The 58,004-nt window shown below is 39.5% G+C and overlaps 2 long non-coding RNA genes across 2 annotated transcripts; one reads left to right on the top strand and one right to left on the bottom strand.

The window, feature by feature from the left end:
* Positions 14,776-33,166, bottom strand: LOC107986921 (uncharacterized). Its single transcript, XR_001745822.1, has 3 exons — positions 33,107-33,166; positions 16,338-16,543; positions 14,776-14,815 (listed from the first exon to the last, which is right to left on the bottom strand). It is a non-coding gene; the product is annotated as an uncharacterized LOC107986921 (long non-coding RNA).
* Positions 42,995-50,791, top strand: LOC105379309 (uncharacterized). Its single transcript, XR_001745699.2, has 3 exons — positions 42,995-43,083; positions 46,613-46,688; positions 46,831-50,791. It is a non-coding gene; the product is annotated as an uncharacterized LOC105379309 (long non-coding RNA).
* Positions 50,792-58,004: the final 7,213 nt, after the last annotated feature.

Here is a 58,004-nt window from a genome sequence, read left to right as displayed (position 1 = left end):
ATAGTTTGAAGTCAGGTAGCGTGATGCCTCCAGCTTTGTTCTTTTGGCTTAGGATTGACTTGGCGATGCGGTCTCTTTTTTGGTTCCATATGAACTTTAAAGTAGTTTTTTCCAATTCTGTGAAGAAAGTCATTGGTAGCTTGATGGGGATGGCATTGAATCCATAAATTACCTTGGGCAGTATGGCCATTTTCACGATATTGAATCTTCCTAGCCATAAGCGTGGAATGTTCTTCCATTTGTTTGTATCCTCTTTTATTTCCTTGAGCAGTGGTTTGTAGTTCTCCTTGAAGAGGTCCTTCACATCCTTGTAAGTTGGATTCCTAGGTATTGTATTCTCTTTGAAGCAATTGTGAATGGGAGTTCACTCATGATTTGGCTCTCTGTTTGTCTGTTATTGGTGTATAAGAATGCTTGTGATTTTTGTACATTGATTTTGTATCCTGAGACTTTGCTGAAGTTGCTTATCAGCTTGAGAAGATTTTGGGCAGAGATGATGGGGTTTTCTAGATGTACAATCATGTCATCTGCAAACAGGGACAATTTGACTTCCTCTTTTCCTAATTGAATACCCTTTATTTCCTTCTCCTGCCTGATTGCCCTGGCCAGAACTTCCAACACTATGTTGAATAGGAGTGGTGACAGAGGGCATCCCTGTTTTGTGCCAGTTTTCAAAGGGAATGCTTCCAGTTTTTGCCCATTCAGTATGATATTGGCTGTGGGTTTGTCATAGATAGCTCTTATTATTTTGAGATACGTCTCATCAATACCTAATTTATTGAGAGTTTTTAGCATGAAGGGTTGTTGAATTTTGTCAAAGGCCTTTTCTGCATCTATTGAGATAATCATGTGGTTTTTGTCATTGGTTCTGTTTATATGCTGGATTACGTTTATTGATTTGCATATGTTGAACCAGCCTTGCATCCCAGGGATGAAGCCCACTTGATCATGGTGGATAAGCTTTTTGATGTGCTGCTGGATTCGGTTTGCCAGTATTTTATTGAGGATTTTTGCATCAATGTTCATCAAGGATATTGGTCTAAAATTCTCTTTTTTGGTTCTGTCTCTGCCAGGCTTTGGTATCAGGATGATGCTGGCCTCATAAAATGAGTTAAGGAGGATTCCCTGTTTTTCTTTTGATGGGAACAGTTTCAGAAGGAATGGTACCAGCTCCTCCTTGTACCTCTGGTAGAATTCAGCTGTGAATCCATCTGGTCCTGGACTTTTTTTGTTTGGTAAGCTATTGATTATTGCCTCAATTTCAGAGCCTGTTATTGGTCTATTCAGAGATTCAACTTCTTCCTGGTTTAGTCTTGGGAGGATGTACGTGTTGAGGAGTTTATCCATTTCTTCTAGACTTTCTAGTTTATTTGCATAGAGGTGTTTATAGTATTCTCTGAGGGTAGTTTGTATTTCTGTGGGATTGGTGGTGATATCCCCTTTATCATTTTTTATTGCATCTATTTGATTCTTCTCTCTTTTCTTCTTTATTAGTCTGGCTAGCAGTCTATCAATTTTGTTGATCTTTTCAAAAAACCAGCACCTGGATTCATTAATTTTTTGAAGGGTTTTTTGTGTCTCTATTTCCTTCAGTTCTGCTCTGATCTTAGTTATTTCTTGCCTTCTGCTAGCTTTTGAATGTGTTTGCTCTTGCTTTTCTAGTTCTTTTAATTGTGATGTTAGGGTGTCAATTTTAGATCTTTCCTGCTTTCTCTTGTGGGCAATTTAGTGCTATAAATTTCCCTCTACACAGTGCTGTGAATGTGTCCCAGAGATTCTGGTATGTTGTGTCTTTGTTCTCGTTGGTTTCAAAGAACATCTTTATTTCTGCCTTCATTTCGTTATGTACCCGGTAGTCATTCAGGAGCAGGTTGTTCAGTTTCCATGTAGTTGAGCAGTTTTGAGTGAGTTTCTTATACCTGAGTTCTAGTTTGATTGCACTGTGGTCTGAGAGACAGTTTGTTATCATTTCTGTTCTTTTACATTTGCTGAGGAGTGCTTTACTTCCAACTATGTGGTCAATTTTGGAATAGGTGTGGTGTGGTGCTGAAAAGATGTATATTTTGTTGATTTGGGGTGGAGAGTTCTGTAGATGTCTATTAGATCAGCTTGGTGCAGAGCTGAGTTCAATTCCTGGGTATCCTTGTTAACTTTCTGTCTCGTTGATCTGTCTAATGTTGACAGTGGGGTGTTAAAGTCTCCCATTATTATTGTGTGGGAGTCTAAGTCTCTTTGTAGGTCACTAAGGACTTGCTTTATGAATCTGGGTGCTCCTGTATTGGGTGCACATATATTTAGGATAGTTAGTTCTTCTTGTTGAATTGATCCCTTTACCATTATGTAATGGCCTTCTTTGTCTCTTTTGATCTTTGTTGGTTTAAAGTCTGTTTTATTAGAGACTAGGATTGCAACCCCTGCCTTTTTCTGTTTTCCATTTTCTTGGTAGATCTTCCTCCATTCCTTTATTTTGAGCCTATGTGTGTCTCTGCACATGAGATGGGTCTCCTGAATACAGCACACTGATGGGTCTTGATTCTTTATCCAATTTGCCAGTCTGTGTCTTTTAATTGGAGCATTTAGCCCATTTACATTCAAAGTTAATATCGTTATCTGTGAATTTGATCCTGTCGTTTTGATGTCAGCTGGCTATTTTGCTCGTTAGTTGATGCAGTTTCATCCTAGCCTTGATGGTCTTTACAATTTGGCATGTTTTTGCAGTGGCTCGTACTGGTTGTTCCTTTCCATGCTTAGTGCTTCCTTCAGGAGCTCTTTTAGGGCAGGCCTGGTGGTGACAAAATCTCTCAGCATTTGCTCGTCTGTAAAGTATTTTATTTCTCCTTCAGTTATGAAGCTTAGTTTGGCTGGATATGAAATTCTGGGTTGAAAATTCTTTTCTTTAAGAATGTTGAATATTGGCCCCCACTCTCTTCTGGCTTGTAGAGTTTCTGCCGAGAGATCCGCCGTTAGTCTGATGGGCTTCCCTTTGTGGGTAACCCGACCTTTCTCTCTGGCTGCCCTTAACATTTTTTCCTTCATTTCAACTTTGGTGAATCTGACAATTATGTGTCTTGGAATTGCTCTTCTCGAGGAGTATCTTTGTGGCATTCTCTGTATTTCCTGAATCTGAATGTTGGCCTGCCTCGCTAGATTGGGGAAGTTCTCCTGGATAATATCCTGCAGAGTGTTTTCCAACTTGGTTCCATTCTCCCCGTCACTTTCAGGTACACCACTCAGATGTTGATTTGGTCTTTTCCCATACTCCCATATTTCTTGGAGGCTTTGTTCATATCTTTTTATTCTTTTTTCTCTAAACTTCTCTTCTTGCTTCATTTCATTCATTTCGTCTTCCATCACTAATACCCTTTCTTCCAGTTGATCGCATTGGCTACTGAGGCTTCTGCATTCATCAGGTAGTTCTCGTGCCTTGGTTTTCAGCTCCGTCAGGTCTTTTAAGGACTTCTCTGCATTGGTTATTCTAGTTACCCATTCGTCTAATTTTTTTTCAGTTTTTAACTTCTTTGCCATTGGTTCATACTTACTCCTGTAGCTCGGAGTAGTTTGATCATCTGAGGCCTTCTTCTCTCAACTTGTCAAAGTCATTCTCCGTCCAGCTTGTTCTCTTGCTGGTGAGGAGCTGCATTCTTTTGGAGGAGAAGAGGCACTCTGATTTTCAGAGTTTGCAGTTTTTCTGCTCTGTTTTTTCCCCATCTTTGTGGTTTTATCTACATTTGGTCTTTGATGATGGTGACATACAGATGGGTTTTTGGTGTGGATGTCCTTCCTGTTTGTTAGTTTTCCTTCTAACAGACAGGACCCTCAGCTGCGAGTCTGTTGGAGTTTGCTAGAGGTCCACTCCAGACCCTGTTTGCCTGGGTATCAGCAGCGGTGGCTGCAGAACAGAGGATATTGGTGAACCGCAAATGCTGCTGCCTGGTCGTTCCTCTAGAAGTTTTGTCTCAGAGTAGTACCTGGCCGTGTGAGGTGTCAGTCCACCCCTACTGACGGGTGCCTTACAGTTAGGCTACTTGGAGGTCAGGGACCCACTTGAGGAGGCAGTCTGCCTGTTCTCAGATCTCCAGCTGCGTGCTGGGAGAACCAGTACTCTCTTCAAAGCTGTCAGACAGGGACATTTAAGTCTGCAGAGGTTACTGCTGTCTTTTTGTTTGTCTGTGCCCTGCCCCCAGAGGTGGAGCCTACAGAGGCAGGCAGGCCTCCTTGAGCTGTGGTGGGCTACACCCAGTTTGAGCTTCCGGGCTGCTTTATTTACCTAATCAAGTCTCAGCAATGGCAGGCGCCACTCCCCCAGCCTCACTGCCACTTTGCAGTTTGATCTCAGACTGCTGTGCTAGCGATGAGCGAGACTCCGTGGGTGTAGGACCCTCTGAGCCATGTGCGGGATATAATCTCCTGGTGTGCCGTTTTTTAAGCCCGTTGGGAAAGCACAATATTAGGGTGGGAGTGACCCGATTTTCCAGGTGCCGTCTGTCACACCTTGCTTTGACTAGGAAAGGAAATTCCCTGACCCCTTGCGCTTCCCAGGTGAGGCGGTGCCTCGCCCTGCTTCGGCTCGCGCATGGTGCGCTGCACCCACTGTCCTGCACCCACTGTCTGGCACACCCCAGAGAGATGAACCCAGTACCTCAGTTGGAAATGCAGAAATCACCCGTCTTCTGCATTGCTCATGCTGGGAGCTGTAGACCAGAGATGTTCCTATTTGGCCATCTTGGCTCCTCCCCTATTGACTTTTTAAATAAGAAAGAACAAAGATGTTTACTGAAAGTTGTCATATAAGGCTTTCCCACCACCACCCACTCACATCTGTCCTTTAAATTGTAGCACAAACTGGCTCTGAACAGAGATGATAATGTGTTGCTGAAGGTAAGGATGAAGTTGAGATTGGCAGCCCTTGGACCTGGAAATATGGTGGGATGTGGGGAGCACTGCTTCAAACCATAAGTGTAGAATGACCTGGACACATTTTAAAGATTTTAGTTGTCCTGAGTTGGGGATGTTCATGCCCTGCCCCTTTCCAAAAACTATGGAAAAACAAAACTACTTTAAGAGAGAGGAAGAAATAATATAATCATCATTAAAAGATTTGTCTGAATAAAATTAAGAAGGTAAATTTCAAAACAATTTTTAAAAAGAGAGAATTCTTTAAAAAGCCAGTGCATTGCAATAATGCCTCCAGGAAGAGACTTCATGTTAAGGGGAAAGGGAAAGAGCATGGCCGGGTGCGGTGGCTCATGCCTGTAATCCCGACACTTTAGGAGGCCAAATTAGGAGTTGAGACCACCTTGGCCAACATGGTGAAACCCCGTCTCTACTAAAAATAGAAAATTAGCCAGCAGTGGTGGCAGGTGCCTGTAACCCCAGCTCCTCAGGAGCCTGAGGCCCCAGAATTGCTTGAACCCAGGAGGTGGAGGTTGCAGTGAGCTGAGAGCACACCACTGGACTCCAGCCTAGATGACAGAGTGAGACACTGTTTCAAAAAAAAAAGGAAAGACAAGAAAAAGAGTAGAGCACACTATCCAGGTGATGTCCCAGAGGAACTGGGGAACCAAGGGCGAGCACCTCACACACACACACACACACACACACACACACAAAGAATATCCCACAAATAACCCACTGGATTTCTAATTCATGTTCGTTTATAAGTAGTTTCCCCCCTTTTCAAAACAAAACGAAACAAAATAAAAAATGTAAGTCCATGTAGAAGATTAAAGAAAACTTTGAGACCCAGCTAATGATTGGAATATGGAACATCATGAATGTTTTTTGCTGATGGTTTCACTTTCAGAGGTAACTTCAGACCCATGTCAAAGGCCTGCTCTGAAAACGAGCTTAGCCCCATTTAGCAGAAGATGAGTTTGAGATGCCCCCTGCTGACTTCCTGGTGATACTGTAATATCCCAGAAAAGCCCTTGTAACAGGCTTGAAACAGAACTGACTTACTTGAGCTTTCTTTTTTTCTTTTTTCTTTTTTTGAGACTGTCTCGCTCTGTTGCCCAGGCTGCAGTGCAGTAGCACAACCAGGGTTCACTGCAGCCTGAAACTACCAGGCTCAAGCAGTTCTCCCACCTCAGCCTCCTGAGTAGCTGGGACCACAGGTGTGCGCCATCATGCCCGGCTAATTTTTGTATTTTAGTAGAGGTGGGGGTCTTGCTGTGCCCAGGCTGTTCTCGAACTCCTGGGCTCGAGTGATCCACCTGCCTCAGCCTGCCAAAGTGCTGGTATTACTAGCATGAGGTACTGGGCCAGATCTGAACTTTCTTGTTTGTTTTTTTCAACCATAAATAACCTGAAGGAAAGTATTGTTCTTTCCCTGTCTGGGGTATTTCCCACAGCATCTAATGGTGCTGGGAAGTTAGGAGGTTCTTAGCCAATTGTTGTTGCATGAATTAACAACACTGAGTAAAAGATGATCCAGTGTCAAATGGGGGAGAAAGCAGGGTTCCTTTTATTTTAAACTTTTACTAGATTTATTAATTATGAAACTACAACCACAAAACCACACACACACACACACACACACACACACACACATACACAGACACATAATTAAGTTTACGTAGCTCAAATCTGGGTTGGAAAAATGGAGGACAACTTCATTTGATTGGAAATTTTGCTGGCATAGTATCTTTCTCTTTGTTTCTTTCTTTCTTTTCCTTCCTTCCTTTCTTTTTTTTTTTTTTTTTTTTTTTTGACAAAGTCTTGCTCTGTCACACATGCTGGATGGAGTGCAGTGACGCAATCATGGCTCACTGCAGCCTCTACCTCCTGAGCTCAGCTCAGGCAATCCTACCAGGCTCAGGCAATCCTCCTACCCCAGTCTCCTGAGTAGCTGGGACTACCAGCATATTCCACCACACCTGGCTCATTAAATTTTTTTTTTCTTTTTGTACAGATAGAGGTGTCCCTGTGTTGCCCTGGCAGTCTTGAACTCCTGGGTTCAAGTGATCCTGCTGCCTCATCTTCCCAAAGTGCTGGGATTACAGGTGTGAGCCACCTTGTTCAGCCTCTTCTTCTAATTAACTCTTTAGTTGAAAAAGTAATCTGTTGTTAACCAAAACAAAAACACTAAAATCGAAATTTCAAACAGTACAAAATTATGTACAAGCAAACAAAAATCTTTCTCTAACCTAAGACTTCCAATCCCCTAGTCATTCTCCACATGCTGCTAGTTTCCTTTCTTATAAAGTTTACCTTTCCAGAAAAGTCTATGAACACGCAAGCATAAATGTGTTTGTAAATGTGTGCATATGTGTGTATTTATCCACACACATACAACTTACTTTTTACAGTAATGTCAGCGTACCATGAGCAGTCTTCTGCAATTTATATTTTTCACCTAACAATATGTCTTAGAGATTAGCTCCTTGAGGAAGAGATATTTTGTTTCTTTCTTCTTTGGGCCACATAAGATTTTCTTATTTGGTTTTGTCTTCATTTATTTAATCAGACACCTGTTGATAGTTATTTAGATATTTTTGTAATATAAACCATGCTATAGTAAATACAAATTCTTTAAAATTATTGAGTCAAAAAGCATAAGTGTTTATTATTCTAATAAGTAAAGTCACCTCTCTGCCAATGAAACTGCACAAATTTACATTCTACCTACAGTGTAGAATGATTGATTGTAGACATTCTGGCCATTACTGTGTGAGGCTGAACTATTTAACAATTTTGCAGGTATAACGTGGTCTCTTCTTTAGTTTATATTTTATATCATCGTCATCATCATAATAACTAACTTTCATATAGCACTTACTATGTGCCAGGCATTGTTCTAAAAGCTTCACATATATGAACTACTTTAATATATAACAGGTCTGTTGAGATATAGTTTAAATATACAATTCATCTACTTAGTATATAATTAAATGGTTTTTAGTTTATTCGCAGGAATATGCAACCATCACCAATTTTAGGCCATTTAGTCACCTCCAAAGAAGCTCTGCACCCATTAGCACTTAATCCCCCCTCCCCTGCCTCCAACTGTAGGCTAGTTTCTGTCTCTATAGATTTACCTATTCTAGACATTTCATATACACAATCATATAATACGTGGTTCTTATAACTGGCTTTCAGTTAGCATATTATTTTTAAGGTTCATCCATGTTGAAGCATCTATCAGTACTTCATTCCTTTTTATTGCCAAATAATATTCCACCATATATCATGCATTCTATTTATCCATTTATCAGTTGACAGATATTTGGGTTGTTTCTTCTTTGGGGCTATTTGATTAATGCTGCTATGAACAGTTGTGTACAAGTTTTTATGTGGACAATATGTTTGCAGTTCTCTGGAATATACAGGAGTAGATTTGCTAAGTCACACGGTAACCGTGTGTTTAAGTCTTTGAGGAATTGCTAGACTTTTAAACACCTCTTTCTCCATGGAATTTTCCAGGTTTCCCTCTGAGAGTTAGTAACCATCTCCTTGTGTTACAAATTGGTGTTCATATCTTGATTGTTGTACTTATAATATCATATTATTCACTGTCTGTGTATTACATGAAATTGTGACTTCCCCCAAGTTGGGGATGAAATCTCATTTATAGTCCTGGTATCCTTACCAGTGAGAGTAGAGCTGGGTAGCAGAGTATGTACTCAAACATTTACATGAACAAGTGATTGAATAAAGGAAGAAGTAAAAGTGTGAAAGGTAAAAATCAGTATATACTGCCAGCTATTTAATTTATCTTAAAACTCAATCTTTAGTTTTCTTCACGAAATAATTAAAGAGCCAGAATTAAAAATGATAAATTGAAATCTTTGAGTTTTAAAGCAGTTTATATATAAATGAACATGGCAGTGTGATCCTATTTATAATTGAATACAAGAAATCAAAACCAAAAAAGAAGATTCAGATCTGAGCTTACATTGTCATAGACATTGTTAATTATATGGTACCATTTTTATTTTTATTATGTGACTTAAATGCATTGTAGCAACTGATACAATTTCATAGGTAACATTTTACTCTTACTTCAGCTGATATTTTAATGTAAGGCTAATCGCCATTTTTATGAAATGTTTATGAATTTATTTTTCATCACTGTCAGAGTACTGTTTTACCCAAAAAATTATTTTATGTTGTCCAGTACCAATATCTTTGGCTTGAGATATTTAAATATTCTAATAATAACACAATGTGTTACATACAAGCAGACTTCACGGTTGTGAAAACAAAAGCATCACACTCAGAATTGAACATTTGCCTGGGCTTGGCCTTGATTCTCAAACAACTGTCCAGGAAAATCAGCACACAGATTGATCTTGAGAATTATGTCTAAAAGCTCTACTCTCAGACGTCACACATCAATCACCTCTCAGTACGCAGGCATTTGATTGACCCATGTCCAACATTCTCCACCACCATCCCAAGCTTTCTGCACACACTCTACCCTAGACATACTCCTGGGATCATTTCATGTTTCAGAAGGTCAACCCAGTTGACTTATTACTTAATAGCAATGTAACAGTGGCAGGAATCTGCCAGGACCTAGATCCTACATTACGAAGGCCTTCTCTAGAGGCCTTGAACGTAGTTTGTCTGCTTAACTGGCCAGGAGAAATTAGGCAGTCTCATCAGCTCAGTCTTCCGTGAATGAGGGAAGTTTTTCCGTCTCAAACTTCGGCTCTAGCAGCTTCAGTGAAGAAAAGTGCCGAAGAAAACCAACCTCATTAGGACTTGATGGAGAAGACTGAGAATAGGTGGTAAGGCCTACAGTGAAAGGGCAGGAGACCACAGAAGTTGGAGCTCTGGGCTGATTCCTGGGCCAAGTTGGAGTGGGCCCCAGGGTCACTTGGATATCAGCAATCTCAGGTATTTAAGATAGAATGCCCTGTTCACTCAAGCACTGTAAATCTTCACATGTAACGTGCTGAAGCTGACTGACATCAGCTTGAGAAAATTAATGGAATACTGTATAGCCATAAAAAAGAATGATTTCATGTTCTTTGCAGGGACATGGATGAAGCTGGAAACTATCATTCTCAGCAAACTAACTAACATAGGAACAGAAAACCAAACACTGCATGTTCTCATTGATAAGTAGGAGTTGAACAATGAGCACATATGGGCACAGGGAGGGGAACATCACACACCAGGGCCTGTTGGAGGGTGGGGGGCAAGGGGAGGGATAGCATTAGGAGAAATACCTAATGTAGATGACGGCTTGATGGGTGCAGCAAACCACCATGGCACATGTATACCCATGTAACAAACCTGCACGTTCTCTACATGTATCCCAGAACTTAAAGTGTTAAAAAAAAGATTTTAATTTTGATTAAGTCATATTTATCTATTTTGTTCTTTTATTGCCTATGCTTTTGGTGTTATATCTAAGAAACCATCACCTACGCCAAGGTCACGAAGGTTTACTCATGTTTTATTCTAAGAGTTTTATAGTTTTAGCACTTACTTTTAGGTCTGTGATCCATTTTGAGTTAATTTTTTATGTATGCTGTGAGGTAGGGATCTGAGTTTATTCTTTTGTCTATGTGACTCAGCACCATATCCAGTGACTCCACACTGCTTTTGAAAAGACTCTTGTTTCCCCACCCTCCTCAAAAATCTATTGACTATAAATGTATATATACATTTGACTATAAAATTGACTATAAAAATCTATTGACTATAAATATATATTTATTTCTGGACTGTCAATGCTATTCCATTGACTATATGTCTATCCTTTTGTCTCTACCACACAGTCTTGATTGCTGTGGTGTTACAGTAAGTTTCAAATCAGGAAATTGTCCTCCAGTTTTGCTCTTTTTAAACATTCTTTTGGCTATTTTAAGTCCTTTGAATTTCTATATGCTATAAGTTTATAATCTCACTGTGGTCAGAGAACATACTTTGAATAATTTCAATCCTTTTAAATTTACTCAGGCTTGTTTTATGACCTCACATATAGTGTCTCATAGTGTCTCCTGTAGAATGTCCCATGTGCCCAAGAAAAATGAATATTTTGCTGTTGTTGGATAGAATGTTCAATAGGTATCTATTAGATCTAGGTGGTTTACAGTGTTGTCCCAGTTTTTTTTTTATTCTTCTACCTAGTTGTTTTATCTGTTATTGAAAATGGGGCATTGAAGTCTCCAACTGTTATTGGTTTTTGTTTTTGTTTTTTGAGACAGTGTCTCACTCCATCATTCAGGCTGGAATGCAATGGTGTGATTATAGCAACCTTGACCTCCTCCAGACTCAAGCAATTCTTCTACCTCAGCCTCCCAGGTTGTTGGGACTACAGGCATGCACCACCACTCTGGGCTAATTTTAAAATTTTTTGTAGAGACAGGGTCTTTACTATGTTGCCAGGTTGGTCTCAAACTCTTGGCCTTAAGCAGTGCTCCTTCCTTGGCCTCCCAAAGTGCTGGGATTACAGATGTGAGCTACCATGCTCGGCCTCCAATATTATTGCTGAATTGCCTACTTCTCCCTCCAATTCTATCAATTTTTGTTTCATGTATTTTGGGGCCTCTTTTTAGATGCATATATGTCTGTAACTGCCAAATCTTCCCAATGGATTGAACCTTCTATCAATATAAAATATCCCTCTTCATCTCTAGTAGCTTTTCTTTTTGTTTTAAAGTCTATTTTTTGAGTATTTGTATAGCCACTTCAGCTTTCTTATGGTTGCTATTTGCATGATACATCTTTTTCTATCCTTTTAGTTTCAACTTATTTGTATCTTGAAATCTAAAGTGTGTCCCATACATAGCATTAGTTGGCCTTGTTTTTAAAGTTAATTTGACAATCTCTTCGTTTTGATTGTTTAATCGGTTCACGTTTAATGCTGTAATTGGTACAGTTGGATTTACATATGTCACTTATTGTTTGCTTAGTGTCACATCTTTTGTTCCCCTCTATTCATCCTTTACTGCTTCTTTTTCATTACCTGAATATTTCTTTCTTTTTCTTTTTGAGGGCGAAGGGGCGGCACGGACAGAGTTTCATCCTTGTTGCCCCGGCTGGAGTTCAATGGTGCAATCTCAGCTCACTGCAACTCCCCTGATCTCAGGCCATCCGCCCACCTCAGCCTCCCAAAGTGCTGGGATTACAGGCATGAGCCACCACGCCCGGCCTCTGCTTTCTTTCTCTGTGATTTGACTATTCCAGATCCCTCATGTAAGTAGAATCATATATTATTTGTCTTTTGTTTTGGGTTTATTTCATTTAGCCAAAGACAAAAATTTGCTCTTCAAGGTTCATCCATGTTGTAGCGTGTATCAGATTTTCATTTCTTTTTAATACTGGATAATATCTCATTGTATATATAGGCCATATTTTGTTCATCCATATTCTCATCACTGAATATTTTGGTGGTTTTCACCTTTTGGCTACTGTGAATAATGGTCCTAGGAACATTGATATACAAATATCTGTTCTAGTTCCTACTTTCAATTCTTTTAGGTTTATATCCAAAAGTGGAATTGCTGGATCACATGTTAGCTATATGCTTAATTTTTGAGGAAACTTCTTACTGTTTTCTGTAGTAGCTGTATCACTTTACATTCCTGTTGGCAGTACACAGGGATTCCAATTTCTCTGCCTCCTTGCCAATACTAGTTATTTTCTGGGTTGGGGTTATGTATTTTTAGGGAGAGTCGTTCTGAAGAGTATGAACTGTCCCACCAGCTTCTGCTTGGGGCCTTAGGTGCCATTGTATGTCTCCACCCAGAATCTCTTGCTCCAGGTATATTAGAGAGGGTTCTCCAGAGAGCACAGGAGATATGTATGTATGCATGTATCTATCTTGCTACCTATATATGATTCATTTTACACATATATGCTTTATTATTATAAGATATTGACTCACATAATTATGAAGGCTGAGAAATTCCATAATCTGCCATCTGCAAGCTGGAGACCCAGGCAAACCAGTGATGTAGTTTCAAGGTTCGAGAGCAGAAGAGCATGGAATCTATTTATCATTTGGGGTGAGCTGACGTCTTAGTATCCACATCCTTAACAACATTTATTTATTTATTTATTTATTTATTTATTTATTTATTTATTTAGAGATGAGGTCTCACTCTGTCACCCAGGCTGGAATATGCAGTGGCGCAGTCACTGCTTACCACAGCCTCAACCTCCCCAGGCTCAGGTGATCCTCCCACCTCATTTTTTGTAGTTTTATTAGAGATGGGGTTTCACCATGTTGCCCAGGCTGGTCTCACATTCTTGGGCTCAAGTGATCTGCCCTCCTCAGCCTCCCAAAGTGCTAGAATTACAGGCGTCAGCCACCACACCCAGCCAATGCTTTTCATCTTTCATCTTTTTGTTAATCATTTTACCAGTTGTGAGGTAATATCTCATTGTGGTTTTCATTTGCATTTCTCTGATGATTTGTGATGTTGAGCACCTTTTTCATGCACCTGTTGGCCATTTGTGTATCTTATTTTGAGAAATGTCTATTCAGGTCTTTTGCCCATTTTTGGAATCATATTATTTTTAATTTATTATTATTATTATTTTATTATTTTTATTATTTATTTATTATTTATTTTGCTGTTGAGTTATATGAGTTTATTGTATTTTTTGGATATCAACCCCTTATCAGATATATAGTTTGCAAGTATTTCCTCCCATCCTATAGATTGCCTTTTAACTCTGTCAATTTCTCCTTTGTTGTGCAAAGCTTTTTAGTTTGATGCAAGCCCACTTGTCTATTTTTGCTTTTGCTACTTGTGCTTTTGGTGTCATGACCAAACAATCTGTGCCAAGACTAATTTCAAAAAGCTTTTTCTCTATGTTTTCCTATAGTAGTTTTAGAGTTGCAGATCTTACGGTTAAGTTTTTAATCCATTCTGAGTTGATTTTTGTTTATTCTGTGAGATAAGGATCTAATTTCATTCTCCTGCAAGTGGTTATCTAATTTTTTTAACACCATTTATTGAAGAGACTATCCTTTCCCTATTGTGTGATCTTTGCACTCTTGTTGAAGATCAGTTGATGGTAAATGTGTGGATTTATATGTCTCTATTCAGTTGCATTTATATATGTGTCTGTTTTTATTCCAGTGGCATACACTTATGATTACTATGGCTTTGTAATATATTATAAAATCAGAAAGTGGAAAATATTTATCTTTGTTATTTCTCAAAATTGATTTGGCTTTTTGGGGTCTTTTGTGTTCCTCTACGAGTTTTTGGTTTTTTCTACTTCTGTAAAGAATGCCACTGAGATTTTAATAGGGATTGCATTGACTACATAGATCACTTTTGGTAGCATGAGTATTTTAGCAATTTTAATTACTTCAATTCATGAACAAGGGAAGTCTTTTCATTGTGTCTTCTTTAATTTCTTACATCAATGTTTTATACTTTTTAGTGTGCACATCTTTCTTAGTTCATTTTCTGCTGCTATAACAAAACACCACAGAGTGGGTAATTTCCAAAGAAAAGAGATTTATTTGGCTCATGGTTCCGGAGGCTGGGAAGTCCAAGGCAATGACTCTGGCATCTAATTGGTCATCTATTAACACTATGGGTCATAACATAGTAGAAAGCATCACATGGCAAGTAAGCACTAAAGACAGAGAGAAAATGGGACTAAACTTATCCTTTTATTAGGAGCCCACTCCCACAATAACTAACCCACTCCTGCAATAATGCCATTAATCCATTCATGAAGACAGAGCCCTCCTGACCTGATTACCTCTTAAAGGTCTCACCTGTGGCTTGACCAAGTGGCTCACACCTATAAACTCAGCACCTTGGAAGGCTGAGGCAGGAGGATTGCTTCAGGCCAGGACTTCAAGACTACCTTGGCCAACATAGCAAGACCCCATCTGTATAAAAAATAGAAATTAAAAAATTAAAAAGGTCTCACCTACGGACACTATTACATTGGAGATGAAGTATCCAATGCATGGACTTTGGGGGAAACATTTAAACCATAGCAAAGTTTTTCACTTCTTTAGTTTATTCCTAAGTATTTTATTCTTTTTATTGCTATTGTAAATGAGATTGTTTTGTTAATTTCCTTTTTGGATAGCTCCTTGTTAATGTATAGAAATGCCACCATTTTGTGTATGTTTATATCATATACTGCAACTTTACTGAATTTGTTTGTTAGCTTTAACAGTTTGCAGTTGTCATTGAGTATTGAGAGTTTTCTATATATATGATCATGTTATCTGCTAACAGATAATTTTACTTCTTTCTTTCCATTATGAGTACCTTGTTTTTCGTTTTCTTGTCTAATTGCTCTGGTTAAAATTCCAGTACTATGTTCAATAGAAGTAGTGAGAATGAGCATTCTTGCCTTGTACCAGATCTTTGAGCAAAAGCTTTCAGTTTTTCCTCGTTAATTACGATGTTACCTGTGTGTTTTTCATATGTAGACTTTGTGGCATTGAGGTAAGTTTCTTCTATAACTATTTTGTTGAGAGTTTTTGTCATGGATAGATGCTGACTTTTGTCAGATGATTTTTCTGCATCACTTGAGATAATCAAGTGGTTTCTGTTGTTCATTTTATGTTAATGTGGTATATCACATGTATTGTTTTGTGTATGCTGAACCACCTTTACATCCTAAGAACAAATCCCACTCGGTGTGTAATACTTTTAATATGCCATTGAGTTTGGTTTGCTGGCATCTCACTGAAGATTTTTCTGTCTGGATTCATTAGAGTTATTGGTGTGTAGTTTTATTTTCTTGTTATGTCTTTGTCTGGCTGTAGTATCTTGGTAATGTTGGCATCATAAAATGACTTTGGAAGTGTTCCCTCTTCTATTTTTTGGAAGAGTTTAAGAGGACTGGTATTAATTCTTCCTTGAATGTTTGTTAGAATTCACCTTTGAAGGTATCTGATCCTGAATTTTTCTTTGTCGGGAGGTTCACGTTTATTGATTCAATGTCCTTACTCATTACTGCTCTGTTTCTTACTGCTTTCTATTTATTGCTTCAGTTTTGGTAGGTTGTATATTTCTAGGAATATATCCAATTTCTTTTAGGTTATCCAATTTGTTGGCATATAATTGTTCATAGTAGCCCCTATGATCCTTCTTATTACTGAGGCAATCATTGTAATGTCTCTTCTATGATTTCTGATTTTATTTACTTAAGTCTCCTCTCTTTTTTCCTGTTAGATAAAAGTTTACTGATTTCATCTTTTCAAAAAGCCAAGTATTTGTTTTACTGATTTTTTCTTTTGTTTTTCTATTCTCTGTTTAATTTCTGCTCTAATATTCATTTCTCACCTTCTAATAACTTTGAACCTAGTTTGTTCTGTTTTTAGTTCTTTAAAGTAGAAAGTTACGTTGTTTATATGGTGTCTTTTTAATGTGGGCATTTTGCTACACACTTACCTTTTAGAACTCCCTTCTTTTGCTGCATGCCATACACTTAAGTGTGTTGCACTTGCATTTTCGTTTGTCTTGAGATATTTTTAAAATTTCCTTTTGATTTCCCCTTTGATTCAATGATTGCTGAAGAGTGTGCTGTTTAGTTTTCACGTTTGTAGTTTTTTTTCTATTTCTCACTGTTATTCCTTTCTAGCTTCATTACATTGTAGCTGGAAAAGATAGTTAGTATGATATCAGCCACTTAAATTTGTTAAGACCTGTTTTTGTGACACAACATGTGATCTATTCTGGAGAATGTTCTGTGTGCTTAAGAAGAAAGTGTGTTCTTTCACTCCTGAATGGAAAGTTCTGTATATGTATATTAGGTCCATCTGACCTATAATGTTTTTCAAGTCTGCTGTTAATTTTTAAATTGATTTGCTGCCTGGATATTCTATTCAGTATTGCAAGTGAAGTATTAGAGTCTTCTACTATTATTGTATCATTGTCAATTCTCATTTCAAATTTGTACATATGTCCTTTATTCTATACTGTTTCTTAAATCTATTTATGCATCCTTATCCAAGTATTGCACTGTCTTTATTGTTACTTTTCTGTTAATCTTGAAATCATGTAATTTAAGACCTCTAATTTTCTCTTTTGTGAAATTATTTCAGCTACTTACTAGGTCCTTTGAATTTCCTTTTAAATTCTTCAATTATCTTGTTGATTTCTACAAAACTTCAACTAATATTTTTTTTTCAATGACATTGGACCTATCTATCATTTTGGGATGAACTGACATCTTAGTACTGAATTTTCCAATCTATGAACACTCTAGCCTAGGTACATCCAACAAAATTTGATATATTGTATTTTCATTATCATCTAATCCAAAATATTTTCTAATTTGTCTTGTTAATTTTCTTTACCACATGAGCTTTTAGAAGTAATTTCCAAATATTCATAAGTTTCCTAGATATTGCATTAAAATGTCTTAAATTTTGTTCTTTTGTGGTCAGAGGACATACTCTGTATGATTGCAATCCCTTGAAATGTATTAATAATTGTTTTATGGGCCACCATATGTTCTCTCAGTAAATGTTCCAAGTGAATTTGAAAAAGAAAGTATATTCCGCAGTTGTTGCGTATAGTGTTCTACAACTATTAATTAGCTAAAGTTTGCTGAAAGTGATGTTTAGATCGACATCCTTACTGATATTTTTAATCTACTCATTTTATCAATTACCAAGTGAAGGATATCAAAATCACCAAACATGATTGTAGATACCTCATTTTAGTTCTGCCAATATTCACTTTATGCATTTTGAAGCTCTGTTATTAGTTGCATATGTATGTAGGATTATTATCTCTTTTTCATAAGTTAACCATTTTTTCATCAGCAACTGATCCTCCAGTGTGGCATCCAGGAACAGGTAAAAAGAAAAAAATTACTTCATGACGCATACACAAGTATCAATAGCCGAATTGATCAAGCGGAAGAAAGGATACCAGAGATGGAAGATCAACTTAATGAAATAAAGAGAGAAGACCAGATTAGAGAAAAAAGAATGTAAAGGAACAAACAAATCCTCCAAGAAATATGTGAAAAGACCAAATCTACATTCGATTGGTGTACCTGAAAGTGACGGGGAGAATGGACCAAGTTGGAAAACACTCTTCAGGATGTTCTCCAGGAGATCTTTCCCAACCTACCAAGACAGGCCAACATTCAAATTTGGGATATACATAGAATACCACAAAGATGCTCCTCGAGAAGAGCAACCTCAAGACACATAATTGTCAGATTCACCAAGGTTGAAATGAAAGAAAAAATGGTAAGGGCAGCCAGAGAGAAAGGTCAGGTTACCCAGAAAGGGAAGCCCATCAGACTAACAGTGGATCTCTTGGCAGAAACCCTGCAAATCAAAAGAGAGTGGGGGCCAATATTCAACATTCTTAAAGAAAAGAATTTTCAACACAGAGATTCATATCCAGCCAAACTAAGTTTCATAAGTGAAGGAGAAATAAAATGCTTTACAGATAAGCAAATGCTGAGGGATTTTGTCACCACCAGGCCTGTCTTACAACGGCTCCTGAAGGAAGCACTAAACATGGAAAGGAACAACTGGTACCAGCCACTGCAAAAATATACCATATTGTAAAGACCATCGACACTATGAAGAAACTGCATGAACTAATGGGCAAAATAACCAGCTAGCATCATAATGATAGCATCAATTTCACACATGACAATATTAACTTTAAATGTAAACAGGCTAAATGCCCCAATTAAAAGACACAGATGGCAAATTGGATAAAGAGTCAAGACCTATCAGTGTGCTGTATTCGGGAGACCCATCTCACATGCAAAGACACACATAGGCTCAAAATAAAGGGATGGAGGAATATTTACCAAGCAAATGGAAAGCAAAAAAAGCAGCAGTTGGAGGGAGGTTCCAAGATGGCTGAATAGGAACAGCTCCAGTCTACAGCTCCCAGTGTATGTGACGCAGAAGATGGGTGATTTCTGCATTTCCAACTGAGGCACTGGGTTCATCTCACTGGGGCTTGTCAGGCAGTGGGTGCAGCCCACGGAGTGTGAGCCAAAGCAGGGCGGGGCATTGCCTTATCTGGGAAGTGCAAGGGGTCGGGGAATTCCCTTTCCTAGCCAAGGGAAGCTGTGACAGACAGTACCTGGAAAATCGAGACACTCCCACCCTAATACTGCACTTTTCCAATGGTCTTAGCAAACAGCACACCAGTAGATTTTATCCTGCACCTGGCTTGGAGGGTCCCACACCCATGGAGCCTCGCTCACTGCTAGCACAGCAGTCAGAAATCGAACTGCAAGGTGGCAGCAAGGCTGGGGTAGGGGCATCCGCCATTGCTGAGGCTTGAGTAGGTAAACAAAGTGGCTGGGAAACTCGAACTGGGTGGAGTCCACCACAGCTCAAGGAGGCCTGCCTGCCTCTGTAGATTCCACATCTAGGGCAGGGCATAGCTGAACAAAAGGCAGCAGAAACTTCTGCAGCCTTAAACGTCCCTGTCTGACAACTTTGAAGAGAGTAGTGGTTCTCCCAGCATGGAGTTTGAGATCTGAGAATGGACAGAATGCCTTCTCAAGTGGGTCCCTGACCCCTGAGTAGCCTACCTGGAGCCTAACCTCCGAGTAGGGGCCAACTGACACCTCATATAGCTGGATGCCCCTCTGAGAGGAAGCTTCCAGAGGATGGATGAGGCAGCAACATTTGCCGTTCTGCAATATTTGCTGTTCTGCAGCTTCTGCCAGTGATACCCAGGCAAACAGAGTCTGGAGTGGACCTCCAGCAAACTCCAACAGACCTGCAGCTGAGGGTCCTGACTATTAGAAGGAAAACTAACAAACAGAAAGGACATCTATGCCAAAACCCCATCTGTACGTCACCATCATCAAAGACCAAAGGTAGATAAAACCACAAAGATGGGGAGAAACCAGAGCAGAAAAGCTGAAAATTCTAAAAATCAGAGCACCTCTTCTCCTCCAAAGGATCGCAGCTCCTCCCCACCAACAGAACAAAGCTGGATGGAGAATGACTTAGTCAAGTTGAGAGAAGAAGGCTTCAGACAATCAGTAATAACAAACTTCTTTGAGCTAAAGGAGGATTTCGAACTCATCACAAAGAAGCTAAAAACCTTGAAAAAAGATTAGACGAATGGCTAATCAGAATAAACAGCTTAGAGAAGACATTAAGCGACCTGATGGAGCTGAAAACCATGGCATGAGAACTACGTGATGCATGCACAAGCTTCAATAGGCAATTCGATCAAGTGGAAGAAAGGGTATCAGTGATTGAAGATCAGATGAATGAAATGAAGCGAGAAGAGAAGTTTAGAGAAAAAAGAGTAAAAAGAAACAAACAAAGCCTCCAAGAAATATGGGAGTATGTGAAAAGACCACATGTACATCTGATTGGCATACCTGAAAGTGACGGGGAGAATGGAACCAAGTTGGAAAACACTCTGCAGGATATTATCCATGAGAACTTCCCCAATCTAGCGAGGCAGGCCAACATTCAAATTCAGGAAACAGAGAGAATGCCACAAAGATACTCCTCGAGAAGAGCAACCTCAAGACACATAATTATCAGACTCACCAAAGTTGAAATGAAGGAAAAAATATTAAGGTCAGCCAGAGAGAAAGGTCGGGCTACCCACAAAGGGAAGCCCATCAGACTAACAGCAGATCTCTTGGCAGAAACACTACAAGCCATAAGAGAGTGGGGGCCATATTCAACATTTTTAAAGAAAAGAATTTTCAACCCAGAATTTCGTATCCAGCCAAACTAAACTTCATAAGTGAAGGAGAAATAAAATCCTTTACAGACAAACAAATGCTGAGAGATTTTGTCATCACCAAGCCTGCCTTACAAGAGCTCCTGAAGGAAGCACTAAACATGGAAAGGAACAACCGGTACCAGCCACTGCAAAAACATGCCAAATTGTAAAGACCATCGATGCTAGGAAGAAACTGCATCAACTAATGAGAAAAATAACCAGCTAACATCATAATGACAGGATCAAATTCACACATAACAATATTAACCTTGAATGTAAATGGGCTAAATGCTCCAATTAAAAGACACAGACTGGCAAACTGGATAAAAAGTCAAGAACCATCAGTGTGCTGTATTCAGGAGACCCATCTCATGTGCAGAGACGCACATAGGCTCAAAATAAAGGGATGGAGGAAGATCTACCAAGCAAATGGAACACACAAAAAAGCAGGGCTTGCAATCCTAGTGTCTGATAAAACAGACTTTAAACCAACAAAGATCAAAAGAGACAAAGAAGGCCATTACATAATGGTAAAGGGATCAATGCAACAAGAAGAGCTAACTATCCTAAATATATATGCACCCAATACAGGAGCACCCAGATTCATAAAGCAAGTCCTTAGAGACCTACAAAGAGACTTAGACTGCCACACAATAATAATGGGAGACTTTAACACCCCACTGTCAACATTAGACAGATCAACGAGACAGAAAGTTAACAAGGATATCCAGGAACTGAACTCAGCTCTGCAGCAAGCAGACCTAATAGACATCTACAGAACTCTCCACCCCAAATCAACAGAATATACATTCTTCTCAGCACCACATCGCACTTATTCCAAGATCGACCACATAGTTGGAAGTAAAGCACTCCTCAGCAAATGTAAAAAACAGAAATGATAACAAACTGTCTCTCAGACCACAGTGCAATCAAACTAGAACTCAGGATTAAGAAACCCACTCAAAACCGCTCAACTACATGGAAACTGAACAACCTGCTCCTGAATGACTACTGGGTACGTAACTCAATCAAGGCAGAAATAAAGATGTTCTTTGAAACCAGTGAGAACAAACACAACATACCAGAATCTCTGAGACACATTTAAAGCAGTGTGTAGAGGGAAATTTATAGCACTAAATGCCCACAAAAGAAAGCAGGAAAGATCTAAAATTGACACCCTAACATCACAATTAAAACAACTAGAGAATTAAGAGCAAACACATGCAAGAGCTAGCAGAAGGCAAGAAATAACAAAGATCAGAGCAGAACTGAAGGAGATAGAGACATAAAAAACCCTTCAAAAAATCAATGAATCCAGGAGCTGGTTTTTTGAAAAGATCAACAGAATTGATATACCGCTAGCAAGACTAATACAGGAGAAAAGAGAGAAGAATCAAATAGACGCAATAAAAAATGATAAAGGGGATATCACCACTGAAATAGAAACTACCATCAGAGAATACTATAAACACCTCTACACAAATAAACTTGAAAATCTAGAAGAAATGGATAAATTCCTGGACACATACACCCTCCAAAGACTAAACCAGGAAGAAGTTGAATCCCTGAATAGACGAATAACAGGCTGTGAAATTGAGGCAATAATTAATAGCCTACCAACCAAAAAAAAATCCAGGACTAGACGGATTCACAGCCAAATTCTACCATAGGTACAAAGAGGAGCTGCTACCATTCCTTCTGAAAATATTCCAATCAATAGAAAAAGAGGGAATACTCCCTAACTCATTTTATGAGGCCAGCATCATCCTAATACCAAAGCCTGGCAGAGACACAACAAAAAAAGAGAATGTTAGACCAATATCCCTGATGAACATCGATGCAAAAATCCTCAATAAAATACTGGCAAACCGAATCCAGCAGCACATCAAAAAGCTTATCCACCATAATCAAGTTGGCTTCATCCCTGGGATGCAAGGCTGGTTCAACATATGCAAATCAATAAACATAATCCATCATATAAACAGAACCAATGACAAAAACCACATGATTGTCTCAATAGATGCAGAAAAGGACTTTGACAAAATTCAAGAGCCCTTCATGCTAAAAACTCTCAATAAACTAAGTATTGATGGGACGTATCTCAAAATAATAAGAGCTATCTATGACAAACCCACAGCCAATATCATACTGAATGGGCAAAAACTGGAAGCATTCCCTTTGAAAACTGGCACAAGACAGGGATGCCCTCTCTCACCACTCCTATTCAACATAGTGTTAGAAGTTCTGGCCAGGGCAATCAGGCAGGAGAAGGAAATAAAGGGTATTCAAATAGGAAGAGAGGAAGTCAAATTGTCCCTGTTTGCAGATGACATGATTGGATATTTAGAAAACCCCATCATCTCAGCCCCAAATATCCTTAAACTGATAAGCAACTTCAGCAAAGTCTCAGGATACAAAATCATTGTGCAAAAATCACAAGCATTCCTATATACCAATAACAGACACACAGAGAGCCAAATCATGAGTGAACTCCCATTCACAATTGCTACAAAGAGAATAAAATAACTAGGAATCCAACTTACAAGGATGTGAAGGACCTCTTCAAGGAGAACTACAAACCACTGCTCAATGAAATAAAAGAGGACACAAACAAATGGAAAAACATTCCATGCTCATGGATAGCAAGAATCAATATTGTGAAAATGGCCATACTGCCCAAGGTAATTTATACATTCAATGCCATCCCCATCAAGCTACCAATGACTTTCTTCACAGAATTGGAAACAACTACTTTAAAGTTCATATGGAATCAAAAAAGAGCCCACATTGCCAAGACAATCCTAAGCCGAAAGAACAAAGCTGGAGGCATCATGCTACCTGACTTCAAACTATACTACAAGGCTACAGTAACCAAAACAGCATGGTACTGGTACCAAAACAGACATATAGATGAATGGAACAGAACAGAGCCCTGAGAAATTATACCACACATCTACAAGCATCTGATCTTTGACAAACCTGACAAAAACAAGAAATGGGAAAAGGATTTCCTATTTAATAAATGGTGCTGGAAAAACTGCCTAGCCATATGTAAAAAGCTGAAACTGGATCCCTTCCTTACACCTTATACAGAAATTAATTCAAGATGGATTAAAGACTTAAATGTTAGACCCAAAACCTCAAAACCCTAGAAGAAAACCCAGGCAATACCGTTCAGGACATAGGCATGGGCAAGGACTTCATGACTAAAACACCAAAAGCAATGGCAACAAAAGCCAAAATTGACAAATGGGATCTAATTAAACTAAAGAGCTTCTGTATAGCAAAAGAAACTACCATCAGAGTGAACAGGCAACCTACAGAATGGGAGAAAATTTTTGCACTCTACGCATCTGACAAAGGGCTAATATCCAGAATCTACAAAGAACTTAAACAAATTTAGAAGAAAAAAATCAAACAACCCCATCAAAAAGTGGGCGAAGGATATGAACAGACACTTCTCAAAAGAAGACATTTATGCAGCCAACAGACATGAAAAAATGCTCATCATCCCTGGCCATCAGAGAAATGCAAATCAAAACCACAATGAGATACCATCTCACACCAGTTAGAATGGCGATCATTAAAAAGTCAGGAAACAGCAGGTGCTGGAGAGGATGTGGAGAAACAGAAACACTTTTACACTGTTGATGGGGCTGTAAACTAGTTCAGCTATTGTGGAAGACATTGTGGCAAATACCATTTGACCCAGCCATCCCATTACTGGGTATATACCCAAAGGATTATAAATCATGCTGCTATAAAGACACATGCACACGTATGTTTATTACGGCACTATTCACAATAGCAAAGACTTGTAACCAACCCAAATGTCCATCAATGATAGACTGGATTAAGAAAATGTGGCACATGTACGCCATGGAATAGCATGCAGCCATAAAAAAGGATGAGTTCATGTCCTTTGTAGGGACATGGATGAAGCTGGAAACCATCATTCTGAGCAAATTATCGTAAGTACAGAAAACCAAACACCTCATGTTCTCATTCATAGGTGGGAATTGAACAATGAGGACACTTGGACACAGGAAGGGGAACATCACACACTGGGGCCTGTCATGGGAGGGTGGAGGGATAACATTAGGAGATATACCTAATGTAAATGACGAGTTAATGGGTGCAGCACACAAACATGGCACATGTATATATATGTAGCAAACCTGCACGTTGTGCACATGTACCCTAGAACTTAAAGTATAATAAAAAAAAATCAGGAGTTGCAATCCTAGTCTCTGATAAAACAGACTTTAAACCAACAGAGATCAAAAGAGACAAAGAAGGGCATTATATAATGGTAAAAGGATCAATGCAACAAGAAGAGCTAACTATCCTAAATATATATGCACCCAATACAGGAGCACCCAGATTCATAAAGCAAGTCCTTAATGACCTACAAAGAGACTTCGACTCCCACACAATAATAATGGGAGACTTTAACACCCCACTGTCAATATTAGACAGATCAACGAGACAGAAAATTAGCGAGGATGTTCAAGACTTGAACTCACCTCTGGACCAAGTGGACCTAATGGACATCTTCAAAACTCTCCACCCCAAGTCGACAGAATATACATTCTTCTCAGCACTTCATCGCACTTGTTCTAAAATTGACCACATAATTGGAAGTAAAACACTCCCTAGCAATTGCAAAAGCATGGAAATCATAACAGTCTCTCAGATCAGACCACAGTCCAATCAAATTAGAACTCAGAATTAAGAAACTCACTCAAAACCGCACAACTACATGGAAACTGAACAATCTGCTCCTGAATGACTGCTGGGTAAATAACGAAATTAAGGCAGAAGTAAAGATGTTGTTTGAAATCAATGAGAACAAAGACACAATATACCAGAATATCTGGGACACGTTTAAAGCAGTGTTTAGAGGGAAATTTATAGCACTAAATGCCCACAAGAGAAAGCAAGAAAGATCTAAAATTGACACCTAACATCAAAATTAAAAGAACTAGAGAAGCAAGGGCAAACAAATTCAAAAGCTAGCAGAAGATAAGAAATAACTAATATCAGGACAGAACTGAAGGAGATAGACACACGAAAAACCCTTCAAAAAATCAATGAATCCAGGAACTGGTTTTTTGAAAAGATCAACAAAATAGATAGACCGCTAGCCCGACTTATAAAGAAAAAGAGAGAAGAATCAAATAGACATAATAAAAAATGATAAAGGAGATATCACCACTGATCCCACAGAAATACAAACAACTACCATCAGAGAATATTATAAACACTTGTATGCAAATAAACTAGGAAATCTAGAAGAAATGGATAAATTCCTGGACACATACACCCTCCAAAGACTAAACCAGGAAGAAGTTGAATCCCTGAATAGACGAATAACAGGCTGTGAAATTGAGGCAATAATTAATAGCCTACCAACCAAAAAAAAAATCCAGGACCAGATGGATTCACAGCCGAATTCTACCATAGGTACAAAGAGGAGCTGCTACCATTCCTTCTGAAAATATTCCAATCAATAGAAAAAGAGGGAATACTCCCTAACTCATTTTATGAGGCCAGCATCATCCTGATACCAAAACCTGGCAGAGACACAACAAAAAAAGAGAATGTTACACCAATATCCCTGATGAACATCGATGCAAAAATCCTCAATAAAATACTGGCAAACCGAATCCAGCAGCACATCAAAAAGCTTATCCACCAAGATCAAGTCGGCTTCATCCCTGGGATGCAAGGCTGGTTCAACATATGCAAATCAATAAACATAATCCATCACATAAACAGAACCAATGACAAAAACCACAATGATTATCTCAATAGATGCAGAAAAGGACTTTGACAAAATTCAACAGCACTTCATGCTAAAAACTCTCAATAAACTAGGTACTGATGGGACGTATCTCAAAATAATAAGAGCTATCTATGACAAACCCACAGCCAATATCATACTGAATGTACAAAACTGGAAGCATTCCCTTTGAAAACCAGCACAACACAATGATGTCCTCTCTCACCACTCCTATTCAACGTAGTGTTGTAAGTTCTGGCAAGGGCAATCAGGCAAGAGAAAGAAATAAAGGGAAGTCAAATTATCTGTTTGCAGATGACATAATTGTATATTTAGAAAACCCCATCGTCTCAGCCTGAAATCTCCTTAAGCTGATAAGCAACTTCAGCAAAGTCTCAGGATACAAAATCAATGTGCAAATATCACAAGCATTCTTATACACCAGTTACAGATGAACAGAGAGCAAAATCATGAGTGAACTCCCATTCACAATTGCTACAAATAGAATAAAATACCTAGGAATACAGCTTACAAGGGATGTGAAGGACCTCTTCAAGGAGAACTATAAACCACTGTTCAAGAGAAAAAGAGAGGACACAAATAAATGGAAAAACATTCTATGCTCATGGATAGGAAGAATCAATATCCTGAAAATGGCCATACTGCCCAAAGTAATTTATAGATTCAATGCTGTCCCCATCAAGCTACCAATGACTTTCTTCACAGAATTGGAAAAAACTACTTTAAATTTCATATGGAACCAAAAAGAGTCTACATAGCCAAGACAATCCTAAGCCAAAAGAACAAAGCTGGAGGCATTGCGCTACCTGACTTCAAGCTATACTGCAAGGCTACGGTAACCAAAAAAGCATGGTACTGTTACTGAAACAGAGATATAGACCAATGGAACAGAACAGAGCCCTCAGAAATAATGCCACACATCTACAACTATCTGATCTTTGACAAATCTGACAAAAACAAGCAATGGGGAAAGGATTCTCTATTTAATAAATGGTGTTGGGAAAACTGGCTAGCCATATGCAGAAAACTGATACTGGATCCCTTCCATACACCTTATACAAAAATTAATTCAAGATGGATTAAAGACTTAAACGTAAGACCTAAAACCATAAAAACCCTAGAAGAAAACCTAGGCAATACCATTCAGGACATAGGCATGGGCAAGTACTTCATGTCTAAAACACCAAAAGCAATGGCAACAAAAGCCAAAATAGACAAATGGGATCTAATTAAACTAAAGAGCTTCTGTACAGCAAAAGAAACTATCATCAGAGTGAACAGGCAATCTACAGAATGGTAGAAAATTTTTGCAATTTATCCATCTGACAAAGGGCTAATATCCAAAATCTACAAAGAAATTAAACAAATTTACAAGAAAAAGTAAAAAACCATCAAAATGTGATCAAAGGATAGGAACTGACACTTCTCAAAAGAAGACATTTATGTGGCCAAAAAACATATTTTAAAAAGCCCATCATTACTGGTCATTAGAGAAATGCAAATCAAAACCACAATGAGATACCATCTCATGCCAGTTAGAATGGTGATCATAAAAAAATCAGGAAACAACAGATGCTGCAGAGGATGTGGAGAAATAGAACGCTTTTACACTGTTGGTGGAAGCGTAAATTAGTTCAACCATTATGGAAGGCAGTGTGGTGATTCTTCAAGGTTCTAGAACCAGAAATACCATTTGACCCAGCAATCCCATTACTGGGTATATACCCAAAGGATTATAAATCATTCTACTATAAAGACACATGAGACCGGGCATGGTGGCTCATGCCTGTAATCCCAGCACTTTGGAAGTCCGAAACGGGCAGATCATGAGGTCAGGAGTTTGAGACCAGCCTGGCCAATATGGTGAAACCCTGTCTCTTCCAAAAATACAAAAATTCGCCAGGCATGGTGGTGTGCGCCTGTAGTCCCAGCTACTCGAGAGGCTGAGACAGAAGAATTGCTTGAACCCGGGAGGTGGAGGTTGCAATGAGCCTAGTTCATGCCACTGTACTCCAGCCTGGGTGACAGAGCGAGACTCTGTCTCAAAAAAAAAAAAAAAAAAAAGACACATGCACACATATGTTTATTACAGCACTATTCACAATAGCAAAGACTGGGAACCAACCCACATGCCCATCAGTGATAGACTGGATAAAGAAAATGTGGAACACATACACAATGGAATACTATGCAGCCACAAAAAATGATGAGTTCATGTCCTTTGCAGGGACATGGATGCGGCTGGAAACCACCATTCTCAGCAAAGTAACACAAGAACAGAAAACCAAATACCACATGTTGCCACTCATAAGTAGGAGTTGAACAATGAGAACACATGGACACAGGGAGGGGAACATCATACACTGGGGCCTGTTGGGGGGCGGGGGGCTAAGGGAGGGATAGCATTAGAAGAAATACCTAAGGTAGATGACGGGTTGATGGGTGCAGCAAACCACCATGGCATGTGTATACCTATGTAACAAAACTGCACGTTCTGCACATGTACCCCCGAACTTAAAGTATAATAAAAAAAGAAAAAAATTAAAATTAATTTTACAAAGGGCTTGGACAGGACAGTAAGGCAGAAAAAAAGTGAATTTGCACTTTCTCTGGAGCTGGGACACCCATCTTCTCCTGCTCTTAGATATCAGAACTCCAGACTATCTGGCGTTTGGACTCCAGAACTTGTGGCAGTGGCCTCCAGGTTCCTAGGCCTGCTGCCTTGGACTGGGAGCGATACCATCAACTACTTTACTTTTCAGGTCTTTGGACTTGGACTGAGCTATGCAAAAGGCATCTCTGGTTCTACAGCTTGTAAATGGCATATCATGGGACTTAGGCTGCATAATGGTGTAACCCAGTGCCCATAATAAATCTCCTCTCATCTGCCTATCTACCTACCTATCTATATCTATCCACTTACTTATCTGTCTCCTATCAGTTGTTTCTCTGAGAACCTTGACTAATACACTAATACTGTGTTTTTGAGAATTGGGTATCATGGTTTGTTTATCCATTAAGCACTTGAATTATAATTTAGTTGTTTAAAACTTTTAATGATTATGAATAAAGCCAGCATCAACATTTGCATACAGGTTTTTGTGTGAATATACGTGTTCACTTCATTTGAGTAAACATGTAAGAAAGAGATTGTTGTGTCATATGATGAGCATATGTTTAACATTATAAGAAGCCACCAAACTATTTTCCAAGTGGTTGTGCCACTTTTCATTACCTCCAGGCATTGCTCTATATCTTTCCTAGCAGATGGTATGGTAAAAATTTTTAAGGCATTCTACCAGGTGTATAGTGATACATCACTGTGGTACTTATTTGCATCTCCCTAGTGACTTCTGATGTTGCAAAGATTTTCATGTGGTACTTCATCACTCGTGTACCTTTTATTGGTGCAGATATTTTAAAATATTTTGCTTATTTTTAAATTGGTTCATTTGTTTCCATATTACTGAGTTTATAAAAATAAATAATTAAAACTTAATCATAATTTGTGGAACCCTAAAATTTATGTTGAGCCTTGAAGGAAATATGAGCATGTGGTCTAAGCTATGCAATAAGTAGCTGCAACTTCTGCTTCTCCTATTATAGATTAACTCTCTTCCTCATTGCTCTTGTTCTGTAAATTGAGTAAGAAAGACTAAATGGTGCCAGAGATGCCACCTTCTCCCCTCCTGCTTGCTGACCTTTCTTCCTTTATTATCTTCCACCTAATTCAGACCAGGTGGTGCAAAAGACCCCATCATTGTTACACCCTCCATGTGGATTGTTAAATATGCCTTTCCCAAAATGAACACTGTTCCAACTATCATATTAGTTGAACTATAGCTAATCATATTATAATATGATTAGTCAAACTTAACTCATCATATTCATTGAAGGCTAGTACTGTAACTATGTGCTAGCCTTGTGAGGAAAATGTGGAAACCTAATTAAGGTTCCCAAGCCTTAGCTATAAACAACCCCAAACTTCCCCACTTCGGAGCACTGACTTCCATTCTTTCGAATCTGTGTTCCCTGGTGGCCGTTTTCAAACTTTGTACTAGAATGAACTCAATACTTAATAATATTTTCTCAATCTCTTTATTTTAGGTTATCAAGTTTTTATAGTGATTTATATATTCTGTAAACAAACTTTACATATAAGTTTTTGCAAATATTTTCTTCCAGTGTGTGGTTTTCATTTTATTAACTGTGCCCTTCTAAATAGTACCAGTTTTATAATTTGGTAAAGTCATACTCAGCAACTTTTAAAACTTTGATCATCTATTTCAGTGTTCATTATTTGTCATAGATTTAAATTTCCATCTAGTATCATTACCCTTCAATCTAAATAACTTATTTTTGTAGTTTTTTATAGTGTGTGTTTGCTGGCAACAAATTATCCCTGATTTTGTTTACTAGTCTGAAAATATCTTAACGTTGTAGGATATTTTGTTGAGTATAAAATTCTAAGTTGCCAGTCTTTTGTTTGTTTTTTAAAAATGTCTTTTTTTCATCTCTAGTTTTTGTGATGAGAAATCACCTTCATTATTATCATTGTCTACATGTGTCCATGTCTTCTTTCTTTTTTGGTTTTCAGCAATTTAATTATGATGTTTGCAGGTATGAGTTTTGTTTTTTGTTGTTTGGGGGTTTTTTGTCTTTTTTTTTTTGCATTTAACTTTCTTGGGATTTGCTGGGATTGACCGATGTGCAAGTTGCTCTTTTTCATCAAATTTAGAACAGTTTTTGTTGGCCAGGCATGGTGGCTCACACCTGTAATCCCAGCACTCTGGGAGGCCGAGGCAGGTGGATCATGAGGTCAGGAGTTCAAGACCAGCCTGGCAAAGATGGTGAAACCCCGTCTCTACTAAAAAATACAAAAATTAGCTGGGCGTGGTGGCGGGCACCTGTAATCCCAGCTACTTGGGAGGCTGAGGCAGGAGAATTGCTTGAACCTGGGAGGCGGAGTTTGCAGTGAGCCGAGGTCGCACCACTGCACTCTAGCCTGGGTGACAGAGCAAGACTCTGCCTCAAAAAAAAAAAAAAAAAGAAAAGAAAAATTTTTGTTAAAATTTAAATACTTTTTCTGACTCGTTCTTGGTCTATTTTGTTCTAGGGCTCTATTTACACATGCCTTAATACCACCTTGAAGGTTATTTTGACTGTTTTAAGTCCTTTTTCTTCCAGTGCTTTACTTAGGATGATTTAAGTTGATCCAATTTCAAGCTCACTTATTCTTTCTCCTTTATGTAAAATCTTCTATTAATACCATCCAATCAATTTTTTTTGTATAAAATTTTTTTTGCTCTAAAATTTTCACTTAGTTTTTTATTGTGGTTACCCTGATACTCCTTACTCTTGCCACATATATCCATCTTTGTACATTTTTAAACATATTTTCATAGTTATTTTAAAATGTTTGTCTGCTAATTCCAACATCTGGGTCATCTGTGGGTCTATTCTGCGTTATACTGTTGTGCCTACCAAGCTGTCATCTCTTCTCTAGGTTCTTCATTGCCTTGGCCCAGATATGTGTAGTTCAGAAGTCAGCAAGGGACTTTTGGTATTTATATGTAAATATTATTAATCATTTTTCATATTATACTATAACAAACTATATATTTTGAAATTAAGGTTATCTTAATTTATAATAAGATTCCAAGGGTTAAAATTATATTTTGGGTTGAGGTACTATGATAATTACATAATAAATCACATATAACACAAATGTTAATAAGTGGTAAATATAAAAAAAAAATTTTATGAGAAAATCACTTTTAATGAGATGGATGGGCTTTCTTTTGACCTAGTCTCGCTCTGTAGCCCAGGCTGGGGTGCAGTAGCACGATCTCAGCTCACTGCAACCCCTGCCTCCTGGGTTTAAGTGATTCTCCTGCCTCAGCCTCTCGAGTAGCTGGGAGTCACCATGCCCAGCTAATTTTTGTATTTTTAGTAGAGATGGGGTTTCACCGTGTTGGCCCAGCTGGTCTTGAACTCCTGACCTCAAGTTATCCGCCCCCTTCAGCCATGCAAAGTGCTGGGATTACAGGTATGAGCCCCTGCGCCTGGCTGGATAGGCTTTTTAAAGTTTAATTTACTGATGTGTTTGTTAAACGTTAGTTATTGCTAGAATGATTCAGTGTTCAGCATCAATTTTATTCTTATTCTACTTTCATACGTGTAAGCATATGGAATACTATTGTATGTAAATAAATAGATAACAATGGAAGAAAATTTGTTAATACTAATGCCATTCTGTTCTTAGAATTTCTTCCTAGTTACATGCTAAAAAGTCATAAACTCTTCTAACATTAAAAATGATTTTCAAGAATTGTTTGCTTACAGCTGGATTAGGGCCTCCTACATTTTTTTCTTTAGAAAACAAGGAACTAGAGACAATTTTTTACCCAGTGAATAGAGTCATTTATTTTCTCAAGACCAGAAACCAGTATTTTGAATTGTCTCATTGTTTGGTGTCCTGGAGGACTTTATGTCCCAGGGCTCGGTACTCAATAAATGGTAGCTATTCTCACTGTTTATGGGCCCCAGAGACCCTCAAGGCACTGACTATACCCCTACTGTGGCAGTTTCCTCTTATTCCCTTCAAAATATCCAACATGAATTCACAATTTCTTTTAGACTATTCAGATCTATGTAGATAATCTCTTACCTTCTTTATGAAATTGTCCTTAGCACTTCCAGCCCTCAGAGATCTTTTCAGAACTCTTCCAGCATACAAACTGTTCTACATCATTATCAGGGTTACTTACATAATGTTGTATACTGTTTTCTTTCTCTGTTAATCATGTGGCCCGAATAAGATTACACCCTTTCTGAGAACAGCAGTTCTGATTTATAATTCTACAAACTACACACATACCTCATTGCTGAATATTTAATTGGGTTTTAAATGACATATGTGCCATTTCACATTTTAATTCTTATAGTATATCTTGGCTTCTGATCAGCATAAGCTGGACTCCTAACAAGAATTTGCCCATTGCACTTGATTGTGATTTGCCCCAAATTTCCAAGAAACTCAGTCTCAGGAATTACACAGTGCTTCAGTTTCAATCTCAAAACTAAAGAGAGAGAAGGGAAAGAACATTTAACTCCTACATGGAGGAAATAGTATTTACATAACTAAAATTGTAAGCAACTGCTTTATATTCTTGATCATTACTATACTTGAGTATTGTGAATTTACTGATAAACAGAAGAATGCGATATGTAATAATAGGTAGATAAATTATCAAATTACTCTGATTGATTTTATATTATTTTGAAATGATAGCAGGGTTAATACAAAACTATGGGATTCCTAGGGGAAATGATTAGCTGGTACTTCATCCTAACTTTCCTGTAATAATTTTGGATGTCTGAAGCAGTGTCAATTCCGGCAAACCCTGCTGAAGAAATGAATTTGTGTTTCTTCATGAATCACTTCCTTTTTTATTTTTCATTCATTATGCATTTATTGATAATGTGTGAGTCACACGAAGGTGAATATAATATGTGGTCCCTGCCTTGACTCTCTTCTTTGTTCCTGGCTAGTAATGGGTTAACTGGAAAGTTACTCTCCTCCTGCCATCTCCATTTCCTCCACCCTTCCCCACAAACAGATAAATATGCTGAACCCCCAATTATTACATGGTATATTCAAAGTCACCTGAAAGTTTAGGAATGTGGCTGACAGCACAATTTCTCAATCTTTTTAATACTTACTATCCTTTTGAGGATCTTAATAGACCTTTTTTCTTTTATTTTATTTTATTTTTTTTTTTTGAGACAGAGTCTTGCTCTTTTGCCAGGCTGGAGTGCAGTGGCACAATCTCGGCTCACTACAACCTCTGCCTCCTGGGTTCAAGCGGTTCTCCTGCCTCAGCCTCCTGAGTAGCTGGGACTACAGGCACGCGCCACCACGCCTAGCTAATTTTTGTATTTTTAGTAGAAATGGGGTTTTGCCATGTTGGCTAGGATGGTCTCGATCTCTTGACCTCATGATCCGCCTGCTTCGGCTTCCCAAAGTGCTGAGATTATAGGTGTGAGCCACTGTGCCCGGCCGATCTTTCTTTTCTAACAGTGCCCCACCCATGAAATTTTAATACCACAAACAGACTGTATTTCTTTTTTTAAATTTTTTTTTTTTTCAGACAGAGTCTCGCTTTGTTGCCCAGGCTGGAGTGCAGTGGCACAATCATGGCTCACTGCAGCCTTGACCTCCCAGGCTCAAGCTATCCTCCCACCTCAGCCTTTCAAGTAGCTGGGACCACAGGCATGGGCCAACGCACCTGGCTAGTTTTTTAATTTTTTTTTGTAGAGATGAGGTCTCCCTATTGTTGCCCAGGCTGGTCTCAAGCTCCTGGCCTCAAGTGATCCTCCTGCCTCAGTCTCCCAAAGTGCTGGGATTACAGCTGAGAGCCCCTGGCACGTGATGCATACTGTGTTTCTGTTTAGTGATGTTGGCCTTTCAGAGGGCCACAAACCATTATAATATGAGAGATTCTTTTTACTCCCTAAAAAACAATTATTGCCCCCTTGGCAATGCTGCTTCTCCCATTAATCATGCATGGTCTTGAGTGTCAGCCACACATATTCTGTTGGATGTCTCGCTGGCCCTCAGTGTTGTCCCTTGACTTTAAATAAGAGGTCACTGGGAGGATCCAGAAACCGCTAAGTGCTAGGAATGTATCTTTGTGCAAGATAGTCATTGTCCTTGTCTTTGAAGAAAATAAAAATATTTTTCCCCAAAATATTTTTGACATATTTTGCAATGGCTGTTCGGAGAGTCAGCAAACACATGTAACCCTACAAAGCTGTTTTTATTGGGGAGGGTTAGTTTTTCAGGGCTGGGCACATTACCCAAATCAAGCCAGTGATTACCAAGTGCATCTGTAGAGAATCTGCATTGAGGCAGCCAGGCCTTCCCTTGGCCACATCTAGGGAAGATGAACTGAGAATCTGATGCTTTTAAACATGTGAAAGAAACATTTGCCATCTTTTCTGTCTGAGAGCTGCTACCTGTGAGGTCTCATGTACATAACAAGACCACCTTTGCCAGCCAGGCCTCCTCTTCTCCATCACCATAAACTGTTTGGCCATAATCCAAGACCCCATTCTTTTTGTAACCCTAAGTGGGTATATAAACTTCTAAACCCCGTTGTTGTGGGGGGTGGTAATCACTGTGATTCTCTCCCATGTGCACATTAATGAATTTGTATGCCTTTTCTCCAATTAATCTGCCTTTCGTGAGTTGATTTTTCAGCGGAACTTTTAGAGGGCAAAGGGAACATTTTCCCTTGGCCCCTACATCCTCATACTTATGGTGTTGTACAGTTTATTAAATTGCAAAAATAATTAAATTACAAATATGAGGCTGGGCATTGTGGCGCTCTTGCCTATAATTCCAGCACTTTGGGAGGCTGAGTTAGGTGGACCCCTTGAGCCCAGGAGTTCAAGATGACCAGCCTAAGCAACATGGTGAAACCCCAACTCTGTAAAATACAAAAAAAAAAAAAAATTAGCTGGGTATGGTGGCACATGCCTGTGGTACCAGCTACTTGGGAGGCTGAGGTGGAAGTATCTCTTAAGCCCAGGTAGGTCAAGGCAGCAGTAAGCCATGATCTCGCCACTGCACATCAGCCTGGGTGACAGAGACAGAACGTGTTTCCAAAAAAAAAAAAAAAAAAAGTACAAATATGGCTTCTGCATCTAAGTAAGATGTAATAAGTAGCAGAAAGTTATTACTCCTACTGCAACATAAGGAATTGCTCACTTTTCCTCCCGCCGTGGACGGACTGTTCCTGGGTACGGTAGTTTTATATCATTCTCAGGAGATATCCTGCAAGATCAAGCAGCCAGCTTGTCCAGTTCTATGAGGCACTTCTTTGTATTTGTGTTTCCTCCTTCCTTTGCCTCACTTCCTCTTTTCGCCTTATTCTTATTTCTCTGGGATTGCGTCTCTCCCCCAACCCCCATAAAAGTAACAGCACATACAATTTTGATTCAAGCATTGTTATTGTTTTCTAGGGAACCCAGGACAAGTTATTAGGGAATTAATTTATAAATCTGTCTCCATAGTTACGAGGGTTAGGAGTTTTATTTAGTAAAATAGGAGCCAAGAAAGTTTCATTTTCTAGATTTTTCACTTCCTAACTCTCAACTATTAGTAGTAATAGTACAAACCATTTGAGACTCGAATCCCCTTTCCAGCCTGTTTCTTTTAATAAGGCAGACATTATTTAAAGGGCACTGTTTTTGATAAGTTCCTATGCATTGCCTCCTGAGGGAGGCCCTCTTTTTTTATGTGAGTTGAAAAAGCATTTAACCCTAACAAACTGTGTTTAGAACAGTATTTTTTCACTGAATTTTTTGAATGCCTAAGAGGGCAGCTTTCATGTTGGATGATAACCAAGACAAGCAAGTTTTCTCCAGGTCAGGTATAAATTCATCTGAAGCAGACAATCTTTCTAAGAATGTTGATGATAGCATTCTACAGGAGCAAGAGGGAGAGGAGTGAGGAAGGTTGGAATTAGCTATTTAAGGAAGGCAGTGGTCTATTCTGTGTCAATGAAAAGAGGTCAAATTCTATAAAATATTTGAAGAGATTTATTGTGAGCCAAATATGAGTGACCATGGCCCATGACACAGCCCTCAGGAGACCCTGAGAACATGTGCCTAAGGTGGTCAGGGCACGGCTTGGTTTTATACATTTTAGGAAGACATGAGACATCAATCAAATACATTTAAGATATACATTGGCTTAGTCCAGAAAGGCGGGACAACTCGAAGATGAAGGGTGGTTCCGGGTTATAGGTAGATTTAAAAATGTTCTGATTGGCAATTGGTTGAAAAGTGAAATGTGTAGGTTATGATAAGAGGTTGTGGAGAGCAAAGTTTGATCATGTAGATGAAACCTCCAGGTAGCAGGATTCAGAGAGAGTAGATTATACATATTTCTTATCAGACTCAGGGTCTGTGTTGATGTTAAATGCTGGTCGGCTTTTCCTGAATTCCAAAAGGGAGGAGAGCATAATGAGGCATGTCTGACACACCCACCCTTCCCATCATGGCCTGAAGTAGTCTTTCAGGTTAACTCTGGGGTCCCCTGGCTGAGGAGGGAGTCCATTCAGATGGTTGGGTAGGGAGGTGCTTAGAATTTTATTTTTGGTTTCCACCTGAATCTTTAGTGTTGTCCAAAGGGACCATGGAGTAGAAGCAGTGAAAGAATAACATATAGGTGCAGCCATAAAAATAAAATGAGTTCATGTCCATTGCAGGGATATGGATGAAGCTGGAAACCATCATTCTCAGCAAACTAACACAGGAACAGAAAACCAAACACCACATGTTCTCACTCATAAGTGGAAGTCAAACAATGAGAACACATGGACACAGGGAGGGGAACATCACACACTGGGGCCTGTCAGGGGTTGGAGGGAAGAGGAGGGAGAGCATTAGGACAAATACCTAATGCATGTGGGGCTTAAAACCTAGATGATGGGTTGATAGGTGCAGCAAACCATCATGGCACATGCATACCTATGTAACAAACCTGCACATTCTGCACACATATCCCAGAACTTAAAGTAAAATTTTAAAACAATGGAAATTTGTCTTTACTTATAAAATTGAAACAAAAGTTTCCTCTTTATAATATTGAAAAAAAGGGAATAACTTATAGGCACAACATGGGCAAATTCATAGGATTCTTTTTGTTTGTTTCAGTCAAGTTTTTTACATATAAACTTAGTAGAAGTTCAATGTGAAGTATCTGTGTAAAAGGACGTGTTCTCTCTCTTAATGAGAATTCTTAAGGAATTCTCATTTCTTTTCTCAAAACAAGTTGAGATAAGAAACGAGAATTCCTGATACCTAGTTACAGTGCTAAGTAGCATCCACCCCTGGAAGCAGTATAAGTTAGGTCTGTGCTTCCCAGGATAGACCATCAGACCAACTTATTATTGTTATTATTGTTGTTGTTTTACAGATCAACCCCTGTATTACATCTTTTCTATTTATTTATTTACTTTTGACCATCTAGACTCCCCACTTTTGGTCAAAGCACTCTAAATTTTTACTACCACTCCAATATAGATCCATGTTTAGGAGTAGAATTAATCCCTACTTCTGGATCTAGGGTTGAACATGGGATCCTAGTCTAGCCAATTAGTATCTCCCACCCCTTAGTCAGCGGGTTAGTTTTTCAGGGCTGGGCAGATTATTCAAATCAAGCCAATGATTATCAGGTTTGAAGGTCAGATAGCGAGAAGAGCCTGCCTGAACAAACCCAACAAAGAGGCAGGCTGGCACAAGTCTACGTCCTGGTCTCCTTCTGCGGCCTCTGCATCTGGTCCCACCAGAGCTTTTTGCATTAGTATCACATCCCTAGTGAAAGAATGGAGGATTCAGAGTACCAGATATTTTTCATCTTTGGTCTTTGATTTTTCTATGTAAAGTGACAAAATATCAACACGAAAAGTGAAAAATTCAGTCACTGATTCATGTTGTCTACATATTTTGATGCATATAAATGTACCAAACAAAATTGTACATAGTTTGATATATGTGAATATTCAGTGCTATTTAAGTAAAATGTATAATTTCAGCTTATTATCTTAAGCACTTGATATCCCCATCACTGAACACATCACAGGCCCTCAATAAATATTTACTGATTTTTTTCTGTGTAATATTCAAATGAGTATTAAAGAAAACAGTTACAATTTGCCCTTATGTTTATGTATTCTGAAATTAGTTGTGGTCACCAGGGGTCAAGAATCAAGGGTGTTATGTTATTATTATCAATATTATTATTATTTTGTTAAGGAAAATGAGATACATGAACAATTACTATTGAATGCTACTGAGAGGAGAAGGTTTAAGTCCTTATTTTTCTATTAATAATGTCAGCTGAGGGTTGGCGGTTGACCTCACCAGTCTGAGCCTCTCAGTCTCTTTATTTGTAAAAATGACATTATAATATTTTCCCTGCCTACCTTATGAGAGTGTTTTGAAATCAAATAGGGTCATTTTTAAGAGGAACTTGTGAACTGAAGAGTACTATATAAATGTTGCTGTTTAGGGATTATTTGTACCTTCTTAATGATGTTTCTTCCTTTTGAGGTATGACACAGTATCATTTTGAAATGTTATCTTGCTTTCCAAAAAGTAAACCTCCCAAGCTAATAAGTAAAAATAATGACAAGAAATAAGTTGCACATTGTATTTACTCAAATTGATGACATATCTGAAACTGTGCTGACACCTGACTGGAAAGTGAATTCCACTCAGAATTGCTCTTGCTCAGTTTCTACTACAGCGACATGCAAGAGCTTTTCCTAAGTCTCAGAATTTTACCCTTGAAAAATTACAGTCCTAAGAAATACACCAGGAAATGGCTTTGGAACCCAGAGCCCAGAGGCCAATTCTCAGTATGGGAACTTAGAGAAAATGTAGAGATAATGCTTTATATGTGTTCAAAGTCAACCACCCCCACGGTGCTGGTCCTTAAATGGATTGATTTCTGTGCTTGTGAATTTCCTAGAGCATGAAGTCTTATAGGAGAGCTGTCTCTTGCACTCTGCTACTTATATGTCACCCTGGAAGAGTCCATCAGGAGATAAGCCTGTTTGACGCCTTAGCTTCTTATTTATATTGTCTTTAAGATGCTCTGGAGGCATCTGTTTAGATGGTATTTGTGAATATGGAGACTTCGGAAGGACTTAGCAGGCAGTTTGTGGCCACTGACCTTTGTCCCTTCATTTTGTTGGCAGCTTGACTTCTAATTCCCAGTGGTCTGGATCGAGGTGAGAGGTGGTGCTCCCTGGAGTGAAACCTAGACCAGAACATCATAGGCATCGAATTTGTTGCTGGACAGGTCCCAGCTTTGCTTCTCCTCTCTTGTTTGCTTTGCCTTGCAAAAGCCCTAATGAATATAAATAATCCGAACCCTAAGTTCCTAGAATGATCTCAACCAGGAGAACAGAGCGAGGAGGTTTTTCCTTCAGAGCAAGACTACACTGTATTCCCAAATATGATCTTTTATTTCTTAATCTCACAGATTCCTGTTGGGTGCTTGTCTATCTCCTAAAACTAACACCTCATTCATCTTATGAGAGAGAACTTCTTGTTTTTAGATCTAATTGATTGGAAAGGAAGAAATTAATTTTTGTCTATTTTACTGTTTTTCTCTATTACAAAATGGCATTATTCTTTTTATATATATAACACATATATAATATATAGGCATAATTCTTTATATATATAATATACATTATGTAAATTTTATATATATATATGGATTGAGGTGAGAGGTGGCGCTCCCTGGACTGAACCCTAGACCAGAACATCATAGGCATCAAGTTTGTTGCTGGACATATATACACACATACTCTAAGTTCTGGGATATATGTGCAGAACTTGCAGATTTGTTACACATATACACGTTATAGGTGTACACGTGCCATGGTGGTTTGCTGCACCCATTAACCCATCATCTACTTTAGGTACTTCTCCTAATGCTATCCCTCCCCTAGTCCTCCACCCCCTGATAGGCCCTCATGTGTGATGTTCCCCTCCCTGTGTCCATGTGTTCTCATTGTTCAACTCCCACTTATGAGTGAGAACATGCGGTATTTGGTTTTCTGTTCCTCTGTTAGTCTGCTGAGATTGATGGTTTCCAGCTTCGTCCATGTCCCTGCAAAGGACATGAACTCATCCTTTTTTATGGCTACATAGTATTCCCTTGTGTATATGTGCCACATTTTCTTTATCCAGTCTATCATTGATGGGCATTTGGGTTGGTTCCAAGTCTCTGCTATTGTGAAGAGTGCTGAAATAAACGTACATGTGTATGTGTCTTTATAGTAGAATGATTTATAATCCTTTGGTTATATACCCAGTAATGGGATTGCTGGGTCAAATGGTATTTCTAGTTCTAGATTCTTGAGGAATTGCCACACTGTCTTCCACAATGGTTGAACTAATTTACACTCCCACCAACGGTGTAAAAGCGTTCCTATTTCTCCACATCTCTCCGGCATGTGTTGTTTCCTGGCTTTTTAATGATCACCATTCTAACAGGCATGAGATGGTTATCTCACTGTGTTTTTGATCTGCATTTCTCCAATGAGCAGTGATGATGAGCTTTTTTTATATATTTATTGGCCACATAAATGTCTTCTTTTGAGAAGTGTCTGTTCATATCCTTTGCCCACTTTTTGATTTTTTTTTCCTGGTAAATTTGTTTAAGTTCTTTTTAGATTCTGAATATTAGCCCTTTTTCAGATGGATAGATTGCAAACATTTTTTCCCATTCTGTAGGTTGCCTGCTCACTCTAATGGTAGTTTCTTTTGCTGTGCAGAAGTTCTTTAGTTTAATTAGATCCCATTTGTCAGTTTTGGCTTTTGTTGCCATTGCTTTTGGTATTTCAGTCATGAAGTCTTTGTCCATGCCTATGTCCTGAATGGTATTGCCTAGGTTTTCTTCTAGGGTTTTTATCGTTTTAGGTCTTACGTTTAAGTCTTTAATCCATCTTGAGTTAATTTTTGTATAAGGCGTAAGGAAGGGGTCCAATTTCAGTTTTCTGCATATAGCTAGCCAGTTTTCCCAGCACTATTTATTAAACAGGGAATCTTTTCCCCATTCCTTGTATTTGTCAGGTTTGTCAAAGATCAGATGGTTGTAGATGTGTGGTGCTATTTCTGAGGCCTCTGTTCTGTTCCATTGGTCTATATATCTGTTTTGATATCAGTACATTGCTGTTTCGGTTACCATAGCCTTGTAGTGTAGTTTGAAGTAAGGTAGTGTGATGCTTCCAGCTTTGTTCTTTTTGTTTAGGATTGTCTTGGCTATGCGGTCTCTTTTTTGGTTCCGTATGAAATTTAAAGTAGTTTTTTTCTAATTCTGTGAAGAAAGTCAATGGCAGCTTGATGGGGACAGCATTGAATCTATAAATTACTTTGGGCAGTATGGGCAAAATGGCATAAGAGGTCAAGAATAACTGCATTACATGGAAATAATGTATTCTCAAATTTGGAGATTTTATTTTTATAAAGCAGAGTTGTTACTGAATATAGATTTGGATATTTGTTTTGCAAGGCAGTAATATTTTTTGTGTGCACGTTTTGGTTTGAGTTGGGTTTTCTGTTTTTAGAATTCTTCGGGGAGCACTCATATTTGGTTCTTGTTTTTGCAGTGGCTGTGGAACCATTCTGAACTTTGAAATATTTCATTGTAAAAATGTTTGCCCTTGGAGATTTAATCAACTAGAATTCATTTTTCCAAACACTGCAAATTTTGATTGTTTTTAAATGGCTGAAGTTTTTAGCCAAAAATCTGCTAACAATCTATCAGGTTCTCACTTAAGATATGGGATTGGACCAGTAATCTTGGAAGGTCTCTATAATTTGGTGCTTTTCAATGGGATCAGCCCATGTTTTGGGAAGACATGCTAGAGAGAGATGAAAAGACTGCCTGCTCTTGTACAATGTATTTGACTACCAAGGAGTTAGTAAGTGGAGCTATCATTTTTATGATATTGGTTTCGTTTTGCAGCTGGGAGTTAAAAAAAATTCTGCCGTAGCCTACCGCCTCATGACTTTGAGTCTGTCTGTATTACACCAAGACAACATAGAAGTTATGAGGTAAGTTACCTATATGACATCAAGTACCTGAATATTTGTAAACCTTTTGATAGCTTTGCATATTTTTCCAGTTTTCAGTCTATACATGTAGTACAGTGACTGAACCCAATGTGTGAATTCTGCTTCATGACGGTGATTCATTGCATAGTACAGACAGGTCATCAGACATCTAATTTCACGCCACTGCAATCCTAGACCCCGTATTTTCCTTACACCTTACCAATAATTATGTCATCATTACATAATGGCCACAGGGTTGTAAATATATACGTGGAGAAAGTTTCAAAATGACCAGAAGGCAGTTAAGTAAATTAATCAATTACAACCGAATTGTAGGTGCATTTTGCCATGAAGTTCCCTTTATACCATACCAGGTGCCTATTTTTCTGCCTAAGATGACTAACGAAACGTCAGGGGAGACAGCCACCATTTTCTGAAGGCTCCAAAGGCCTTTGGACCATCTGTCTACATCTCCACTGCCTAATGAAGGTTTCCCTTCTTTGGGGCACCTAAAGGAAATTTAAAATTCAAGCTAATAATAGGAAATACGTGTGATGGCATCCTTTGCACTTTCCCACAAGCTGCTCTTTCATTCAAATCCCTATTTAATTATGTTCGTGATCAGTCGTTTAGAGGAAGTGAGTAACTTGTTCCAAGGGTCTTGCATGGAGACTCTGTTGGCATGTCGCCCAGAAGCCATAGAGCAGAGACTAGTGAGGAAAATTTAAAATGGGTAGAATTAGGGCTTGGAGATCAGGGAGGCACAAACTTGGGACTCTTTACGTGCATTTTCTTAGCACATACGTTTCATGTTGGAAGCACAGCCAATTTGTCTCTCAGAAAAGTCTAAGCAACATAGCACACCCCATCTCTAAAAAAAAGGGTTTTTTTTAAATTAGCCAGTTGTGGTGGTGCATGCACAGCCACTGTCCCCCAAGTGAGCAGGAAGCCGTTTAGTGGTGCAGACACCCATCCCTCACTCTCCTCTTGCACTGGCATTTGAATTCCTCTTTAGAATTCAAAGAACATTCCATGTGCATCCTGTTTGCTCTCACAATAGCCTTAAGAGGTAGATAGGGCAAGAAATAGTATCTTCATGTTATTTTATTTATTTATTTAGAGACAGAGTCTCGCTCTGTCACCCAGGCTGGAGTGCAGTGCTGCAATCTCGATTTGCTGTAACCTCTTCTTCCTGGGTTCAAGTGATTCTTATGCCTCAGCCTCTCCTGAGTAGCTGGGACTACAGAGCTGCGCCACCACGCCCAGCTAATTTTTGTATTTTCAGTAGAGGCAGGGTTTCGCCATGTTGGCCAGGCTGGTCTTGAACTGCTGGCCTCAAGTGATCTGTCTGCCTCAGCCTCCTGAAGTGCTGTGATTACAGGCGTGAGCCACCGCGCCCAGCCAGTACCTTCATTTTGCATGTAAGGTAAGTGAAGCTCACTGATGCTCAGGACTTGCTTAAAGGCATGCTGGGAACCAGGTGTAGTGGTTCACACCTATAGCCCAGTGCTTCAGGAGGCCAAGGCAGGAGGATCCCTTGATACCAGGGATTTGAGACCAGCCTGGGCAGCAGAACAAAAGATAAGAATTAGTCAGGTGTGGAGGCACACGCCTGTTGTCCCAGCTACTCTAGAGACTGAGGTGAAACGATTGCTTGAGCCCAGAAGTTCAAGGGTGTAGTGGACTATGATCATGCCACTACACTCCATCCATTCTGGGCAACAGAGCAAGATCTTGTTTCTAAAGCAAAAACTAAAATAAAATAAAAGGCATGCTGGGTGGCTAAACTCCATCTCCTCTTTCCCTGGGGCTCCCCTGTGGGATGCCCTCTTCCAAAGTCCTGCTAGAATTTGAATCAGGACTCTCAGAGGGCACCCACCAGAGGACCCCAATGAGGGGATGGAAACAAATTAACCTCCACCATCACCAGCCCTATGCCCTGGGATTTGTGTGCATGCTCTCATTTAGTCCCTTCCACCTAAGAGGAACCATCATCCACATTTAACTCTGAGGAAAGTAGGGCTTAGAAAAGTTTAGTGACTTTTCCAAATTCACACAGCTAGTACGTAGTGAAGCTTATTCATTACACACGTCCCTGGTGTTTGAATTATGCCATCCTGACATCACCACAACTCAGAGGGCCAGAGGGGCTCTTGATCTTATCTGCTCCCGCTCTCCCATTTCACACATCTGGAAACTGAGGCCCTGGTGTTTGACGCATACTTGCCCAAGTAATGGCTGTGTTGTGCTGAAGCTCCAGCCTCCTGATCCTCATCCTATTACTCTTTTCACTGTCCCATAGTGGGCTGCAGAGGAACTGTTGAGGTCCTGGTGCTGTCTGTGACCAAGGAAAACGGTGGCTTCCCATTCCAAGGTCTGGCCTGGAGCCCTGAACTGTGGTGGTCCCCCTGCGATGGCGGGACACAGGCGTTCCAGCCCTTTTACCTGGCCTAGCTTCCAATTACTACTCCTACTTTTGCAGCTAACTCCACATAACCTGTCCCCAACACTTTCCTCCCCTTCTCCTTTCCCCTTACACATTTCTACTCCACATGTTTGTAAAGGTCTGAGTGTGTGGTGAATGTTACGAGAACTTGACATGCTGGAGGAAAATAAAAATCAGTTTCATCTTCCTTTCAGCATGCCCCATTTTCAGCAAGTGGTTTTTGTTTTTTGTTTTGTTTTTAGAGACAGAGTCTCGCTCTGTCATACAGTGCAATGGCATGATCATAGCTCACTGCAGCCTCGAAATCCTGGGATCAAGCAATCCTCCCACCTCAGCTTCCTGAGTAGCTTGGACTACAGGCATGTAACACCATGCTGGGCAATTTTTTTTTTTTTTTTTTTTTGGCAGAGATGGGATCTTGCTATGTTCCACAAGCTGGTCTCAAATCCCTGAGCTCAAGCGGTCCTCCTGCCTCAACCTCCCAAAGTGCTGGTAGGCCTCAGCAACTGTTTTGATTCTGGTATTTACATCTCAACTAAATCTTGTGTGGAAAGCTGTGGGTGGAGAGGAGCTGGAGGGTCTTGACCTGAACTTTGGTTCAGGTGACCTTTCAAGTTTCACATGAAATGTAAAAATACCCTGGCTGCACTTAAATCATTGCCTCCCTTACATAACATGTTTATAGTCATAAATCCAATTCTGTAGCCATTTTACACATAGAAGTCACAGTTAGGACTCCAGGGGCCACTACAAGCAGGAAGCAAAGCCACGGCTTCATACAGGAGGCTTTGGAAACCCAGTTCCCTTTTCTCACTTTTGACATTTGAGCTAGGCCCACCATTCCCATCTCCTTTAAATAAATGCGATTGCCCATTGATATGGTTGGGCTGTGTCCCCACACAGATCTCCTCTCGAATTGTAATCCCTATAATCCCCACACGTCGAGGGCGGGGCCTGGTGGGAAATTACTGGGTCATGGGGATGGTTTCCCCCATGCTGTTCTCATGAGAATGAGTTCTCACTAGATCTGTTGGTTTTATAAGGGGCCCTTCCCTCTTCACTCACTCCACTTCTTTCCTCCAGCCTTGTGAAGGAGGTGCCTGCTTCGCCTTCCTCCATGATTGTAAATTTCCTGAGGCCTCATCAGCCATGTGGAACTGTGAGTCAATTAAACCTCTTTCCTTTATAAATTACCCAGTCTCGGGTATTTCTTTATAGTAGTGAGAGAATGGACTAATAAACCCATTTAGGATTTTCTAGTTCACAAGACACCTTTCTGTTTTTTCTCTGTCCTCTTCTAGACTACAGAATCCTGGCGAGGAACCTATTCCTATATTTACCTCCATCTCTCTGGTACCTGGCCTAAGTCTACACAGTAGGTATGTAAACATTGTTGAACAAATATATGCTGTTCTTATCACAAGTGTTGGTAGTAGGATTACCAGTGTCTATGTTTTACGTAAGAGAAAGCAGCTTCCAAAAAAGGTTGGGATCTGTTCAGGCCTCAGCTTCGAAGTGCAGGCCTTCTAATAATAGAGACTGAATTTTTCCACTTATGTCTGGCTACATGCAACAGACGCAGCTTTGAATTTGGAGCTTCTGTGTTCCTTCTTGCTAGATCCAGGAATGGAAGTGGGTTAGGTGCCTGTTTGCTGGCCTTGTGATTAACACAGCATCACTTGACCTCTAGGACATTCTTGTTGATTTCTGTGGGCCATTCCCATTGGCAGCTGGGGTGGGAGGCAGGGGCAGGTGTCTAAATAGAATAAGGCTACTCTAACTACCTTAGAGTTTTACAGAGCCTCAAATAAGAGAATGGGTGTGAAAACTTTTTTTTTTTAATTTGTAAGAACACTATACCAAAAGGCATACTGTTAATAATGATTGCTGGGCACAGTGGTTCACCCTTGTAATTCCAGCATATTGGGTGGCCAAGGCAGGAGGATGGTTGAGCCCAGGAGTTCAAGACCAGCCTGGGCAACACGGCAAAACTCTCTCTACAAAAAATAACAAAAATTAGCCAGGCATGCTGTCATGCACCTGTAGTTCCAGCTACTCAGGAGACTGTGGTGGGAGGATCACCTGAGCCTGGTGAGATCGAGACTGCAATGAGCCATAATTGCACCCCTGTACTCCAGCCTAGGTGACAGAGTGAAACCTTGTCTCAAAATTAATAGTAAAAATGATGATAAATAAATTATTAGGTTCATTTACCGTTAGGCTCTTGTATTCACTTTTCATAGTGTGAATAAGTTTGTGCTGTCAAATCTTGCTCACACTGGCCTAGGCAATTCTCTGACTTCCTGGATTCCTCTAGAATTTACTTTGTATTTTCACATGTTTTGTAGTGGTTTGCTCCAGTGGATGTCTACTTCTGGACTTTTTCATTTTAGGACTTCCTGGTTTTAGAGTACTGCCTTGTGTGCCTGCCACTTTCAGGTTTTGGAGGAGAGTACATATTAGGCAATTTTTCCCTTTTATTTAACCTTTTCTACCACAATTGAGCAACTTAAGAAACTGTTCTCTGATATTTCTCAGTCTTAACAGTGACACAAGTTCTATGGGGCAATATTATTCTATTTTAAAATGTCTTTATCTTACTCAATTCACTTGGCTTGCTGTTTGCCTGATTGGCTAGACATTGGAAACTGTGGAAGACATTTTCACAATGGTTTGACATTTCAAACTCCATGCAAATGTTGAAAACTAGGAAACTTCCAGAAACCCTAATGTCAGACCAAAATTTAATTTAAAATGTTTAATACATGAGCTATTCAAATGTTTCCAGATTTATCCTGAAATCTGCTCCAGGAGTTCTGTACATCTCATGTTGCAGGTAAGAAATGGAAGCCGGACACACAGTGGGTTGTTTAGGGTCATGAACTCTGGTGGGAGGAGAATCTCAGACGCCTGGCTGAGTTTCCCTAAGTCGCACCACCTGCCTTGCAGTGGTCTGGGCACCTGTTGCTGCAGAGAGTTGCCAACCCCATATCCTGTGAGTCTCCGTCCTTGAGCACCAAGTATCTAATCACTCTTTCTCTCTCAGGGCTGCGGTGCTGTGAAGATTTCGGCATCCTGCACTCATGGCCATGTTTAGTCTATGGTCACATTGACACTAGAGAGTTTCAGGGACCAGTGCAGTATGCCCAGGTCTGACATGGGCTTCCAAAATGTATGTGAACAGAGTAAGAATGATACTTTTTTGCTTTTCAAAATATTTCACAGCTTAGGTGGCACTTACCCTTATCCCTTCTTTTCTGTCTTTACTGATAAATACTCATCACCTTAGATTATTTTAACATCTAACAACTTTCAGTTGCAATTAGAAAATATCTTTAGACATGTTAATTATAAAAATATTCTTCATTTATGAAATTGATTACGCCTAGTGACTTCATTCACCAATTGTCTCAAAATCTTGCCTTTAAACTACCCTCAGGAGGAATCTCCATGTTCACAAAAGAAAAGAGGGCAAAGGCCAGGCACAGTGGCTCACACCTATAATCCCAGCACTTTGAGAGGCTGAGGTGGGAGGATTGCTTGAACCTAGGAGTTCCAGACCAGCGTGGGCAACATGATGAAACCCCGTCTCTACTAAAAATACAAAAAAATTAGCTGGGCGTGGAGGTGCCCCTGTGGTCCCAGTTACTTGGGAGGATGTAGTGGAAGGATTATCTGAGCTTAGGGGGTTGAGGCTGCAGTGAGTCACTGCACTCCAGCCTGGACAACAGACCCAGACTCTGTCTCAAAGAAAAGAAGAGAAAAGAAGGAAAGGGAGGAGGGAGGAGGGAAGAGGGAGAAGGGAGAAGGGAGAAAGGAGAAGGGAAGGGAAGGGAAAGGAAGGGAAGGGAAAGTGGGCACAGAAGGAAAGCCGAGTGGAAGGGAAAGTGGGCACAGAAGGAAAGCCGAGTGGGAATAGAAGCAAAGCCAGAGGTGTCCCTCTTATCTCTCAGAGTGTTCTATATTTATAAATCCATTGAGTCCATTTTCCCTATGCCTTTAGAGAAATCACTGAGTCTCTGGGGGCAGGGTGGGGACTTGGGTAAATTCAGTTAAAGGTGATTTTAGAAATACTCTGTTCTCTGACGTAAGCCACCCTTGCTCTGGTGGGCACCTGGTTCACCTCTGAGCAGCAGTGACCATCTGAAATGCTCCTTTATGCTGAATCCAAATCTCAGTTCCCCTCATGTTATTTATTGAAGAAAATAATCCCTGTGCCTGAAACAGGTACTATGAAAGATATTACCTTTCTATTTATAGAAATTATAATTATAGAAATTATAATCTATTTATAGAGATTATAATTATAGAGATAAAGAAAATGTCTCTTTGCTTTCCAGTTAATCTGAGTGTAGCCACGTTGGAAACCATGCCTTAAAAAGCGAATTACAAAGATGAATACAGTGACAAATACAGTACAATTTGATAAAGTTATTTGGACATGGAAATCCCCATGGAGTACTGGCCGCATAAACTGTGAACTTAGGCAAAGCACCACTGTCGCAAATGTGACACTTTACCCAAATTATAGGCCTTGGGCAAAAAGCAAGTAACTTCAGAATCCAAACTTGCAAATATGCTAACACACACAAGGGCTTTAAGTAGCTGTAGGATCAAAGGCAAGATTTTAAAACTCAGGTTGATTGGGATGTAATTTGCATAGTAAAATTTACCCATGTTAGTATGAGTTTTGATCAATGCATTCAGCCATCATGATATAGAACAGTTCCATCATCCAGAAAACTTCTCTGGTGTGCTTTTGTAATCAACCCCTCCCCTCACTGCCAAGCCTTGGCAACCACTGGTTCATAATCTGTATAATTTGAAGACAGGATTCTTAATCTTTGTAAGTCTTGGTTTTCTGATTCATCATATGAGAATACTAACACCATCATCTCTGTCATAGAGTTGTTGAAACGATTAAGTAAGATCATACATGTAAAATGCTTGGTACATGCGTGGTGCAACAAGCACTAAATAAGTCTTAGTGATTTATTATTATTATTAAAATGCTGAGTATTGAGAAGTTGTAACCCAGAAGACACAATAGCATAAGTAAGAGTAAGTTCGAGTTTGTAAAACACAATCTTCCATGTAATATAGAAGCTTTTTTTTTTGAAAAACAGAGTCTCATTCTGTCGCCCAGGCTGGAGTGTAGTGGCACAATCTCAGCTCAGTGCAAGCTCCACCTCCCAGGTTCAAGCAATTCTTCTGCCTCAGCTTCCCAAGTAGCTAGAATTACAGGCATGCACCACTAAACCCAGCTAATTTTTTTGTGTATTTTTAGTAGAGATGGGTTTCACTATGTTGGCCAGGCTGGTCTCAAACTCCTGACCTCAAGTGATCCACCTCAGCCTTCCAAAGTGCTGGGATTACAGGCGTGAGCCACCATGCCCGGCCAAGAAACATTTTATATGGTACTCTGACAATCGGTGGCCAAGCCTAAATTAGAATGCCTCCAATAGTGGGAAACTCAGGGTTTCTCCAGGCAGTTTATTACATGGTTGGACAGTAATGGTTATTTAAATGTTTCTTTTTGCCTTTCCATACCTTTTACTCAGAAATCACAAGTACAATTTCTCTATCAAATAATGTCTTGAAATATTGGAAGAGAGTAACCTCACCTCTCCTTAGTCCTATTCCTGAGATTTTTCCCCACTAAAGAAGACCAAAAAAAAAAAAGGTAAAACTAGGTGTTATTTTTAGGTGCTGAAAGGATATTGATTGTACCTCGGTATATAAACTAGTGTTCTAAGAGAATTACTCAAAGATGAATGCACTCTAAATAGAGGTAATTATTCCTCTACCCCTAAGCTGTTTAAATCTTGGTTGAAGAATAATTTATCAGGGATGCAGTAAGATCTGGAATATTATATTGGTAGTTGAACGAAGTAATTGCTAAGTTCCTTCTAGCCTGAGGGATATGATTCTACATACATTTGTTCTTACTGTCATATTCCTATGTGACAGTTAATTTCATGCGTATCTTGACTGGACCGTGGGGTTCCCAGATATTCGGTGTTTCTGTGAGCGTGCTTTTCATGAGATTGATGTTTAAGTGGGGAAACTGAGTAAAGCAGATTGCCCACTCTAATGTGGGTGGACCTCATCTAGTGGGTTGAAGGCCTGCATAGAACAAAAAGGCTGACCCTCCCTGAGAAGGAGAGAATGCTCTCCTTCTATGTGATCATCTTCACTCTGGTACATCAGCCTTTTTTCTGCCTTCAGACTTGAACTTGAACTGAAACATTGGTTCTTCCTGGGTCTCAAGCCTGCCATCCTTGAGACTAAAATTGCACCATCAGCTCTCCTGGTTCCCAGGCCTGTGGCCTCAGATTAGAAACAAAGCATCGGTTCTCCTGGGTCTCCAGCCAATTCACCCTGCAGATCTTGTGATTTATCAGCCTCCATAATTGCATGAACCAATTCCTCATAATATATCTCTTTCTCTACATATATACATCATATTGGCTCTGTTTTCTCTGGAAAACCCTAATGCACTCTAAAATATTTTATCCAAAATTTCACAGAGTCATATGAATCATCCTGACTTCTTCGAGGTGATTCCTTGCCTTGTGCTTAGAAATCCATGTATCTTCCTTGAGCTGTTTAATCAAACTCATCTCAAGTTTTTGCTAACCCATTTGGATAACAGAAAATGCACATGAGAACCTCTTTAACATTTTTAAGGTGCTGTCAAACTTTATGTAGTCAGAATCCTTAAATTGCACCTCAAAACATAATTTTAACTATTTCCAATGGAAATTTGTCTAAATTGCATTTATGCTATGGTCATACTTTTTTACAGTTTAACTATAATTTATGCTTACCTGTCTTTTTTTATTACTGCTGAAGATTTCACATTTGGGGCAAGACTCAGCATTATTGGGTGCAGTGGTTAATGCTTGTAATCCTAGTACTTTGGGAGGCTGAGGCAGGCGGCTCACTTGAGGTAAGGAGTTTGAGACCAGCCTGACCAACATGGCATCTGCTAAAAATACAAAAAAAAAAAAGAAAAATTAGCAGGATGTGGTGGCTCACGCCTGTAATCCCAGCTACTCAGGTGGCCGAGGCACAAGAATCACCTGAATCCAGGAGGCAGAGGTTGCAATGAGCCTAGATTGCACCACTGTACTCCAACCTGGACGACAGACTAAGACTATGTCTCGAAAAAATATATATTAATTGGAGGCTGGGTGTGGTGTCTCATACCTGTAATCCCAGCACTTTAGGAGGCTGAGGTGGGAGGATCACTTGAAGCCAGGAATTTGAGACCAGCCTAGGCAACATAGCAAGACCTCATCTCTGTTTTTTAAAAAAGTAAAAGAATATAAATTGAGATACTGAGTTGTAACAATAATATTCGCAGGGACAAGTATAGGAATGGATCTTTGTCCCTAAATAAAATGCTCCCAAACAACTGTTTGTGTGTGTGCACTTGCATATATAGGATTTCTGCTTTTTTTCCTGCATCCTTGATCTCAAATAGTAGTCACAGTGCACTTACCTGTAGTAAGTCTGTCTTTTTTAAAATTTATTATGGCTTCAAAATCACATATCTAAGCTTATTAGAACAAAGTATCAAACAAGAATACATAAGTTCTGAGTGAGGGACTAAGGTATAAAATTCATCAACCCTCATGCATGGTGCTTATATAATGTTTATTTCTGCAGTTCAGAGTAGTTTAAAAATAACTTCTGGTTCTCTCTTGTATTGTGGGAAGAGGGGGTTGAGGCTGTGAGTGACTTGAGATCAGGTGAAATCTGGAATTATTTCTCCAATAATAACCAAAGTGAGTTTCTCACCTTCACATCCAGGATTAGCAGGGGCGCTGCATCCACAGCAGCATCTGCCGTTGCTGTGGGGGGACCGGCAGGTGCACGGAAAGCAGCATTCTTTTGGTATCAAGAAAGAAGCCGGGCCAGAGTTTGATTTATATGCCAGATATCTTGGCCACCTTTACTCGTTTTTGATAATTATGTCATTCAGTGAATATTATTTCAAAGAAAACTGTTAAAAATGCTAGATTCAAACAAGTCAGAAAGGAAACTGATGGGAGAATTCACACCAGCAGTACTCCCCTTTGGAAAGATGAAGTGGAGAAATGGGAGTCCAGAGAAAGAACTGAAGGCTGTTTGTAGAAGACAAAATCTGCAAGAAGCAGGAAGGATGGGCTTATTTTTTCTTATGCTCATTTGTCACTGGCTTCTCCTTTATCCTGGGAGGTACATTTGGCTCTTTGTTCCTGGTAAAAGGTGTTCTTGGATCTTGCATGGTGGCATCATGCCAGGTGTGGCATCAGGAGGAAGCTGTGGGGTCACTGAGGTCAATGGTAAAAGCTGCAACCAGAAAAAAATGGGCTTCCTGGAATCTGCTGGACACCCTCCATCAGTGGCCCCGGCAGGACTTGTTCCCTTGGACTGCCAGGAACTGTGCTCCTGAGCTCTGCGCTTGGTGCCCAAACACCTCTCGAGAAGAGAATTTCTAGATTTCAGTGTGCATAGAGATCATTTGGGACCCCACTAAAGTACAGGTTCTGACTCAGTAGGTCTGGGCTGGGACTGGAATTTCTAACAAGCTTCCCGGTGATGCTCATATGAATCGCACAGGGGCCTCTCCTTGAGTAGCAATGTTTTTGATTATTTCAACTAACTGATTATTTGAATTAGCTAGGAATCTTGAGAGGAAAGGAAATGGTAGTTATAAAATAAACCAAGTGCTGAACTCCACAATGTTAGTGCTAAAGGGACAGAGAGAACATCCACAAAAGGGAGGCCCAGAGAACTGTGTTTCCCCAGCACTCATCCCTAGTGAGGGGTAACAGTGCTGAGAGCCAGAGGCCAGGCCTCTTGATTTCCCGAGCAAGACTTTCCAGGTCACTGTGTTGTTCCTTGTGATAGACGGGTCTGGAAAATACTGAAAGAGAGAGGACCCTAGAACTGAAGAGAGAGGTGGAATAAAAATATGAAGAGCCTCAAAAGAGGAGAAAAGCAACTGAGAGAAAAAGTGACAAGTGGCAGGAGTAAAAAAGTCTGGCTGCATGGGTGGGGTCAGTAGGAAGTCCTCTAATGATTGGAATCAAGGATATTGAAAGATCCTGACCCCAAACTTTCTTCCAGTTGATATTACAAGTCTGGAACCATTAAAAAATGGACTCTGTTGAATCTCCTGACACCTTCCCACAGCCTCCATTTACTCCTAACTTCCCATTGGCAATGTCTCTTCCTCGTTATGAATGGCTCTCTTATGGTGAGGTTCTTTTCAACTGAACATTCCTGTCTTAGTATTGGCTGCTGTAACCCAATAGCATAACTTGATGGCTTACACAACAAGCATCTATTTATCACAGTTCTGGAGTCTAAGATCAAGATCAAGATGCCAGCAGATTCGGTGTCTGATGAGGGTCCGCTTCATGGCTTGTAGGTGACCAGCTTCTCTCTGTATTCTCATGTGGCAGAAAGAGGATGAGTGAGCTCTCTGGGGGTTCCTTTTATAACGGTGCTGATCCCATTCATGAGGGCTACACCCTCATGACCTAAGCACCTTTCAAAGGCCCCACCTCCTAATATCATACCTTGAGGGGGTTAGCATTTCAGCATTTAAATTCTATGGGGACACAAACATTCAGGTCATCGCAACTACTGAGAAATTTAATACCTGTCTTTATCCTCTTGGCAAATACATGTAAAAGATGCTTATTTGGGAAAGACAGAAGCATCTTTGGCATGTTGGCAAGGGTAGGGGTGGAGGAGAGAAGCTGCAGAGCTGAGATGAGAAACAGGGAAGAACCTTGAAGGCAGCAGGACATTTTCACTAAAGAGCGAACTGCAATGCATTTGCCTCAGTGCCAGGAACCCCAGAGAAGAAAAGATGATACTCAAGAAGTGTCTGCTTAGCAGAAGAATTAGAGGCAAAGCCGTGTGCTCCCTGTGTTGGTTCCTGCTCTGCTCTTCATGTGAGCATTCCAGATCCTGAGCCTTGAGGCCCTAGAATATTCACCACGAAACTTACAGTCGAAGCTCAAATGGTGCCAACACTGTAAATATAGCGTTCACATTCTCCTTCACTGTGAAGACAAATGAGGGTAATGAATCTAGGCGTTCTCTTCTCTCAGAATATTTGGCATTTGAAAGCACTTCACATTTCTATCATTTACTTGTGTGTGTAGACACCTACTTCCAAAACAAAAACACAGTTGGCCCTTGAACAACATGCAGGTTAGGGGTACCAATCCCCCACCTAGTCAAAAATCCATGTATAACTTTTGACTCCCCCAAAACTTAAATACTAACAGCCTACTGTTGACCAGAAGCCTTACCAATAACATGTTCTGTATGTTACACGTATTATATACTGTATTCTTCCAGTAAGTGAGCTAGAGAAAAGAAAACGTTATTAAGAAAATCTTAAGGAAGAGAAAAAGTATTCACTATTTGTTAAGTGAAAGTGGATCATCATAAAGGCCTTCACCATCACTGGAGTAGGCTGAGGAGGAGGAGGAAGAGGAGGGGTTGATCTTGCTGTCTCAGGTGTGGCAAAAGTGGAAGAAAATTCACCTATAGGTGGAACCACATGGTTCAAACCAGTGTGGCTCTAGGGTTAACTGTAATGATGACATATTAAAGCCATCACAAATTTTAAAGTAAGTCATCCGTTATTGTGCTTTATTAATAAACAAGAATCTCCTCTTCAATTGTCCTTCCCTCCTTCCATCTCTCTTTACCTCTTTTTCTTTCTTCTTTCCTTCTTTTCTTCTTCCTACCTTTCTTTCTTCCTTTTTTTTTGAGATGGAGTCTCACTCTGTCACCCGGGCTGGAGTGCGGTGGCCCGATCTTGGCTCACTGTAAGCTCCACCACCCAGGTTCACGCCATTCTCCTGCCTCAGCCTCCCAAGTAGCTTGGACTACAGGAGCCAGCCACCACACCTGGCTAATTTTTTGTATTTTTAGTAGAGATGGGGTTTCACTGTGTTAGCCAGGATGGTCTCGATCTCCTGACCTCGTGATCCACCCGCCTGGGCCTCCCAGAGTGCTGGGATTACAGGCATAAGCCACAGCGCCCAGCCTACCTTCCTTTCTTTGTTTCATCCCTCCTTCTCCCCTCCCTTCCTTTCATTCTTTCTTCCTTTGATTTAGTTGGAGTTCAGAGAAAATCCTAGTCTTGTCAAAATTAACTTTGATTCTTGATAGGATAATAAGTCTCCTCTAGAAAATAAAAGTTTACTAAGCAGAAACAACTTTGAAAGCAACTACCCATTTTTCAATGCAATCTACTTTCTGTTTTAGAGAAGTTCTTTTTCAAAATTAAGTGTCCTGCTAACTAAGCTCTCAGGCTATTAGTTGAAGTGAATGAAATTCCAAAGATTTTACTTTGGCTTTTGTGTGGTTTATGCTTTCTAAATTTCCTTCACAAAGAATAGCCTGTAAAATTGTCTAGAAAGTGATCCCTTTGGGGAAATATTTACTCTTGAGTATTTTTATTCTAAAAACAAGAGCTTGATGTTTAATGAACAGTTTTGCTTAAGTGGAACCATAGAAACTCTTACAGGGCTGTGTTTATGTTCTCTGAGATTCGTTGAATTTTCTAGAAGAAGGAGGTCTTAGAGAAAAATCAGGATTATGGTATGTGATCAGTGCTATGCCCTATATTTCCTATAAAGCCAGTGTGCATTGCATGCCATTATTTTCTCTAACTGAACCACTTAATGTGTATTTCTATGTAGGGCCATGCAAACCTGCCTCTTCTCAGGTTACGTACTTAATTTTCTCAATTTTAGAAGCCAGCAAAGTGGAAGGAATAGGCATCTGGCATCAGACAGAACTGGATTGTCATCCAGTGTCTGCCATGACTGGCTATGTGACCTTGAGAAATATTTTGAAACTGGCTGAGACCCAGTTTCTGTCTATAAAATCAGGGTAATAAAATCCCTCAGGCTTCTTGGGAAGAGTAAGTGAGATAAATGCAGTCAATATTGAAAAAAGGAAGAATATAAAATATGAAGTGAGACGTACTATAAAATTAGAAGACCAAAAGAGAAGGAACTAACATTCTTAGATTCAAATAGCTCAGATGTTCTTAAGGAAGCTTGAGAAATTGTTTAATTATTATGCTTATTTCTCTTACAAGTTTTCAGAAATGAAAATGACAACAAAATTAGAAAACATCTCTAAAATCTTGAATTATGTTGGAATAGTCAAAAGCTTCAACCAGAATTTTAAAGAGTAGTCATTTGTTATTTATGGAATATCTTATTTTGGGTTCCCCTGAATGCAGAGCTTGAGGCAAGGGTTTGAGTACAAGTATGTTAGTTTGGAGGTGCGGTGGCAGAATTCTAAAGATTATCCTTCAAAATTTCCCATTCTAATTTCTGGAACAGTGAATATGGTTGAGATAGCATGATGGGGATTATGTTAACATTATATTGCCAAAGGGACTTTGCAGATGTGATTGAGTTGCTAATCAGCTGTCTTTGAG

This window comes from Homo sapiens, chromosome 8 (assembly GCF_000001405.40).
Source record: "Homo sapiens chromosome 8, GRCh38.p14 Primary Assembly".
Classification (NCBI taxonomy): domain Eukaryota; kingdom Metazoa; phylum Chordata; class Mammalia; order Primates; family Hominidae; genus Homo; species Homo sapiens.
The sequence above is the reverse complement of the archived record's forward strand: the minus strand, read 5'-3'. Positions and strand labels throughout refer to the sequence as shown.